We start from the raw sequence: 51,305 nt of genomic DNA, 5'->3' as shown, positions 1-51,305 counted from the left end.
TCAGAACATGTTAAGGTTATAAGTTTTCTATAATTAGAGTCATAGCTGACTTGATTGACAGGCAGGAACTGTCACAGTTATCACCTGCCACACCTGCTCAGCCTCTCAGCCCACTACATTTCCACTCCCCTTCGTTTACCTGAACCACACTCTCCTCATTAAGCCAACACAAATCACCTGTTTCTCATAACCTGCTGCCAGTATTTAAGTCCCGGTTTCAGCTCACTCAGTGCCAGATTGTTCTCACTGCAAATGCAAGACTCTCCAGCACTTTTCCTCGGACTGATCTCCCAGTTTCAACCCTGCCTGTCCCCGACCTTCCTTCCTCGTTTCTGCCCTGGTAACTACCTCAGCCTTCTGTCCCCGACCAAGAGATTTGCCTGCTCCTCGTCTGTTTCCAGCCTGATCCTCCACACAGCGAAACCAGCATCTCAACAGACATTGTGTGACCGGGTTAGTAAAGACTGTTACCTGCTGTTTCCTCCGGGCTCCAGTGTGCTGCTTTTGGGTTCACCCTCACACCCGTAACAGGAACACTAGCTGTTGGCGAGGAGGCTCAAAGCCCGCCTCTTTACCTCACACTGGCTTGACCGACACTTAGTTGAGTTCAGAAATTCAATATGGCAGCCACTGACGTTAGGCTTCAAAACTCCACTTTAGAAACAAATGGGTGACGTCACAGCGACTACGTCCATGTATTATACAGTATATGGTCTAACCTCAGTGTATACAGCTTCTTTACTGACCTCGATTGGCAAATGAAAAATCACTAAATGCAATTTGAATCACAGACGTGTAATTTGTTAAAGCTATTGAATATAAGGACACAGGTCTCCATGTTTACTCTTAAATCCTGAACATACTGTATGACCTTGCACACGGCTCATTCAGCTTCTTCTAGTACCTACTATTCTGAATCTTTAATTACTGGATTTTATGTTTTTGGATATTTGTGCTCTGAGCTGTATTTGATTTCATTGATAAACTAAAGGAATCTGAAACCTCTGTGGGACTGCCTATTTTTATCTTGTAACATATTTCTCTAGAAAGCAGTGAGTAAAGGTTTCCCACTTTTTCTGTCTCTCTTTCACTGTCTGACAGCATCTTGTCACATCTCTGCTGGATCATCCTGTCCCATTGTTCTCAGCCGGCCGGGCTCCATGAAAACGACCGCGAGTGAGCCGGCTGACAACGATGGCAGCACACGGAGTAACAACGGAGACAGAGAGATGAGAGAGACAGACAGAGATGATGATGGAGAGCTGTTATTAGCGGTGGAAGGACACTAGACGAGTTAGCCCGCACGACCCCTCTGGGTAGAGGCTCACCGGCCGGCTGTGATTAGAGGTAGGTGCTTGACAGACCTCCAGACAAAGACAGGGAGAGAGGATGATGGGAGGACAAGAGGTAAGCCGTTCTTCATCCCCTGACTGACCCGTACACATTTTAAATTCAATTTTAAAAGCATAAAACATGTAAAAATGGCTGCAATAAAATAAAAACAAGACATGTTTATGTTTCCTATGAAAGGCTTGTGTCTTCCAGTTCAGACTGCTGTTTTGCAGTAACAGTAGATTCATACATGACCTAGTTAGAGCAGCACACTCGGATGCACTGCAGAGAGGTGAAAACTTTTAAAGAAATTTAAAAGCAGCATCTCTGATTTAAAAGCAATCTTCCTTAAAACAGTGGGTTGAGCTCTTTATCCCTCACACAGCCTGATGTGATAAGAGGGCAGCCTGTGTAGTCCTTTGTTCAGCACTGTGTTCGTCTCTGACAGCCACTGTGAGATCAGTGCGAGATGAGAGGTTAGCATATTTTTAGACGAGTTATTTCATGTGAGGGACCTTACTCTTAAATAATGAGGGTGCCTTTTCTCCCGGGCTTATGAGTCGCAGATCAAACAGTGCAGCGCTGCAGACAAGCAGACTTACAAAGGTCTGGACGAAGAACACGGAAGATATTATTAAAAGGAACGAGATGACACGAAATTTATAGGACAATCTGGTGATATCATAAAACAAATAGGAAACATAAATCTCCATGTAAGCACACAGGGAAAATCAGGAATAAGGAGGTCGGTCATTTTACTACAATATGGTTAGTGCTTTACTACTTATGCTTTAACAATATCAAGCAGCTACCATTGAGAACACCAGGGTCATGTCCTTTGTACTGGTTTAATGGCCTGAGGAGGATTACATACTGTATAACTACATCAGGAGACCACCAGAGACAGCAGATGTATATCTCTGGCAATGTATGGAAAGCTTTTAAGCACCAACAGGTAATGAAATATATATTTTTAAACGTGGTTTCTGATTAATTTGAATTTCACTGAAAAGAAACAGCTACTTCAAAACTGTCAGAAACTAGTCTGTATGTAGTGAACAAGTATTTTTTTTTTAACTCTGTGCACATTTGGTTTCTCTCAGAGGCTGGGCGTGGCTTCCAGGTGCTGGAGCTCCCAACAGGCACACCTGGTTCTCATTAATTATTCACCTGCTGCAGTTCTTAAACACTAATTGTTTCGAAAACGCTTATACTAGCAGTACGTACTGATTTGGCTTAAATTCAGTATGCAGTATGTGAACAAGACAGACCTCCAGACAAAGACAGGGAGAATATCAGCAGTATGCCAAAACTACCCAAATGTTGCACTGATTTGGGAAAATGTTTTGGAGTATACCAGACATTTACAGAGAAGTAATGCAAAATAAACACCAGTGAATCTTGTAAATTCTTCTAATTACAGAAGCTTAACTTTTTAAATCATAAGTGGATTCTAAAGAAGCAATTTCACTATCAGCTTGTCCGTTGTTTACTTCCGCTTTCTGAAACCGAAAATCCAGCGACACCTGACCCAGCATACTTCAAAACAGACCCAACGGAACAGTCATACTACATACTACCTTAAAACTCAGTATGCAGTAAGTACATCATACTCTGTATGAAGGTAGTATGAAGCAGGCGGTTTCGAAAACAGCCCCTGACTCTTCTCTTCCTTGCTGCCAGATGATTTCCGCCTCCAGCCTCTCCACCTGAGCCATAAGCTCCCTTCTCAGTTCTACCGGTGCCACTGCCCCAAGCCTCAACCTTCCACCTTCAACCAGCCTCAACCTGCCAGCATCAACGTTCAGTTATGTGGAAAAGAAAATACTCTTTTTCCCCCTACTACTTGGTCTGTTGGTCTGCATTTGGGTCTAGTTGTAGAGTGTTCAAACAGCTTAACACTGTATGAAAACCTTTTTAAATATCCTCAAATGGAAAGAGTTAAAATAGGAAAGTTGCCCTCATAAACATACTTTAAGCAAAACTGTGCTATTTAAGGCAGCTAAAATAATATCTTTATAAAGTATTTTTATGTTTGGCGATATAAAACTGATCTTTGAGTTTCTGCATCAACACAAGAGAGACAAACAGTCCTGCAACCCTTCTAAAGTCACATAACTTATCATGTACTTCTCCTTAGAAACGAACAGCAACATGTTTTATTCCTGAGACACTAAATGATCGAATAAGTCTCATCATTCGTCCCTCTCTTTCTCTCTTTACCTTTTTTCTGGTGTGGTTTCGTTCTCTATGCCTGCAGGAGCTTCCTGTAGATCTGGCAGGTTGGCAAAGTCGTCCTGTTCAGCCAGCCCGATCGCTAGAGACAGAACCACCATCTTCCCCTCCCTGGACACACAAGACACAACAGACATCACCAGACCACCAGAGCAGTGACACACGTACAGCTTTACATCACAACCTTAATAGGATTTACTGCTCTTTGGAAACCATGTCCTACAAACTGGACTCACAGGGCCTGATTTAGAGGCAGTAACTCTCAGTAATTCATATCATGCAAATGTCTGTGAGGAATCAGACTTCATTAAATAAATAAAAAAGTCCTGTGTCCACTGAAAGGAGTTCTAAGGACTGTTTTACCATTTCCTGACTCTGCGAGGCTGATAGTGTGCCATTAAAAGCCACCTAGCCTTTGAAATACTACAAAGTCTCATTCTCACATTTTGGATAATGCTTTGTGTCTCTTGTGCCTCTACTTCAGGTGGTGTTTGCTGCAGCTTTATCATGTGCAGTTTCTGAGGAAGAATGCTGCAGTGATTCTTTCTCTGATTATTGAACACGAATGTGAGACTGAATGGATGATACAAGCAGTGCTGAAAGTAACCAGAACTCCTAGGCCTATTTTCAGAAACTAGTAACAGAGATGTTAAGGAGACATTACTTGTTACTTGACATCTAATAGCTTACAACTGCGTATGATTTATCATCCGACTCAGCGACAAGGTTACCCATAGGAAAATAAATTTAGAGAGGAGATCTCAAAAGTGTTTCATTCATGTCTCCTAGACAACAATGAAATCTGATTGAAAGCAAAATGAGACTATAACTTATGTCTCCTGTTTCTCATTCTTGCCTCCAGAAAAAAAGTTACAAAAAGTCTCAGCTTAGTCTCCCTTTCAGTTCAAAAGGAGATCTGGTCAAAATCTGAAATGATTCTCAGGGATTTCTCAAGTGTTGTGACTCCTTTTGAGCTCAGGTGGAGAAATCAGGGAACTCTCTCAGTTGTCTCAATCTAACCTCATCCATTTGTTTTTGTCAGACTCAGTTTTTGTGTCTCAAGTTGAGCTCAGATGGAGCAAAGAAAGAGCCTGAGCTCATCTTTTCATGAACATTTATAGTGCCCTGCAAAATTAAGATTTCAATGTAATTGTCCACAAACTTACAATTCTCATTAAAACACAACATCAGCTATTTAGATGTGAAATGATCTCTTCTTTGACTTCACAATATGGTCCTTCCTTTACAAGTCTGTTAGGAACAAAACAACTTCTCAAATATTTAGTGCATTTGAGAGAAATTGCAAAAGATAGAGATTTCATCCGAGGTATGACAGACCATTTATTTAAAATATGGGCCAAAAAAGGGCTGACCAGATTTAGCCAGATTATTACAATTACAGGGGTGGATTATTTTGGGCACTGGTGGCCTAGCGGTCTAAGCGCCCCGTTTGATTCCTGGCGGGTCAACCATTTCCTGCATCTCTTCCCCCGCTCACTACTCCCCACATTTCCTGTCTCTCTTCAGCTGTCCTGTCAAATAAAGGGAAAAAGACCAAAAATATATTTTTAAAAAAGAGAAGAAAATAAGCCATTAATGAGATCTCTCATTTAAGTCTCAAATAAGACTCATGTCATGGTCTCAACTATTTCTCCTAGTGAATTTTAGGAGAAACTAATGAGAAACGAATGAGAACAATTTGAAACTTGAGTGAGGCTGAAGTGAGAATCTCAATTTTGTCTCCAGAGACTTAGGAGAGAAAGCCTTGAGCAGTAAAATTTCCTCTGGGTAAGCCTATGTCAGCACCACAGACTGTAAATGGACGTAGTATTGGTGACGTCACCCATCTGTTTCTGAATCCCTGTTTTGAAGCCATATTGGAAATGCTGAACTCAACCTAATGTCTGTCATGCTAGGGTGAGGTAAAGAGGCGGGCCTTTAGCCTTTTTCGCTAACAGCTACATGGTACCCAGCTGTCAATCAAATCAGCCATGTCCTTATTTGGGCAAAACTGTAAGCTTTATATCTTCAAAATAACAACTTATAAAAAATGTCACTCCCCTGTACAGTGTGTGCTGAGAGAGAAATGAGCTATTCAGGCATAACGCATTTTTGAAACAGGCTGTAAACATGTTTATTTCTGCTGTAAAGATTGTCTTCTTTGAATGGGTGTGTACGTGGTTTACGGTGTTTCTGCAGCAAGACTCAAGTGGACACTCGAGGACCTGCAGTTTTTAGCACTTCTGCATTGGCTTCAACTCTTGCGGCCAGAGGTTGCCGCTTGGTGCCGCCTGAGAAATGAGCTTTTCACACATACAGCTGATCTTTATTGGGATCAATCAAAGTCCCTTTAAATTATGACAGGTGTATACTGACTACTTTTTGTCATGAGTTTGAATGTGATTTGTTAATTCTGAACACAGCCACATACCCAGTTATAAGAGGGTGTGTACACTTATGCAACCACATTATTTTATTTTTTAATTTTTTATTCTTCCCCCTAAAAGATTTCAATCATTTTTTAAATTGAATTGTGCACGTTACCGGTCACATTAAAGGTTCTGACATGAGTTATCTTGGTCTCATTTTTTTAACATCACAAAACCTGGCATTTTAACAGGGGTATGTAGACTTTCGCTATCTACTGTAAACTGTTTTTGAACCAGGCTGTAAACATGTTTATTTCTGCTGCAAAGATCGTCTTTTTTGAATGGGTGTGTATGTGGTTTCCGGTGTTTCTGCAGCCAGCCTCAAGTGGACACCTGAGTAACTGCAGTTTATAGCACTTCAGCATTGGCTTCATATTCTAAGACCAGAGGTTGCTGCTTGGTCAGCACAGTAGCATCTTAGGGGAAAGAATATCTCACGCTGTAAACACACATTCACAGCGTGAGTGGGCTTTCTGTCTCAGAAATACCAGCATTATTTTTTCCTCTTAGTGGTGAGATATAGTCTGTGTGCAGGATGGAAAACTTTATACACCAACAAAACGAGTTATTCTAATGCCACAAAGCACCGAACCAAACACCACGCTTCGACTAAACTAGTTGCCCGACTCTCCAAACATCAGTGACCCTCATGCAGCTCCTGTTAGCTCTGCAGACCGAGGAGGAGCCCCTCCATTCAAACAGCCAAGGCTTGATTTTAAATCCCCACCTGCTACAGAATTTGTAGGCCAGGGAGGACTAAAACAGACTGATTGCAAGACATGCTTCCCATATCAACTGTGAGTCTGCTGCTTTCAGAGGACCAATTAGTAAAGAACAGGTGAAAGGAAGGTTTATTATTGAGAGTACAGAAGCAAAAATAACTCTGAAGTATCTACCTGTAATTACTTTCATTACTCAGTAACTCAGCTACTTTTGAATGAGTAGTTGTAACTATAACTTAGTCTCTGTAACTTACCCAACACTGATACTGGTATTTATGCACTTCTTACATTAACTATTTAATAACAGGGGTCTGATTAAAATACAGGGACACATTGTTCCTCATGGCCAAGGTTTAACATAACCTTTGAGAACCATCCAGAAGATCTATCAGAGTACATGAGATAATGTGCATGAGTGAACTGTCCTCTAAGCTTAGGGAGAGATTGAAATCCTGCTTCTGTTTTTAATCTACTGTTAATGTCGTCATCATAGACGTGTGTTTGAAATGGAGTTTAATGAGCAGAAGGCCTGAGAACAACTGATGCCTCTGTGCCTTTATCATCTTCTTTAATCAGTTTCCTGGAAAGACAAATGTGTAAAAATAGAGAATCAAAATCCTGACAGAAAGCTTTGGATTGTTTCAAGAGAGTGAAATCGCAGCATTTCAAATGACACGCACACACAAAAAAAATAAAGAAAAGGGAAAAGAAATCCATGAAAATTGATGTGGCCTTAAAAAAAAGCTGCAACAAAGGAACAAATCATGTAAATTTTTAGCTGTTATTCTACCTCTAAACATGCCTGAAGTCATTTAAATTACTTCTTATTGAAGTGTGCTGCCAATGAATTGAAGAGGCCATGCATACAGTGGCCCGAACAAATGAACATTTGCCTGCAACTAACCTTGTAGCTCACAGTAACAAAAGATAGACCCATATGTAGGCACATACTGAACCGCTATTCAGGCTTCCTGTATTTTCCTACCCATCTCTTTTCTTCTCCATACATCCTCGAAAAGAGCCGCTGGTCCAAGGACAACCTTTGTGCTCTTTACTGTATTTGTTCTTTAAAGAGCATCTTCAACAGGAGTTTTCTCCAGCTCTGCAAGCTTTGACATAAAACTGAGGTCAATTATAAGACTGTATTTAAAGTGTTTTATGTATTTATCTATGTTTACATCAAACTCTGATGATGGCTACACCAGGTTGAAAAATACGGATCAGAATATGACAGCTGAGTGTTATTAGGGGGCGGCTGTGGCTCAGTGGGTAGAGTCGGTCATTGATCACAGGGGTTCTCAAACTTTTTGGGGCCAGGGACCCCTTACAGGTCCCTTATAGCTGCTGTAGACGTCCTCCTGCTGCGGAAGTTCTGGACTCCAGCGGCAACAGCTTCTACTACTCGTCTTATCACTATCACCTCTCTCTCTTACTCCCCTCGATCTGTCTTTCAGTGGTAATTTTGGCGGCTATCCTAGATTTAGTCTTAGTCTTTAGACGAATATGCCTGTTAGTTTTAGTCACATTTTAGTCTTTTCAGCCCTTTTTAGTCTTAGTCTAGTTTTAATCGGCGGAAACTGAAAACATTTTAGTCTTTGATTTTTGCCAAAACATCTTCACTCTTTAAATAATTCATGTAGTTGATCAGATATTGTTTCAGGGATGTACCAAGTGTTAAAATCGTCAACATTTCACTCCTTTAACATTTTTGCTTGTGTAATATCTTAAGTTAAATAATTCAGCCTGGCCCTGCTAAAAAGTCAAAAGAAAACATTCTTGATGTGACCACTGTGACTGTATCTTGATTCTCTTGACTCAGAAAAATACCATGAAAGGACTGTATTGCACATTTACGATGTTCCTTGAATGCACCTGCAGTGACAGGCGCGTTCGAGAAACAGTCTGTTCACGGCACTCTGACATGCATCTGCGTCTTTCAACGAGGAGTTGAACCAAACTTACTAAATGTGTCTGATGTTTCACCAAACTGGATTAAATCAAGCTGTAGACGCGGAGCTTTTTACTGTAATCGCGGCAACATCATAAAATATTAAACAGACGTCCCCCGGTTGTGTCTTTGTCACTAACGCACACCGGGGGTAAAAATCATCAATGAAGATGAGACAGATGCATGGAGGTGAGGAGAGCTGGTTCATAAAGCACACCTGCTGCAGGTTGAGACTAAGCTGTGTCCCTGAAATAATAACTCAGCCTGTCACAGGAATGCATCACTTTTATCTTTAAAGACGCACAGCGGGGGAAACATGGATTCTTAATGTCCGACGATCCGCCACTAATGTTTTCGTCTCGTTATCGTCTCGTCAACAAAATCAAAACATATTTTCATCAGAGTTTTTATTATCAGTGAAGCACTTTAGAACGTCTTAGTCTCGTTTTCGTCATGAAAAAATGAGTCGTTGACGAACATTTATCGTCATAATTTCGTTGACAAAATTAACACTGCTGTCTTTCCAGACCCAACTCGGTCGAGGCACGATGGCTGTCTAACATGACTCTGGTTCTGCCTGAGGTTTCTGCCTGTTAAAAGGAAGTTTTTCCTTGCCACTGTAACTAGCTAAATACCGCGAAGTGCAATGCTCCTGATGGATTAAGGTGGGGTCAGACTGAGTCTTACCCTGTCTTGAAGTTGGGTCTCTGTTCATAATTTGACATAGAGTGGTCTAGACCTCCTATGTTTGTAAAAGCGTCTTGAGATAACGTCTGTTGTGATTTGGCGCTATACAAATAAAGATTGATTGATTGATTGTCTGACAGGTGAGAACATTTTCCAAGGACCCCCTCATAATTGTAACATAGAGGACATGCTTACTACCATTTGCACTCTTAGATGCCCTTGGAACTATTTGTATTGTATAACTTATCAATCTAAATACTTCAGACCTGTTCCATAGTGATAAACAGAAAACACTTCACCAGCTGGGTTTCCTGGCGGATGTATTCCTCGTCTTTCGCTGGAAAAAATTGTCTTAAGTTTTGTCCTTGTCTTCTGGGTGATCAGATGTCGCTTTAGCTTGGCTGGCTTCATAGCTTCTTTCGCTAGCATCTGACACATGATGCTTTTTGGTCTCCCGTCACAGTTCTCAATAAATCCAAACTCTATATACCTGTAGTCATATTTTCTTAATTTAGCTAGCTTGGGCTTAGCATCACTTAATGATGTGAACTGATTTAGAAATGGCCCCATGCTCGTGAGCTAGAAGGCAAAGCTAAGTAGTAGCAGGAACAGTTGTGACCGGAGTGAAGTGTGTAAGAGTGATACGTGACAGATTGATGTAACGTGTCACAATCATATCAGTTTCTATTGGCCCAAAGTTAACTAGGGTGGGAGTAATGGGCACAATATGCTGGTTTCAGTGGCGCAAATGGTCCTCATCTATATATATATGCTGTTTTTAATGACACAGCACAATTTTATAATTTATTAGATATTTATTATAATAATTTCACAGACCCCCACGCTATGGTTCACAGACCCCCAGGGGTCCTAGGATCCCCACTTTGAGAACCACAGATATCAATAGGAAGGTTGGCGGTTCATTCCCAGCTCCGGCAGTCACATGCCAAAGTGTCCTTGAGCAAGACACAAATTGCTCCCGCTGTTGTTCAGCAGTGTGTAAAAGTGTGTGATGGTTCCTTACATTAGCAGCCTCTACCATCAGTGAGTGAATAAGTATGAATGGGTGAAAGCAATGAGTAGTGTGTAAAAGCGCTTTGAGTAGTCAGACATACTAGAAAAGCGCTATATAAGTACAAGTCCATTTACCATTTATTGATGGCTCAAACTTTAAGAAAGCGAGGAACTTCCTGTGTAGTGTTCTAAAGTTCTCAAAGGTGTAGAGCGAGAAGTGAAGTGAAAACAAACGTCTCTGTGCACATTGTGAAGTCCAAACAAATGCCAGTAAAAAGAGCAGAAAACCCATCTTGTGCTTTTTGTTTCAGTTTCCTCTTTTCCTCCTCTGATCGCTTTCTTCTCATCTCTCCATATCTCACACTTGTGATTGTATTTCCCAGCCTTCCTGTGCTTTCTGCAGAGCTGCTCCCCTGCAACAAGAGGCTGTTTGTTGTAACAATATCGACAACAAGGGGAACACATTAGCACTTAAGAGACAGCACACCACTAGGGATGTGTTAACAGTAACAACATGACGCCCATCGATGAGGTGAATGGATTTGTATGGATGACCAAAAAAAAAACATGCGCACTTGAACCGGAGGGCTCTGAAATCATTACCACCTACACCGGCTCTATTGATCTGAAAGACGAGCAGGGTGGCTCTGCGACCACACTGTGTGACAGGCATGAACACGTGGAAGGTGATACTGCTGCCTTTTATGGTTCATACTCCACAGATCTCAAATGCATGATACTTCCACTCCCCACAACATGTTTCAGCCTCCAGGGTCAACATCTGATGTGTTTGGTCCAATGAGATTCATGAGGACGGGGACAATGGGGCGATACCTCCGCCTTATGTATGTGCCTTATTTGAATGATGATTCACAGAGGCAGGGAGGTCACTGGCCTGGAGACACTGTTAATGGGAAGACACGCAAAAAGTCCAGGAGTGCGGTGTCGTGTGTGTGTGTGTGGGTGTGTTGAGCGTACATGGTAAGAAGGGGAAGCAAGGGGGCATCACGTGAGGCTGCTTTGTGGAGCATATCATCTGCAATCTATCGTTCAAGTCAAGCAGAGGGGCAGAGCTCTAGGTGCTTGTATCCAAGACAATCAGGAGCTTCTTACAGATATCATCTGTCCTCATCAACAGGGGAGGAATTGGAGGATCTCACATACAGGAACCTGATTCGGGACCATGTTTATTTCAGCACCTTTGCACAGTAACATACATCCACATCTATCAGATCATTGCAGGTTTATGTTTGAGTGCTTCTCTTACCTTTGTCTTTTGTTTCTATAAATATGGCTCAAGCGTTTTGTCCTTAACAGCCTACTGAATGATTATTTTAAAGCTCCTGTGGTGAGTTTTTTGCTGATTATGAAACAGACCGAAATTAATACAGACGTCTCTTTATGACCTAAAAAAGCCAACAAGACCATTAGTAAGGAGAGTGACTAATTCTGTGGAGTTATTTTTAATGTCTGAAAACACTGGCGGGGGTCGGTGTCAGACCAAGTGTTAAGCTGCACCATGCTGATTCAGCCTTTTTCAAATGTTCTGCAGCAAAGGGTCTTTTGATGAGTGAGTTGACCGTTAAAAGAAAGCAGGATGAAACACCAATTAGACATGTACAGGACAAAATCAGTAAAAAAAAACAATTCGACCACAGGGGGCGCCAAAATCAACACAAACCATATGTTCCCAGCAGTGTTAGTAATTACAAATCATTGCTGAATTTATGCAAACAGCCACACTTAAGATACATCCATACAATACATCATTTTCAAGCGACATCACACACTTATAGAACTGCCCCCCTGGAGGGCAAAAAAGGCTTCCTACTGCTCCAGGCTACAGGGAAAGGACCAGACTCTGCTGCTAACTACGTGTTTAAAACTTTTTTTAGATGCCTGACAGCTGTTGTTCAATTATATGAGCAAGCTGACAAGGAGACAAGCCTGAGTTTTGCTTCTAAAGAATCCCATCTGAGAAAGAAAATCCTGAGAGAAGGAAATGTGGATTCATTATATTAGACGCTACGCTATCCCTGGTGAGTGAATAAAACAACGTTCAAAGTCCACACGTCTTTGAGCCAACATCTCATTAATGGTGAGTTGATGTAAAACACTGAGTATCTTTATTCATGTATGTTAAAGCTGCTGTTGGTAGTCGTGATATAAACATCAGTTCTGAGAGAGATTTTGAATGTCAACACTACCCCTCTCCTCTCTGCTCCCGTAACCCCGCCCACAAAATATCAGCTTGTCGATAAACAACACAAACACTAACAAACAGACAAACAATACACAACAGTCAACATGTCAGTTACAACATCAGTGCAAGATGGGGCTTGTCATAAAGAATAAAATCAGGGCGACGTAGTGGGGCCGCCACTCGACCAATCAGGACAGAGTGTTGGGGAGTAGCTATGATTGGTCCGTGATAACAGGAACGAGGGGAATCATAACATTGCTTGATACAAAGGCATTGAAATTTCCACCATAATCTCAAATTACTTTGCTTACAGATGAGTACTGATTGGTATTATGACCTTTTCTCCAAACCCAGCAGAAAAAAAGTACAGTTTTTTACACCATTCACACCAACAGCAGCTTTAAGTCATTGTCATACTCGTTCTGACATGGTCGGTGGGTGGACCGATGTAAACAACTCCAGTGATAACTTGTTGACTCTGCTAGCAAACCAGTTAACGCTAGCTGAGTAGCAACGTGACAAGCAGACACTTTTATCCTGACAGTCTGGTGATAAAGTGGTCTTACGTAAGGGTAGGAGAAGGTTAATATTTAGTGTTGAGGCTTGACAGGGAACATTAGGAAGGGAGAGACAGTTTTACATGTCTACATGAATGATATCAGTCACCTTTGCTCTGATGATGAAGATTTTCTCACTGCACCTCAAACTGCAGTGTTACTGACCCGACTGGATCCAAAATACATTCAGCTGTCTGTACTTCTATAGGCTTTCATTCTGGCGGCGGCGTAAAGGAAAAATATTATTGTGTAGATAGATGTAAACATCACCAACGTGAAGTTCTGGCAATGACTTGTCAGGGGATATAAATATGCCTTATTCTGAGAGATGGACGATTAACAAGCCTGTGCTGCAGCTCAGTAGAGCGTTCAATGGAAGCCGTCATTTCACTACGCTGTTTATGCCCTCCAGGTCTCAGCGCTGGTCACTTGACTCAAACTATAAATATATCTATGCTGCTTTAGATTTGCAGGGTGGACTTCTACTTGTATTTACGTAAAACAAAGGTTATGAATGTGTTTCCAAAACAGTCAAACTACAACCCAGCCTTAAAACATGAAAATGATATTGGATCAAAGTTTAAATGTTTGATTTGATGCAGCACTGTTGTGTTAACTGACGTCATGTTGGTGTTCCTAATAAACTGACAAAGCTTGAAGCTGTAAACCAAAGGATAAAGTTTGTAGGGTAACATTTGACACAGGGATTTAGTTCACCCTGAATCACTGATAGTAGCAGCATCATTCATATTCAGTAGTGTTATCTGTCAGCAACATTTCCTCGAGTAGAAAACTTGATGACACTTACAAGAACGACTTGACATCCAGGCCTCTGTGGCGGATCTGCTCCACCATGTGATCCCAGCTGCCAGGATTTGACCTCGACCGTCCTGCCCCTGTTCCTCTGTACCGGGAGGCTCCAGCTGGACTTCCACGGACCCCGCGTGGGCCCCCACGGCCCCCGCCGCCCGGGCCCGTGTGCAGTTGGCCCAGGCTCTGTGAGGTGACCGGGGGGTCGTTAGGACCTGGAGGGGGCTGGTGGGTGAGGGGCTGCTGGAGGCTCTGCTGCCGGACCAGGGGCCGAGGGCGCGCCACAGCCGAGGATGGGATGTGCTCCAGGGTAGAGGCGGAGGAGAGGGACGCGTCTCCGAAACTGAGCAGACACACAGCAAGGGGGAGAGAGATGGATACAACAGGGAAGACATTGGAGTTAGAGATAACACGAGGGACACAGGGACAGGGGAGGATTTAGAAAAGATGCGAGTACACACGACCATGTTGATGCGGAAAGGAAGGCGTGGAGGATAAATGTGTCGAGTATACACAGAGATACAGCAGAGATTGAAATGTGGGAACACAGTGTTTGCAGTGAATATCAAAGGAGGGAGTGGATCAAGGGAGAACAAACAACGAAGAAGTCCAGTGAAAGAAGGGAGAAAAAGGAGAGAAACGGCTTTAGATAACTATTGAACAACTGTATGAAAACACTTGCAGAATTTGAGCTGATACTGTAGGACAGTTTGAGAGTTTTTGGCTGCATGCAATGTGGAAACACTTCAATACTCTCTTCCAAGCTGGTGTCTAAATAAACTTTTACCTCTGTGGAATTGAAACCAGGCAAAAACTGCAGCATAATTGTCACTTAACTCGAGTTTACCTCCATCTGCACTGCTAAATTGTTTCTCTACGTTGCCTCTCTCCCCTATTAGACTTGACCTACTTCTACCTTCTCGCCTTGTTGACTTCTGCTTCCACTGCTCCCTCTCTAAGGTCCTGTCTGCTCCTGCTGTTTCCCTTCCCACTCTCTCCCTCGCCATGTGCCTCTAAGCTCAAATGCTCCCTATCTCCTCTCTCCATTCATCTTTCCTCACCCTCAGCTCTCTCATCAATCTTTCTGAACACCGCCTCCAATCACCGTTCTTTAAGTCGGCTCTCTAATTACCGGCCTGCTACTCTTACAATCATGTAATAGTGCTTCACCTCCTTATCCTCTGCTCAATCACTGGCCTGCCTGATAACTGTAAGCTCGTGCTAAACAGCTCTGTCTGAAGCTAGCGCTGCGAGGGAGGATTTACTGCCTGGACTTGAGTTGTGTAAGCGCTGCTCCTCGGTATTAACTGGGCTCTAACTCTGCTGGAGAGCCAGGAGACGGGCACGCCGAGGAGCAGAGCACCGCTGGATCAAGTAAATACAAGACAGTGCTCATCTTCATGCACCCATGCACACACATTCACATACTGCACACGATTAGGTCTTTCCTGAGGACAGGCTTTGAAGAGAATGTTTATTTACTCGTGGTTAATAATTCAAATGAAAAAAACGTGAGATAATGTTTGGAAGTTGTTAGTCGGATTTCTGTTGAGCAGAAGTGTTAAAAGGGTTTGGAAATGGGAGGAGGTAATTTGGTCGTTTGGGGCTCCAGAAGCAAAAGTCTTGTTTGTGTTCGGCATAAACAACATTAGGCAACTGTTAGCTGATCACTTCTAAGGGTCAGCTGAGACTCTAAATCGAATCATCAGTACAATAGAACTGCTATTGCCTTTCGATATGAGGAGAACGTTTGTCTCTGATTTGCCTCGAGAGATGAGATTTGATGAAGGGGAGTAAGAAGTTGTATTCGTGTTGCTAACAGCCACTGAAATCCACATCAAACTGAAACATACGGCAAAGTATTCTTCATCTATTTTGGATGTCTTGAGCAGTTTGTTGGTTCAAAAGGTGCAGACTCAAGCCTGGATAGTTTTTCTACGTATATTAACGGCAGCCAAGGTTCATCTGTATCGTAGAATGTACTTAAAGCCGTCACCCAAACACATTCGGTAAGGAACTAATATAAAGAAATGGGTTTCTACTTTGATCTATGATATCAACTTGTTATAAAAAATGCTCCAGCGTACTCTATTGTGAAGCATCAACAATATAAAGTTGTTTACATTAGGTAAAGTACCTCCACTTCCAGCTTGGATGATGAGTATGATGGACGTCCAAATCTTTTTTCAGCTTTATTTAATCATTGATGGCTCTGTGCACTTAAATTTGGAGCCGACCCAATTCCTCTTCATGCTCAAATAAATTGAAGCGCTGCACAGTTTCAGTCTCTAATTGGCAATCATTTTAAATTAACAATAACTCTTAGTTGCATGAGCATGGCTCCTTCTCCCCGGTATGTATAGTCGTAGTCTACTCGTTGTACCTAAAAAATAGTATGGGAGGTTGAGCCTTCAGTTATCAGGCACCTCTCATTTGGAATCATCTACAAGTCAGAGTCCGGGAGGCAGATACCCTCTCTACTTTTAAGAGTAGGCTTCAATCTATCCTTTTTGATACAGCTTACAGTTCGGCTGGTTCAGGCTTGGACCAGGTCTTAGTTATGCTGCTATAGGCTTAGACTGCCGGGGGAACTGGCACACTGGGATCCTATCTCTTTCGTCTCTCTGCCTGTCACTTACTTTAACTTTTCCTGTCCCATTAAAGTTACCAACCTACCCCTCTCCCTCTCCCCCTCTCTCTCTCTCTCTCTCTCTCTCTCTCTCTCTCTCTCGGTCTCAGTAGATGTGTGTCTAACATGAGTCTGGTCCTGCTGGAGGTTTCTGCCCGTTAAAGGAAGTTTGTCCTTGCCACTGTAACTTGCTAAATGCTGCAAAGTGCTCTGCTCATGGTGGATTAAGATGAGATCAGACTGAGTCCTGTCTGCAAGATGGGACTGGATCTTATCCTGTCTTGATGTTGGGTTTTTGTTAATAATAGATAACGTTTGTTGTGATTTGGCGCTATATAAATAAAGATTGATTGATTGATTGATTGATTGATTGATTGATTGATTGATTGATTGATTGACTGATTGATTGTGGTGTTAGTGCTGTACTGTCCACCAGTCCTCCATAAGGACAAGTTGACAGAGGTGAAAACAGGATGAAGAGAAAAATAAAGGAAATGGATGAGAGAATATGAAGACATTAGAAATAAATGATTGTTCTAATATGAACTCATAAATCAAACAGTGCAGAAATGACTCAGAGGTTAAAAGGCTATCACTTATATATATTATTATATTATATTATATATATATATATTATCACTGATATTAAAAGGTAGAAATGTGTCTGAATCCACAGATATTACACAGGAAAGAACAAATGTGGTAATGGGAACAGATATTTCTTCTCACAAAAGTTGCCTCATGGTTTTCTAATATACAATCAATGTGATGCTTTGAAGACACAGATTGCTTTGCCAATAAGTACGTGGTTTGAAAACACTACTTTCCCACATTTAGTAGAAATCACAACAACTACCAAATTATATCCAAACACAGGCAGAGAGACTGATTGTGTACTTTTTCAGCAGATAAAGATTCAGATACATGCAGCTGTAATAGAAAGGTCTATGTTGCACATCATGTCTGGCTCCAAACAATATCATATTAGATCAATACGTACGACTGGATTCACGGTGGCATCAGGCCAGACATCTGGGAGACAGTCTAAAGATGCTAACATTAGCCGGTCTGTTCAGAGTCACAAATCTGGCAGAATTAGATTCTTTGAAGGTTTTTGGAGCTCTAAAATGCAGAGTGTGCTCCTTACAATATACCTGATTGTTGTTTCTACACGTGCTGTCAGATACTCTACATATTTATTGCCCCCTGTGTGTGCGTCTTCACAGCACCAGCAGCAGTCGTTCAAACGCTTTGAGAGTGAGCCCTCTTTATCTGCTGTATCCTATTACGACTCAGAGGGTTATTTTCACATTTCTTCTTGCTTGAAAGTCAATTAAGATGACTATAAACCTTGAATGATTTTGTAATTAAGGAAAATTGAGAAGGGTGAAAAAAACGAACACAGAGTCAGAGCGTAGAAAAAAAACACACCAAAAGTGAAAAGTGATGGAGAGAGAGAGAGAGAGAGAGAGAGAGAGAGAGAGAGAGAGAGAGAGAGAGAGAGAGAGAGAGGTGGAGAGACAGAGCGATGGAGAGGTAAAAAAATGCCCAAAAATAGAAACCAATTCCAGAGGAGAAATGGAAATACAGGTAGATCTGACAGGGAGCAAAACAGAGGAGTGACAGGAGAACTTCTACCGCCAGTATAATTGACATGTTGTTAAAAAACTAGAAACGGTGTCGTTAAACGGTTTACTTTAAATTTTGGAGATCAGTAAAATGTGCTGAAAGCTTCATTCATTGTGAGGATGAAAATGTCTGATGTACACAGTCTGATGAAAAGGCACATAAGACTCTTGTTCTCTTCTTTCTTATCAGCCTACAATATCAAGACAAGAACAACCATCTTATAAATACATAGCTGGCTTTACAATGAATGAAAGGGAGATGATCTTCTGTTGTAAACTCTAGATTTACTGTGTGATCAAAGCAGTGCAATACCCTTGCATACATTTAATAAAATTGTATACTTATTATGTTTAACTTAATATTAATTTACGTCTAAATCACATATTTATATAGAGGACAGAATTTAATCTTAATACAGAAAATGTGTTGTGTGTGCTAAGCTGGGCTGTATATCAGACACTGATAAAAACAACCTCTTGGTTTCTGGGCTTTTTGCTCATAGAGTGTGATATTACTATGGTCTCGTGGGATTTTGTGCTGATATCAGCAGCTGAAATATAAGATAAGATCTGGGGTAAATATAAACTACTCGAGAAGTGTTTATGTGACATTTAGGGTTTGATCAAAAATATAATCCTTCACACGAATGGTTTGTTTAAGCAATCCTTTCACCTCTTCAAGGATTAAAGATTTATATCACTTATTGTAGTTTCTTTTCTCAGTGCAAACTTTGACTCAGAACATATTTAGCTTGAAATAACTTTCTTGGAGGATAACAAGTCAAAAAGGCAGCAGACGTTTTCAAATTTCAGAGGTATCATGTTGGTTGAAAGATGTCGTGTAATTAAGCTCTAAGTTAGCACTTCATGGTGTTTCACAAATCTGACACTACTTCATCTCAGTGATTCTTTTAGGTCTTCCACTTCTGGTTTCTTCTGTGACTATTTGTTTTAATTGGACACATTTAAATGGTAACACTTTACAATAATGGTCCACTTTTTTAAGCAAATTAATGATTACTTCGTATTGAAATAATGTATGGACTCATGATGAATTTCTGTTTGAATTCATGTAGGATGCAACATTAGTTCCTGTTACTCATCATGAACTAATAATCAATTGACTGTGACTTCAGGTAATGACTACGTCTTTAATATTGTGATGAAGATTAAACACTAGTGCAGGTATTACTTTGGCATGTATTAAGCATTCATTCGCTAAAATAATGTTTGCCATTATTTTAAAGTGGTACCGTGTAAACTTTGAGAAGTAACAACCCTGATTCCATAAGAGTTAGGATGTTAGGTAAAATGTTGATAAAAACAGATACAATGGTTTGCAAATAATTTAGACCCACATTTGATTGAACAGAGAGCAAAGAAAACATATTAAATGTTGAAACTTAAAAATGTATTATCAAAAATGTATTTTGATGCCAGCAACATGTTTTAAAACAGTTTGGCATTGTGCTGTATAAATAAAGGTTGATTGATTGATAGATTGATTGATAAAGTGGAGGATGCAACATCCATGATGTCAAATAAGAATGTCCAATTTTGATTTAAGATGAGCTCATATTTTCCGAAAACAACATTTTTCATTTTACAAAATTTTACTATATGTTGTTCTTTGCACTACAGTCATGGCCAAAAGTTTTGAGAATGACACAACTATTAATTTTCACAAAGTCTGCCGTTTCAGTTTTTATAATGGCAATTTGCATATACTCCAGAATGTTATGAGGAGTGATCAGCTCAACTGCAATTAATTGCAAAGTCCCTCTTTGCCTTGAAAATGAACTTTATCACCAAAAACACATTTCCACTGCATTTCAGCCCTGCCACAAAAGGACCAGCTAACATAATTTCAATGACCCACAGGTGTCACACACATTAACACAGGTGTGGGTGTTGATGAGGACAAGGCTGGCGATCAATCTGTCATGATTGAGTGACTGGACACTTTAAAAGGAAGATGGTGCATGACACCATTGTTCCTCATCTGTTAGCCATGGTTACCTGCAAGGAACCACCAACCATCCAAGGGCAGTTTGGTGATGAAGAATGCCTTTTCCAGCATGATGGAGCACCTTGCCATAAAGCAAAAGTCATAACAAAATGGCTCGGGGAATAAAACATTAAGATTTTGGGCCCTTGGCCAGGAAACTCCCCAGATCTTAATCCCATTGAGAACTTGTGGTCAATCCTCAAGAGGCGGGTGGACAATCAAAAACCCACAAATTCTGACAAACTCCAAGCATTGATTATGCAAGAATGGACTGCCATCAGTCAGGATTTGGTCCAGAAGTTGATAGACAGCATGCCAGGGAGAATTGCAGAGGTCTTGAAAAAGAAGGGTCAACACTGCAAATATTGACTTATTGCATGAATTCTGTGTAATTCTCAATAAAAGCTTTTGATACTTATGAAATACTTCTAACCGTATTTCATTATACCATAGAAACATCTGACAAAAACACCTAAAAACCCTGAAGCAGCAGACTTTGTGAAAATGTAATATTTGTGCCATTCTCAAAACTTTTGGCCATGACTGTATATGCAATTAGAAATAGGATTTAAATAAATTGCAAACCATCAAATTCGGTTTTTATCAACATTTTACAGCGTCCAAACTCTTATGGAAATATTTTGTATTTTTCATCTGTTTGTTTAAAATTCTCAGTCGTATTTGAGCAAGAACAAACTCAGAGAACTAACCTTTTATTTCTAATCAAAGAAAAAGTTGTTCTTAATATTTTCTTTTGATGATGCAAGCTGTAGAAATGCACCAACTGAGAGTCAAGTGTCATTGTTTGTGTGAAAAAACAATTAATGGGAGTTTACTTCAGGAACCAGGGACGCACAAGTGAGTTTCTTCCACTTTGCAACTCAATCACAGGTTGATATTCAGTGGACTTGAGTTCAAATTGAGCCTCATTAAGAAAGGATTTCATTTGTATCACTGGGCCAATAAAAGTGCTCCCCTGCTGTTTGCACAGAAACTCACTGAATTTAAAAAGCGGTTACCTGAGGAGAGCAAGCACGCCACTTTTGAAGATTTTGTAGTGAGCACTGGTTCGGTTTGAAATCCTCAAAAACTGTCACAGCCAGAAGAAAGTCTGAGCATGCAGAGAACCAGCAGGACTGTGGATTCACTTTGTCCGAGGCTGTCCTGACAGCAGCTGGTGGAGGGATGGCAGCTGACAAATAAAAGTATTTGAGACTTCAACCAGCATTTAAATCATGCACACAGGTACAGTCAGCAGAGCAGCTGGCCTCAGGTCTGCTTCACATCTTCATCTGCAGGGTGTCAAAAGTAGCTTCTGTTCATGTCTGTCTTTGAATGTACGTGCAACAGTGGCATTCATCATGGTTTTACAAACTCACACTCTTCCTTGATATCCACACCATGCTTTGTTGCACCCTTTGTAGCCCCTCATGCGTGCCCCCAGGCACCATGCGCCACTCACTTGCTGAGCCGCAGGCCTCCGGCATGCAAGTGGCTCTGGATCGTCTGCCAGCGCCCGGCCTTGCTGCCCCCCGTCACCATGCTCCGAACGCTGTCACTGCGACTGGGCCCCTCCCCAGTCCCAGAGCACGCACCACCCCCGCTGCTACTGGCCCCCGGTGAGGGTCCAGCACCGCCCTGCCCACCCTTATCCGGAGCCCCACTGGGAGGAACAGTGAGGAAGACAGAGGAACACGGACAGACAGAAAGAAAGGACCAGGAGAAAGAGAGACGTACAGACGAGAGACAGACGCACAGAGCCGGAGAGCAGAAGAGTCATGAATAAAGTTAGTCAAACGGGTGAGTAAGACACTCTGTGAGCTCTCAGTGCAGCCACAAGTGTCCAGTTCCCAACAGAAACCTGGAGCAGCTGCAGCCGGTCAGCCAGACAGGCAATAAAAAAGCAGTGAAGAGGTCTGGGCTGAGGTGAACTGTGTAACCCTGTGAGCCAATTGAAGAAAACATTGAAAACATCATTGCTTTTTTATTCTGTGGACAAAGACATCTTTCAAAGTACCAAGATTCTGTTCCAACTGCACAGAACCGAGGGCCAGCAGGTTACTGTCCTGGCTTTAAGCATGATATCAAGGCTATCTGGGATGTCTGATTTACATTTAAAGCTGGGGTTGGTAGTCAGATTTAAAAACACTTTTTGTTATTCTGGTTAAAATGATCTTTATGTCCTGATGGCAATCAATACATAATGTGTTCTTTAAAAAGAGTCGCTATCTACAGCCGGAGTAAACCTGGGAAAACACCAACCAATCCCTGCCATCAGGATCCAAATTATGAAACCAATCAAATCCCGTCCTGCCGTTCTGCCCGCCTCCTGCGGGTTCATTTCATGTTTGTTTGTTTTTTTAACTGTCACTATGATAATGTTTTGGTGTTTTCTTACCGCTGAGTGACACATTCAAATTCATGCTAGTTTTCCGTGACTACCAACCCTAGCTTTAAAGACCTAAAAATGTAGAATCTTGAAATATGAGTGACTTTTTCTCAGCATCCACCTTACCACTAGAAGCCTTTTTATACATCTGAAATGAGAATCAGGCCACAGAGTATCAGAGGTCAGAGATGCAGCATGTTATCCACATTATACTCCACACCAGGGACAACAATGACCAACCTGCTGGCTGCATGAACTGGGGCATAATAGCTCAGTAATGATGCAGATGCATCACCCTCAGATTCTTACAGTGCAGATACAGCTGATGATAATAAAACACTAATGTCTCTCTAATCTCACAGCAGCTCACCTGCAGCTCATAATGAAAACAAAAGCACTTTTATCTAATGAGTTTGTGTAACATTTTCTCCACAGTAAAATTCCCATAACCCATTTCTCATTTTGCCACCAAACCCACCCCAGGATGCCCTGAGTAAGAGACGAGCACATCAGACAGACGGTGGACTTCAGAACAGAGACGTCCTACTGAGTGAGGACAAACCAAACACAGCTGCACATCAGAACGATGTCTCTAACAACATTTAGACATTAAGTGTAGGCTGAAGGTAAAATTAATTCCTATTAGAAGAGAGATATATACTGGAGTCATACTGTGTCCCTTCTACTGACAGATCTATCAGCACTCTAAAACTAGAAACTTCAAAATGTCTGTGAAGCTTCTCAGTCAAAGCTTGATCCAAAAAGGCAACTGGACTTGGTTTGATTCTTAAAGACGTTTCACCTCTCCTCCGAAAGGTTTCATCAGTTCTGACCAGACTGGGGAAGAGCTCGAAAATATAAGCCTGTAACAGTCGTGGGTGTGCTAAGGTAGTCACAATAGATCCTAAGTAGGGTCTTTAGCCTACTTCCTGACAGTCGTTCAGGTCATGGGTTGTCTGTGGGTCGATGGGGTCACTTGATATCTGGTGTGAGTGTGGCCTACAGCTGTGTCCTGGCACAGAAAAGCTAGCTCCTCAGGCCAGGACTCAGCTGTACATCCACACCTCAAGGACAAGGGACCTTTGAGGACAGCAAGGTTCAGATCGTTGGTATTAAAGAGAGGGGTCAAGGAAGCCATCTATGTTAAACTTGAACATCATTCTCTTGATGGAGATGGTGGCCTAAGACACCATTTTTCTCCAACATACAACGCTGTCTTGAATTCTCTTTCAAAACAAGTAAGGCCACACTCACACCAGAAACCATGTCACAGGATATCGACCCTGTTTACAACCCTTTGTGACTACCTGAACACACCCCGCGACTGTAATACCTCTTTTTGACCAACGTGAACCGAGTTGTATTTCTGGGCTTGTGCTCGAGCAGTTTTGGAGCTGGTGGAACTCGTGAACCAACACGGCACCCGTTTATTTTTTCCAACTGCTCGAGGCCTTGGAAGAGGCACATCATGACGTCAGATTTACGTGACCGCCTTTCCCAGCAGCACTAGAGCAACCTTTCCCTCACAACAACGATTGGCAGACAACAGCAGCTTGTCTCCTCGGCTGACCACTGCTTTGCCTTGGAATCCATTAGTCTTTTTTATTTTTATTTTCAACTAATATTTTTGGCCTTTATTTGATAGGACAGCTGAAGAGAGACAGGGAATGTGGGGAGTAGAGAGTGGGGGAGGACATGCAGGAAATGGTCGACCGGCCAGGAATCGAAACCAGGGACCCCTGCGACGAGGACTGTAGCCTCTATACGTGGGGTGCTTAGACCGCTAGGCCACCAGCGCCCCGCATTAGTCTTTTAAAAAATTTTGTTGCAGGACAATGGTGGAAACATGTTTGGTTTGTGTTTTTGATCATGGCAACCCCGCCCTCGCCCCTCGCACCTTGTCACTGACGTAAGCGGTTTGCGGTTCTAGACCAGCAAAGAGTTGGAGCTGCTCCCCTGAACCGGTTCAACCCAGCAGGGAGCCAGTTCACTCGCAGTTGACACACAAAAAAAACGTTCTCAATTGAGCGCCGGCTCCGGACCGGCCCTGAAACTGCCTCTGTCGAAAAGGGGCATTAGAGACTTATATTTTCTAGCTCTTTCCCAGTCTGGTCAGATCTGAAGAAGTCTTTTCGGAGGAGAGGTGAAATGTCTTTAAGAATCAAACCAAGTCCGGTTGCCTTTTTGGATCAAGCTTTGAATGCAAACTTCAAACTTCCCCTGTCTGTATATATATATATATATTGTTTCTCACTGTTACTTTGATTAAGATAATGGGGAAAATGTTGTTGCACTTAAAATCAGACTACAACTGTAATTTTGGTCTTTTGTTTGTGGTCTATTTGCATCCATCTAAGGCATTTCTATACCTGTGTTAAAAATACTTCACCATTAAAAATGCAACATTAGTTTAATGTTAAGAAGCATGAACTCAATGACTCATTAATCTGCTGTCCCATATCTTAAGAATTTCCACTGTCATCAACACACAGAGGCCACCCAGGTATACATGTAATAAGATGCAGTGCCATCACAACAATCCCAGCTGACATTAAAACAGCTCAGCCATCACTGCAGAGATACAGTACAGCCATTGATTACTCTGGTTATGAAAGAGTCAAGTGAGAGTTAATTGGAGAGGATAAGAATGAACAGGTTCACTGAATGCCTCAGTGAAGCACGAGATGCATCTAAATGATGAAATGGAGGTTGATATGAAACAGACGCTGTACCTTCCAAACACTTAATTGCTGAGCGATACACGACGGAGACCGTGAGTCTATTTTTGGAAAAGGGCTCAATGGAGCAGACTCAGGAGGGCTATCAGGCAGCCTTAAAGCACTTACAGTACGCTGAGTGATAGTGGGAGTAGTGACAATAAATGAGCAGAAAACAGAGCGAGCGGAGAGCTAGGTGAGAGGTGTCAAAACACATAACGACTACACACCCACAAAGGACAAAACAGAAAAGAGACCACCCCATTAAAGACACCGTGAGACACTTTTGGACTTACACTTATTAGCTTTCTGGCAGAGAATTATAGAAGATTAATATTTCTCTCGGCGTACTGCTCCGTTAAATATGAAGCTGGAGCCAGGTGACAATTATGGTAAATGGACTCCACCTATATTTAGCGCCTTTATATCTTCTGACCTCTCAAAGAGCTTTAACATAAAGTGCCGCCGTTAACCATTTACACACACATTCACACACAGGACGCTGCCAACCTGCCCATTTCTAATATATTCACTCACACAGTTAGCCTTATTTAGAATTCAGTATCTTCTTCAAGGACGTTCGAACATACTGTTGGAGCCGGGGATCAAACCACCAGAGAAGACTCACTTCCTCTCCTGATCCACTGCTGCTCAAGTTTAGCTTAGCTTAGCATAAAAAACAGAAACACATGCAACCATATTAAATCTGGTCGTAAACACTGAATGGTATGTATCTTAATTTATATGAAGACAAACATTTATAATAGAATAATAAAAAAAACATTGTTTTACAGAGGCGTATTGCATTCATATGAGAAAAAAAATATGCTCTGTTTTTCTGAATTAACTGAATAATTATCTCAGAATTACAGAAAAAAATATTTTAAAAATAAATAAAAAAATCTTCTTTATTTTTCTGAATTAATGAAATAATTATTTCAGCATTACGGTAATTTTTTATTGAATAATAATTTAAAATATCTGCTGTTTTTCTGAATTAACGACATACCGCTTCGGTAAAAATGATGCTCTGTTTTTCTGAATTAACTGGATAATTATCTTGGAATTGCAGAAAAAAATATTCAATAATGTTTTAAAAAATCTTCTTTATTTTCCTGAGTAAATGAAATAATTATTTCTTTATTACTGTAATTTATTTCTGAATTTAAAAAGAATCTGCTCAGTTTTTCTGAATTAACGACATACCGTTACAGTAAAATCCCAACAGCACCCGAAGACAACACAAGGAAGTAAACATGCCCTGGTTGTTCAGATTAACCCAGTTTAATATACTTTAGATTTGAGACATTAGGAGATACTTGTGTCTTTAAGTAACATAGATGGTATTGTCAACTTTGTGCAGCACCTGAGGAATTTGTGGTTGTTTAGATGTAAGGCTTGTTCTGATCTACAGCATGTTGCAGCATGTCTCCAGGATCAACTCAGCAGGTATGGATGGCATGCTTCATGGATATACGGTTGATGCATCTGAAATGCGTTAAAGCTGGCTACATGGTGACAATCAGAAAATTGCTGAAAATACGGATCCTCACATAGTGAAACTGAGGTGCTGTTTATCTCGTTAATTCAGAAAAACAAAGCAGACTTTTTTTTTCTCATGTGAATGCAATATGCTTCTGTACTGTTTTAACCTCATTAAACAGAAAATCAACACGTTTACTCATTGGTATCTTTCCTGATTAAAGAACCCAGATATCAGGTGGATTTTGTTACCTGTGAAGAAGACAGGCTAAGTTCCCGTCTTTCACTCTTTGCCTCACAGTATATTTGATGAAACAGTGAGAGACAGAAAAAGGTGTTAATCTTCTTATCGTACTCTGCCAGGAAGCAAATAAAGCAGTCTTCTAAAAATGTCAAACTAATGTTTAAAACGACAAATTCATCACTAGAAAAAAAAAGAACAAAATAACATTTACATCTAAATCAATAACAGTCAACCCTCCGTGGATCCCTGAAGGCTGAGCTGAACGTATACATGTTTGAACAGTATTCGCTGCAGCATTCTGGGATCCGGCTTTGAACACTCGGAGAGCAGAGGCTGGGGTTGTACGAAAAGGGGGAAAAAGGTTTTCAGGTAAAACAGTGAGATCTGCTCTCTGAGGGTTGTCCGTCTCCATGGTAACACTCCATGGGCTGCAGGTGAGAGGTAAAGAGGGTCTGATTGGGCTAGCAGGGCTGTAGGGAAAGGGGCTATCAAACCTTTCACTTGCACACCCTGTGCATCATGTGGGAGCAATATAAAACGTCACAGATTTGGTGTTCTGTGCTTTGAGTTCTGGCTTTAGCTCACAGACTGGACTTAAAGAGAAGAGTCTCCAACACTTCTCATAGACATTCATGACTCAAAGTCTTTTTATAGATATCAGATATCATATTTCCATTAATTCCTCTCGGCTGTTAGCAGACAGAGACACTGTCTTTCTATCAGAGAGCAATCATGTGGAACATGGTTATATTTCTGTCAATGTGAGGGCAGTCTGAGGAATCACAGTAATATTGAGGGATGGCGCACATCTCTATCAGGTGCTGCATGGCCAGCAGTGCATACTAAACACCGACTCACTGAGGACATGCCTGAAAGCAAAAAACATGAGGATTACCAGGGATGAGCAGAGACTTCTGTTTGAAGATATGTGTCCAGACAGCGTTACAAAACGAGGCGTTCTGCCCTCCTTAGACTGTTAAATATGACCTTCTCACTGCTCAAAGTGATATATTGATCAACCTTTGCCTTTCAGTCTGCCTTTTTTTTTTCTTATGTTAGGTAGCCAAACAGTAGACGTTGTTAAAATAACCAATTTGGCTTGCAAATGAAACTCCCCTCTGCAAACAGTTGTAGCTGTTGCACAGCTTTGAGGGAGTTTTCCGAGGTGCACATTAGCCCCTGTTCAGTACAGCCCTGCCAAGTCAGAGAGGTCCCTTACCAGCCATGACTGAGACTCACTTGGGCGTGAGGCGAGGGTCTCCGTATGGTGCGTAGGGAGACATGTTTAAGAGGAACTCCTTGGGCGGGTAGGAGCTCCACCTCTGCTGCTGCACATTGCTGCTGTCGTTGTTATTCCAAAAGTCTCTGTCTAGATCACTGCAGCCAAACAAAGAGAGACGGGGAGAGGTGAGACAGGTAAGGGCAGTAAAGACAGCTCTAATGAAGAGTAATATGACAGACATGTTGAAGAACAAGGAGGGAATATGATGTAATAATACCTTCTCTTACATGTAAAGGTCAAAGAGAGATCTATAGTCTGAAAGTACACGGTTCTTTAAACATCACTGCTGAGCTCTTTCTTTATGAAAACAAATGGCACATGTTACATTACCTTCATCAAGGTTTCAAAGACACAACATAACTGTTTGGTAAGTTACACATCCAAGAACCTGGTAGTGTGAAATGTTTAGTGCACGATGAAACTCCCAAGAACAGAGAAATAAGAAATGACCTCAAGTTTTTACCGCAGTGTGAAGGAACAGGAAACAAATAAAACAGGAGGCAGAGAAATCAGAGAAAAACAAAAGCACAGGATTATTGGAGAGAAACACACACACATGACCTCTGAGGATAAAGTTTGTGAAAGCAAGTTCAACAGAAAAACACAAGCATTATGAATGAAGAACTGTAAACTGTCATTCAATGCCAAACCTTCAGCACATCTAACCTTAACTCGTACTTTGGAAAAAATAAAATCAAGGACCTCAGGGATTTAGAACGATAACAGAAAGTCTAAAATGATCACTACAGCTGCTACGGGAGACAGGGACAGGGGCGTGTATAGAGGGACGGCCAGGGTGGCTGTGCCCCCTTAGGTGCAATCTCAAAATCCTTAAACTTTGATTGGCCATTTGCCCTGTCAAAAATAAATGTATTATTTTAATGTTTAATACTGATTTTCATTTTTGATTATTTTATTTATTTTTAACTACTTTTTTTTTTTTTTATTATACATTGTCTACTTTTTTTTTTATATTTCTAGTCCTTTTATTTTATCTTCAAATTTTATCTATATTTTTTACTTATTTATTTGAACTATTTTTATCATATTTTGATGCTCTAACTCATTTTTATTGACACACATTTTATTATTGTTGGTGAGCATTAGTCTCTTCTTCAAAATCCTTGTTTTTAAAAAAATTTTTTGCCATTATTTATTATTTTACTTGTGCTTCTTTCTTGCTTTTCAATCGCTGTAAAGCACTTTGAATTGCATTTGATTTTAATGAAAGGTGCTATTAAATAGAACTTGATTTACTGATTGTCAGAGGCGGGATATTCTGTATGTTAATATCAACTATCAGGACTGTGTTGCATCAGGCTGCTAGTAATTCTATCTTTGTTTCAATGTAGCTCAATTTTTTTAGTTCATTTGATTGTAGAAAATTACTATTGATATATCTAATTAATGAGACTAGTGTGTAGGAAAGAAGTTTATGAAAATGTATTTCAGGTGATAAGACGGTGTGCAGGAGTTAGCTTGTCATTTTTGAGTCATGTTAGACAACCGTCTTTATATTGAGTCCTTAAAGCTCCTGTGAAGACTTTTTAGCTGGTCATGAAACAGACTGAAATCAACATTACTGCCTTAAAATGAATGAAAAAAGCAAACAAGACCATCAACGAGATATTCACGCTAATTTTAATGTCTGAAACCGCAGGTGGGGGAGTGAGTCAGACTAAGTGATTAGCTGCACAGTGTTGATACAGCTCTTTGCCACATGTTCACGTTAAAGATTCTTGGTAAGTGATATATTCGACTGTTTTAAGGGAAAAGGACAAAGGCAGTGAAGACCACTTTGTCCACAGGGGGCGCCAGAATCAACACAAATCAAAAAGTTTCTCACAGGAGCTTTAAAAAATGACTATTAAAAGATTTATGTTGGCCCCTTGTTGTGCTAGTTTTTAAACTTAGCTGTCAGAGTGGGAATGATCAGAGAATATAAGGTTAAATAAATGTTATATATTCATACTTTATGCTACCCTTGAATAAGACAGTGCCCAAGTTGGGTCACCTTACAGTTTATGCAAAAAAGTTTCCATAAAACTGTCATAAATGTGATTATTGTTCTAAGAAAGGTTTGAGTTTACTGATTTAGTTGTACTGGAATTTGATGGTAAATCCCTAAAATACCTGTTTGAAAGCAAACATGTCCACCATGCATCCATGGTAACATAAATCAATCCTTATTTATGTTCTCCAAACTGAATGTTCTGTTTTTGTTGTGCAGATAACTTAAGACAAACCTGGACCTTTCATTTTCTGTTCACTCATTCATAAACACATGCAAGTATTCCATAAAATTATATGGAGGTAAAGATTATTTAGTCCAGCCTTTAAAAGAGCGATAAACCAATACGACCCTGTCTTTATGGCATCATGTCACGTCGGACATTTTAGATCATGCACAAGATTAGCTCTCCAATCAGGAACCGGCTGTTAAAATGTGATACCACCCCACATCGTACATCATTTTCTTATACCTCCATTTAAGCCTCTCTGACACCTACTTGATGGCTTTATTTTCCCCTCGACCTCTCACTGATTCTGGAGAGCTGGCAGCCTCCACCCCGGGCTTATTCCTCTTCCCCTGCAGAGAGACAAGAGAGGGAGAGGACAGACAGCGATGGAGGAAGACAGATCTTAGAGCCGTGTCTTCATCATTGTTGACAAACACATTTTTGCAAGTCAAGTGCTCATTATGAAGGTGTTAGAGCAGCATCGGGTTACAAACATGCAGCAAAATAAGATAAATGAGGGGAGAAGCAACATTTGGTTTGAAGCCAGGACCAAAGCCTGCGTCTGAGGATCAAAACATGATGAAGGAACACTCAGATACAATGAGATGCACAAACACTCCCTCGCTCTTATATCCGTGGCACATGCACCAACATGTCTTCATACACAAAGGATGCTCACATGTTTGTTACACAATGCATGGAGTGAAATGTCACAGAAAGCTTTCTTTAAATCAAAACTAAACATCAGAAACATTTCTATTGGTGTTGACAATACACCTTTCTGTGTTTGGGGGATGAGGCGACAGCACAGCCACCGAGCCAAGGCACAGAGAAGCTGTGGCTACATCGTGAGCTATCGACTGATGTGTTCTGCTTTAAAAATTCGACTATTTACAAAGCTATGACAGCTTTAGCGTGCCTCTTAAAAGGCAATAAGAACAGTGTTGTGGTCGTGGTTTGGAGGCTTGTGTTATCTTTGTATTATTCCCAGAGCCAGACGACATTATGAAGAACCTTAAGATGGTTTGTGTCATCCAATTCAGCAGAAAGAAACACTCTTGGCTCTTACTGGATTCAAACCAGGAACCTTCTCATTGTAACACATGGTGCCGTAATAGCCAGACGTAGAGACACTGCTAGAGTGCTGGTTAGGTGGTTGGTGGAGCAGGTTCCCCATGTACAGAAGCTATAGCCCTTGTCGCACTGGTCAAAGGATCAACTCCTTTCCTCTCTCTCTCTCAAGCCCAGCTGCTGGTCGCTGTGCTTGAGATTTTGTAGTGGACTCCACACCCAGAGTTGTCTTTGGTATTTCAGAAAATGTAAGGGTTTTCAAAGTTCACCTCTGGCTCGATATCCGAACTGAAGGGATTTACTTTTTCAACAAGTTTGTAACTCAAATATTTGAGATGATGACTTTAAGAAGTTTTTAAATCTCGTTGGAGTTTTCTTCAATCAATCTTTATTTATGAATCCCCAAATCACAACAAATGTTATCTGAAGACGCTTTTACAAACAGAGCAAGTCTAAACCGTACTCTATGTTCTATTATTAACAAAGACTTGACGGCATAGCCTACGCCGGAGGTCTGCGTAGCTCCCGTACCTACACAGAGGCCTATGCACGTAGCTGATGTGCACCTCCTTAAATTTAACTATGCGTAGAATCGACGCGGACCGCAAGCCCTGTGATTGGTCCGCTCGGCGGCATCCCACATAGCAAAATTGGTCTGGCCCGGTTCTGGCCCACAATACACTTAGACTCGGCCAACATACCGCAAAGAATGACGGCCCTTAAGTGGCCCAGACATAGTTTGCCAGAGACGGCCCACACATGGGCCAGCTTAATCACAAGCTCAACCTTAATCGGCCCAGATGCGGCATGGATCTGGGCCACATACACAAAGCCACGATTGGGCCAGATGTGGCATGCCATCATATATACAATGCCATCATTGCAAGACCTGGTCCACATCTGGTTGACATACCACTTGCCATGCCAGCAGTCAGCCAACAGTGCTGGCTTGACGCCAGACCTATCAGACAAATTTTGCTATGTGGGATTGTATTTCCCGCATTTACAGCACTTCCGGGTTCCCCGCTCATCGGCCACACATCGGCTGTGTATTTCATCTCCTTCTCTCTATTCTTCATGTAATCATGTCTGTATGGTAAACAGCAACATGTATCAGCTGTAGATTAACATAACACGCTCTGATCCGCTGTGGAAAAGCAAACAGAGATCTTAGCGGGGCCAGAAGGAGGCAACCGGCTATCAAAGAGACCGCACTGCGCTCAAGCGTTTCGGCAGAGAATTGCTGCGTGACACGGACACATCGACGTACAAGTATGTAGCACTCATGTCCGCGTCAGCCCCTGCTGCGTAGAGTCGATGCAGAAGTATAAATCAGCCTTTAGACAGACATCTGCTGAGACCGTGTTGGGGTTGGAAACAGGGATAGAGGAGATGAAGAAAGAGAGATGAAAGTAGTGAGACTGTAAGTTCATTTATATTTAACAATTTTATCAACTGCTGGATTGCGATTCATCTATTTTCATGTAAAACTCTAGCTTAGTTGTACTCACAGCACCAGTGTTATTCAGAGCTATTTTAAGGATAAACAAGCTGGTTCAGAGAAAAAAATCTAACATAAGCAGCTGTGAGATAAAAATCCTGGTGTATATTATTCATCCTACTCTCTTTACTCTGCATTTCTTCACTTCATAATAGTCCATGCTTTCAACAGAGTGATATACTGCAGTTACCGCTATTGACCTCCATGTTTTTATTGAACTCTGTATTTACCGAACTCAGGAGGGTTATAACACGGAGCTCTGCTGAGTCATGCAGACCCTCTACTCTTACATAAGGTTTTCATTATCTCACAGCAAGGACATAAAGAGCACATGTGAGATTAAATCCACACATAAGGTCTTACTACAACACCGAGACCATCTTTGCATGACAAGTTCGCTGCATAATTAAGGAAACTACATTTTGGACTTGTTCCTGTTTGGAGATCTCAGCTACACAGCCATCTGTTGCTGTGTATAATTATCTACTTCATGAGCTTGACTGAGTTTAAACCGCATATGTCATATTTTCGATAAACATGCAGGACTTTGCAGACGACGCCCTCACATTGGTAATCGTTGGTACATCTTGCCAAAAGGGATAAAATGAAGCTGAAGCATACAGGTGGGGAACAAATCACAGCATGATGGAACTATTTTGGTCACATTGTGATGAGATTTATATAAGATTAATTTCTCGTGTTTAATAAGGAAGCTATTTACGTCTTTATGTAACTCATTATTGGTTTCTTGCTTTTCACAGCAGCCACTCTGTATGTTCAGCTCTTATCAGGAGCTGTTTGGTGATAAAGGTGTTTCCAGTTTCCCTCCTACACAATCAAACCCTGCTCCTTCTAATGTACAAAAACTATCAAACTTGCTGGTATAATAATTAATTACTTCCCTCTTTGAAGTGTCAATCTAACTCCTTCTCTCTGCCTCAAAATGGAGATTCTTTTGAGCAACGCCTTCTGCAAATAACCCCCTTGCAAACAGCTCCAGAGAGGAGAACAGTAGCAGGCATGATGATGCCAAAATTAAAGTGATTAAATCTGCCATTGCATGTTAATTAAGACAAGGAGGAGGGAATCTGTCTTTTAATGGTGGTTTTATGAATGTTTTTGTTCTGCTGTCTGCAATCAGCAGTGTGTACAAGTCGAAACAGCCCATTTTATAGAGGGCTCACAAAATGTAATGCATCGTATAACTTCCCTCACGCTTCTCTTGCAGCGCTGCAGGTTCAGCCCCCTCATCAGGAGTCCTCGCTGTGCAGTCACATCTTTTACAGTCACGTCACATGCAATAACTGTTTCCAGATCTCGCCCACAGGCTAGTTTTTGTTTTCACTCCACCTGACATGTCATGTCTTAAGACTGTTGGCAGATGCTGAAAAGATGAAGTCACATATAGAGGGAGAGCATTCAAGTTTAAAAGCCTCAGCTGAGCGTGTTTAAGTGACGGCTCTGACATCCATGCTGCAGTCATGTAGAAACTGACATGAAGTCTCAAAATGAGAACGGTCTGACTTCCTGATTTGCTGAGCTCACTGTTTTGTGATCCTTGAATTATTTATGAAAGAGAAGAGTCACATATCAGAGCCTGTCACTATGCATATATTCAGTGAGGAAGTTTAAAAGTAATCATGACATTATGACACCATGTAGAAAAACTGTTGTCTTTGGCTGAGCTGATATGAACGCCCCTTCTTGTGGTGTTAGCACTTTTAGAAGAGGGTGTTTTCTGTGAGCTGTGAGTTATCATGTGTTTGCTGACATACAGAAACAGAGTCATTTTTCAGAGCATCATAGGATTCAATGTTGTTAATTTAATGCATGGAGTTTTCCCTCTTCATTCAATTTCATGTCTGAGACAATCTTTCTCTTCAATTTATTTTATTAATTGAATTTTATTTTGCCAGGGACAGTGTGCAGCCAGTTAACCGCACCAGACTTAGCTTTAAGCTAATTTACATCATAGGTCCCTGGGCAGGAGACGGGGACAATGCCTCTGTTATAAATCGGTGCCATCTTTGATCTCTGTCATTTTGTCTTTGCCCGGGGCGGTTGTGGCTCAGTGGTAGAGTGGGTCGCCTCTCAGTCTAAAGGTTGGCAGTTTGATCCCAGCTCCTGCAGTCACATGCTTAAGTGTCTTCAGGCAAAACACTGAACCCAATATTACTCTCAGTGAGACAGACAGCGGTGTGTTTATGAAGGCATATGGGATTAGTCAATGCTGTTGATCTCCTCTCATCCTCCTAACATCCTTCATCTGTGAATGAATGTGGTGTGAATGAGTGAATATGATGAATAGTGTATAAGTAAAGCACTAAATAATTACAGTTCAATTACCTTAATTAAAACCACTATCTACATTACATTACTCACCAGCTAACTTGCTATATACACCTGGGTTTAAGGTCAAATTAATTTACTGTTTTAATATTTTACCCTCTCAAAAGTCCTTCTAGGGACAGGTGATGCATTCTCTACGAAAACTATGATACTTGCTGTTCTCAGTTTGTCTATGTATGCTGTGTCTGTCCCTAATACATAAACCATTAATACATAAACCATTAATACATAAATTAAAAAAAAGGATTAAATACAATTAAATAAAGTAAAATAAAATAAAAAATAAAATAAAAAATAAATAGAATAAAATAAAAAATAATTCCTGAAAATAAAAGGTCATACGTCACCATCAACACTGAAAGGATAAAAAGATAAAAATACACACATTTCTTTTCTGTATTTCATGAAACTATCACTCTTGGATCATGGAGGTCTGTATTTCAGGTCTTTAGGTGCGGCCAATTTAAGTCTTACTAAAGGAAATTCAGGCCAGGGCTTTTTCCTTCACTTGCTAGTCTTTGTTTTAAGTCCTACAAGCATTCTGAGATGTGGGGTTGGAGTGACAGAAATGTGACGCCTCAGACTAACCCTTATCAATAGATATCTGCATGAGAGAGTGTTGATAAGTTTGCTGAAAAAGCTGCTCCAGACAACAACAGAAGTTTTCATAGATTTTTATTTTGGACCTCCTCTCTTAGTTTTTTCTCCCATGACGCCTGCTCAAAGATAACTGGTCAATGTTTCTTGCAAAATGAGAGATAACAAGAAGTCTTATCCCTCGCACCTCACAGTCTGTATTCATGTGCAGAATTCTAATTATAGAGCTGAACCAACAACCAGTGCTGTCATTTTATAATGAGGAGAACTCCACTTTCAGTTCCTTTAATGTCCTTCTCACTATCGTCTCACTATCTTTCTTGATAAGAGAAAAACAAATGTTTATTGCTGAGGCTGATGTTTGTTTTTACATGACTGAATCTCCTTTTGGACCCTGATTGAAGATTTGTTGGTTGAGAGATTTGCTGCTTACTGTTGAACTTGATGATGAATGCCATATCTTGTTTTCAATAAAGGGTTTTAAGCAGCTTGAAGCCTGGAGGCTTTCAGACAGAGCAGAGCTGAACATTTATGTAAAAACAGCTTTCAGTATCCTGCAGTGTTGCACTGTATTCATCTCTGATGCATCCACAATACGCTCTGTTATTCATCATGTCACATATCATGTGTCCAGCTCGGCACAAACGTTTCAAACAGAACACAAAGCTTCAGGCCAGGTCTCAGCTGTAACTATATTCAGCTACTCCACTGTAAACACACACTGTACCCAGTTTACACACAGGACAGAATAATATTAGATTCAGGGTCTCAGAGAAGGATGGATTTCTAGCAGAGGAGAATATGCTATCAAGTGCTGCTCATCTATCATTAAAGAGAATCATAAAATCTTGAGGAGGCAGCAGAGGAGAGGGTGGAGAAGGTAGGGATGGTGGGAGGATGAGAAAAGCAGAAGAAAGGATGGAGAGGACGGGGAGGTGCGGGTTGACAGAGTCGAAGGGGGCAAGTGAGAAACAGGAAGGGACATTAAAGAGAATCCAGAGCAGTGGAGGCGTTATAGATCGACTTAAAGATGTCACATGAGATGATCTGCAGATTCAAGAACATTAGTTGTGATCATGCTCTCCTCTGAAGCGTGCCTCTTTCGTTCTGCTGCCATTCTTTTTGTCACCAGCGAGCTTCCAGTTTCACCTTCTCTTCCTGCCAGTCTGTGTTCCTCTGTGGCTGATTCTGCCTCTGCCTCCCTCTTCCCACCTACTCCCACTCTCCTCCCCCTTACACTCCCATGAAACAGCCAATGGCATAAAACCAGCTCCAGACAGCTTCATCTCTCCTGGACCACTTGCTCATATCTATTCTATTTTATGGCCAGAAATGTACCATTCATATGTACATAATTTAAGTGATTTATCTCTTTAATATCCTAATCCATAAAAGCCCCGCTTTATAAACCCTCATTCTCTCAAATGATGTCCATAAACTGCTCATTTGTGATCCCAGTTACTTAAATGTTACTGCCGTCTGGATCAGGAGGAGGAAACTGAAGCACTCCGGTCAAGGAAAAGGTTAAATGTTAACAATTAAAGCAATGAAGTCAAGCATAACTACAAAGTAAAGAAAACATTGAGTTGAAAAACAGCTCCGTATCACTTCCAAGGCCAATCATTTAGCTGCTTTACTTTGAAATACGACTCTTTTTCTCCCTTTAGTTTGTTTGTTAGGTTTGTACACCCCTCATCTAAAAATCTGGAGAACCAAATACTTTCTTGCAAGACTCAATAAATGCTTGAATCACTTTTTCCTCCTGATTGAAATGACTCTTAAAGCTTGTTCCCTTCAATATTAAGTCTTATTATGTGTAATGTCAAAACCCAACTGTGAGCACAGCAGCTGTGCAGCTCAGGAGCAGATGTTCAGGTTTCAGGATACTTAAAAGGTAGAAAGTACTTTTCATCATCTTTACACTGCAAAAACACCAGTCTGGATATGTGGGTATTTGTCTTAATAGAAGTCAAACATCTCATTACACTTCACACTAAAAAAACAGATTCCTTACATAAGATATATTTATCTAAATTGATAAAAATGTGTTTTTAAAAGAGGATAAAAAATGTGCCAATCTGATCTCCTTGGAGGTCTGGTCACCTTTGGTCCTCAGCCTCGGCTGAAGACCTCAGGTTACGACTGGGCACGTATGGGGTGAGGAGATCAGAAATGTAGTGGGGTGCAAGTCTAGAGCGTGCTTTAAAAGTCACAAATCTTAAAATCAATTCTAAAAATTATTGTATTTAAGGTTTGATCTTGCGTTGCTTTTGCTGCTAAGCATTAGTCACTGTTGTTGTTTTGGGAATCAAGTATTAAACAAAGCCTGGTAATAAGTAATATAACTGGGTACTAAGACATGCATAAGGACTACTTATTTAAAAAACCTATCAAGATAGAATTTATATTTTCTGGTCTTGCCCCCTTATTAAGCCTTATTGAAAAGAAGTAGCAACAATTATCTCACAAACTCTCAGTCTCATCATTAGTACAACATTCATCTTGCTTTACCTCGAACATATCCCTGATGGATTGAGTAAATTCGATGCCTACCTCCTCAAGATTTTGCTGGCCATTACAAAACTTTGGCTTCAGAAGAAGTGCCCAACTGCTGGTATCTGCATTAATATTGTAAAACAACTACATCTTTGAGAGCAAATGACCTTTTCCATACAGCTCCATAAAGAACTGTGGGGAAAACGATGGGAGAAATGGTGTATTTATTTAGCCAGGGAAAATAATTCATCATAAATACTGTATGTATGTTGTTTTTTTAACTATTTTTTTCAGTGTGTAAAGTGTTTGTTATTTTATTATGATTCTTTTATTGTATTCTATTTTTTTCTCTCACAGCGTTTTATGTTCTGTGTGTTTTAACTTATTTTACCTCACAGTGCTGCACCTTGCTAAACTTGATTGTTTTTTTGAATGTGATATATAAATAAAGTGGATTGGATTAGATGTATGTTCCAAAAAAAAAAAGAGGAAAAAAAAGTAAAAAGACTTCCTCATTAAAATATATAGTAGTAATATTAGTACAGTCCTGAGGTTTGTTTTTATTAGAATCAATTAAGTCCTTATTTTTGGTTGTAATACCTTAACATAGGATTTTAATCTAGACTTCTCAGGTCAGCATGCTATGAGATATTTTGAGTTATACAGAAGCACTCTGCAGGATTTGAGTGTTTTGCAGTGTATGTTGTATCTCTGTTACATTCAGGTGAGCGGGGACAGTAATCTGCAAAAGCAGACGTTGGACTGCACGACAGCCTGTTGCCGTTTGGCTTGGAGTGTGATGTGTGGCTCGCTCCAAGCCACTTTCTTTGTTTCCTGTTTAGAGAGGCAGGGCTGCGGACAAACACCTGATTATTTTTTCAGTGCACACAAAGAGTGAACAGCTAGCAGACTGAGAGGAGATATTCACTGAATTGGACAAAAAAAAAAAAGGAGTACTGGATTAGATTCACATTCCCCACCTGCATAACTTCACAAGCATGCTTACACACAGACTGGGAGCCAGGTGTGTGGGAATCTGGATACAAACATGAGCCAGTACTAGCACAGTGTCCCAGATGAGCTTCAAAATCAACATGCAGGCTACCTTTTTTGTTTCTAGGTACTTGAATCTAACATCATTGAAAACTAATTACAGATTTTTGCTTGGAGTACTTTTGGGCTGTTAGACAAAGTACAACATTATTTAGTGGCATACTTTTTTTTTTGATTTCTCACACTTTGACTGATTAACAGAGAGATCAATCCATTTTTTTTTTACAGATCAGGAAAATAAGCTATTTCAGCAACGACAAAAACAACAACTCCTCCCTCTGATCACTGAACAATAACCTATACTCTGCAATATACTTACCACATTAACATCCTTGTATATATATCTCCTTCATTCCCAGCGCTTTTGTACATAGCTAATTCTAACTATTCTCGCGTATACTTTATTATTCTATTCTATTTTATTTTATTTTATCTTTATTTTATTTTATATTATTAGGGCCCTAAAAATGTGCTCAGTAGCGCCCCCTAGAGTTTTCAAAAACACCTCCCCATAGAGGTTATTTTGAGCTACATGCTTGAAAAAGAATATGCATATTCATGGCATCAGGACGCACAAAAAAGCATCTCACACCCATATCCGAAATTTAACAGGAAGAGCGCCACCTAGCTTTGAAAATTCAAAATGGCGCCCAAATAAGGGTGCATACTTTTGACATCTCGTCCTAGGGTTTTTCTCTATTTCAGTCCAAAAAAGGCTCATTCTGGAGTAGACACATTGACGAATCAAATTTTTTACAGGCATACCGTTCAGACTAAAATTGTGGGCGTGGCTGGCTTTCAGGGGGTGCATCAAATGCACATACAACTTTGAATGTAAAGAATGATGCCCAAATAAGAGTGCATACTTTTGAGAACTCATCCTTGGGTTTTTCTCCAATTTACTCCCAACAAGGCACATTCTATAGCAGGCACATTGATGATCTAAAATGATTAGAGGCATGCTGTTCAAATGAAAATTGTGGGGGTGGCAGACTATCAAGTTTGGAGGTTTTCTTGGCAATCTGCCAAAAACTTGAAACATTAGCAACACCTAAGGGACACAAGCAGTATATACTCTCAGATCTTGCTTTAACATCATGTGGTGGCTTATATCAGGCGGTGGTTTACATGTGGCGGTGGCTCACATAGGTTGTGGCTGCAGGTGTGCGAGGGCCCGTTCATCGCCGCTTGCGGATTTAATTTCTGTTTATATCTTATTTAATTCCTTCTATAAATATTTTGAATTTCTTATATACTTTTTATAAGAGCTCTGTAATGACCGAATTTCCCTCCCCGGGATAAATAAAGTATTTTTGATTCTGACACTGTGCTTTTCATTCTGTCACCTCTTACACATTTCATCTGCTTTTTTTTCCTCTACCTGTGTGTTTCGTATATTTATCTAACCTTTCTGAGTTCAACACACAAACATCAGATTACAATATGGAAGATTAAAAACAAGAGACAAGGACTCTGAAGGGGAAGCTACAGCGGGGACGAGAGAAGAGAGGGACAATCCAGGAAAGAGAAAGCAGACACGTTCTGACAAGGACGAGGAGATAAAGTGACAAAGGGACAAATACGAACCAGACTATTTGGTTTAAAAGAAGAGGAGGAGTGAAACGAAAACAGACACAGACATAGATAAAACGAGGGCAAAACAAATAGGAAGTGGGTTTGTTTGTCAAGTTCAGTGGGTTTTTGTTGCTGTGAGCTAATAATAGCGCTGTGGATTTGAAAGTGCACTCAACATACTTAACTCAACTGGTAAGCGGCTATGAATGCAAATATAGCAAACAGTGTCATTTAGCATTTTGCGATTTTTCCTCTGAATAAGCAGCTTGTGTATTGTTGATAAACTGCTAAGCTGCAGTCCCTCCTCAAACAGAGGGACGGGCAGATATGAGAGAGGGGGACAAAGGGTTGACAGATGTAGGAAATGCCAATGTATAGAGAGAATAACCGTTCCTCAATCAGCAGCCAGTAGCTCTGAGAGATGCTCATTATCATATGAATCATTAGCATGGCGCTAAAGGCCGGAGGCACGCAGCCATGATGCACAAAGCTCAGAGCGCACAAAGCCATGTTTACAGAGAGCACTAAGGTCTCTGATCATGTTTGCTGTCATGGCCAAACATACAGCATCTCTCTGCTGCTGTGCCCACAGAAGAAGAAAAAAACACTCTTACACGACACACACCGTCACACACAGGGCAGGCAATCACTGTATACATTCAATCCAAGGTCACAAAGTCATCAAAAGAAAACCTGACTGCCCACACAGCTGTAATTCATCTCAGCCATGAACAATGGTGTTTGGCCAGAGACGTGTTGGAAAAGAACATGAGAGTGGAGAGAGATGTGTTTTCATGAGAGCTTTCTGCCCTCAGTCACAGGCTGAGTATTAAACCTCCACACTGAAATGTGTCTTTAACACTGAGAGTCAAACACCTCAAAGTACAGACAGCTGGCAGGAATATTGAGTGTTTTTTATTAAACCAATGCTTTTTCCTGAAAACTTCTAACCCTCAAAAGTTCTGCTTCAACATAGTCCAAACTACACGATAATGGGCTGATTTCCCCCTTTCGACAAAAGTCAGACGAGGCCCAATTACCGGATGGTCTCCTGTAGTGTGAGGTGTGTTGACTGATATGTTCATGTTCAATAGCCACGGTTACATTATGTTTTTTAATTCAGAATTAATTATTCAGAATTAAATCATTCGGAATTAAAGTATTCTCCTTCGTGTTTACATGGAAATAGTAATTCCGAATTGAGATTTACATGGAAAACACGTTTAATCGTCTTTATTCAATTCCGCTTAAGGTCTGGGGGTTAGGAAGGGTTCTGATTGGACAGGGGCGGGCATGACTTATTTACGTCTAGCGGAAGAAAACAGACTCCAGTTCCTGCTTCTTTTATTTTCGGTTACAACATTGGAAGACCACACAATAAGTACAATTTTCGCTTTGATTTTGATTATAGTTTTGAATAAGCAGCTTGACACAAACATACTGCTTCACTTTCGTCAGCTGAGGAGGAGAAGAGAGATAGAGGACCGGAGAAGGGAGGCGGAAGAACACGCTTTGGCAAATCAAAGCCAACGGTTAGTGCAACGGCTGCTAAAAAGGTTTAAAAAGTTTAAACTCTTTAAAAAGGTCCACATTTTTAATGCTTCTGTCCATCAACTTTTTTCATGTGTACTGTCCTCCTAATGGTGTAGCCTAACCAAAATTAGACAGCCAGCCTAACTCCCTGAATATACAACACGAGAGTCAGGATGTAGCGTTCTAGCTCCAGTTTTAATTCGGACTCTTGATGAGCATGTTGGCAAACAAAAGGAGTAAAACTGTAAACGATAAAAAAAGGACACTGGGTTACAAGTTAAGACCAGTAAAGTACACAAATGTTTTTCTTAAACATATACAATATCCAAAATCACACAATAAATGCTGCTAAGACATGATGCATTTACCATTTAAAAATAAAATCACCTATCAGCCATAAACTAGCATTGATTCTAGAACGAACATAAAAACATCCCATCTTCAACAAATATTAATCGATTCTGTAAGACACACATTCAAACATCTAAAAAATACGTACAGGCAATGCTTGCGATGGCCTACTTCAAAAGGATTGCAACTGATTGTCCAGCAATACTGAGATCAACTGATCCTGCTCCCTAACTCTCAACTGCCATATTATGTCGATCGGTGGGCGGAACTAACCCAGCAGCATGAACTGCTTGCAGGGCAGAACATCATGATATCCATTTCTTCTAAGGCTCCTATTAAATAAATACTCTCGGCTCGAGTCCAGTGCTTGCTTCAGGCGGGCATCTTGAAATATGTGCCCGCCAGCGTCGGATATGTGCGTCATCGCGACAGGAAAAGGGAACGAGCATGCGCAGAATGACCGGAATTAATTTAAAGCGGAATGAACGTATACATGATCACGGAATTATTCAATTCGGATTTAAAATCAGAACAAACCAGACACTTACTTCGGATTTAATTTTAATTCGGATTGGTCATTTTTAAATCTGAATTAAAGAGGAATTAAAAGTCTCATGTAAATGTAGCCAGTGTTTGCAGTCAGAAATCCTGTTTTGTTTTGGTCTTGTGGAACAGAGCAACAGCCAATCACGAAACAAGCTGACTGAAGAAGGACACACAACAGACGCAGCAAAGACAGAAATAGAAAACGTGAAGCACAAACTTAGATGAGCATCAGATATAGTGAACCAGCTTGCTGCTTTGTGGTGACAACACAAGTGTTTACACAATGTGTTTGGTGAAAAATGCCACGATCAAACTGACGAGGAGAGGAGTTGTTACTTTATGAAGGTACTAGAAATCTAAGCAGCTCGCAACAGTTAGCTCCCTTATTCCGCCATGTTTGTTTACTTTTAAATTTTATATGACCGCAAAATATTAGACATGATTCTCAGTTCTGGGATTCAGGACTCTGGTTGCTGGTGAAGAGGATCTTTTTATGAGTGATGTGCTGTCTTGGCAACCTTATTGCACACAACACACTAGAGAAACAAAATTGTTAAATCTAACATTTTAGTCTTCATGTGTGGGCTGTTTTAGATTTTTTTTTAAAAATCCATTAAAATTATTAAGATTTTTGAAATCCTTGAGTGTGTCCGGGGTAATGTTGTGAGAAGGAATTGGGGAGTTGGGATTCTTTTGTGAAATAAAAAGATAATTTTGTGGCAAAGACATTTTCTAAGTGTTACAAAAGGGTGTTCAAAGTAAACAGAACAATGATCATTTTTCTTATCAATTAATTACATTGTTTGACAAATCCTGCTCTTAAGAAACAAAGGATCTAAAATTCCCATGTTACTTTCCAAGAGTCAAAGGATACCTCTTTAAGTGTCTTGTTTTGTCTGATCAATAGTCTACAACTCAAGTAAACCCTTTAAAAGCTTACAAAAGAGTGTTTGGTTTTCACTTCTGTCAACCTGCTAACCCACCATTTCACTGTATCGTGTTTTTATAAAAACCCTGTAAGTGTTGTGGTGGGCAGAGGACCTCAGTCAAGGTGAACTTACTTTCTCTAAAAAGGAGAAGGCTTCGCACATCAACTTTAAAAGACAGATGCGTAGGAGAGAAGTGAGAAGAAGCTCACAAGATTTGAGATACAAGAATCCCGTACACTGTCCAACTTGATGAAGATCTAGCACAAAAATGTTGAAAATAACAAAAATAAATGTCTTTTATATGCAAGTTGGACAGTGTGCGGGATTCTTGTAAATCAAAATTACTTTCTCTGAAAGACTTGAGTAGGACTTCATGGCATCTACAGTACTGAAGAGGCTGCAGAATGTGACCTATATGAAACCTGATATCTGGAAGAATTAAAACCACTTAAATCAAGGCTATAGACCTCTGCATAAATGTGAACTGGATGAGCCTCTGGGAGACATCCAGAGATATGCATTGTAATGTTGGATCAGTCAGCCTTGAAGTTAATGTGTCTTACAAAAGATGTTTTTTCAAAGTCACATTTGAGGGCACTAATAAAGGAATCTACTGTCAGCCTTTTAACTCATCCCAAATTATAGATTGTAACAGAAACCCCACCTCTGACAAGGCAAACAGCCAATCATTGTTTAGGATTTTGGGGTAGCCCCTGGGGTAGCCAATTGGATTTTAAGGGGTGCCAGTGCCACCCTTGGCCACCCCTCTGGACACGCCACTGCATACGGGGTGACTGAACAAACATGGTGTTCTCTATGTATGATACCGTCTACTAAAGGACAAATAAAGGGCTCATTATAAGATAACAATGTGGGGGATTCAGCTATTATTTTTTGCCTTTGATGGATAGGACGGCTGAAGAGAGACAGGAAACGTGGGGAGCAGAGAGAGGGGGAGGACATGCAGCAAATGGTTGAGGTCGGGAGAGGAACCTGGAGGACTTTAGCCTCTGCACATGGGGCACACACTAAACCGCAAGGCTACCGCCACCCCTATTCTCTTCTATAACACTAAAAACTTCCCTAATGGATAAATAGATATGTCCTGATAGATTTCACCGTCTGTTGTGATGGATCCTTGAAGATGAACTGAATGTTAAACATCCAAACTTACCAGTTTACGTTGGCACCATGTGCAGACGCCACATAGAGCTACCAGCCAAACTGCACACACGACGACTGCAACAGACACCAGGAACACGCTGAGGGACACCGAGCCTGAGGAGAGAGAGACACAGAGGGGACAGTGTTAGTGTATTTAATGTAACACTTGAGGTTCTTGTGGTTTAAAGTGTTAAAGGTCACTGTCCTACTATTCACACGTTTTGTTGTGTCAGAAAATAAATACTAAGTAAGACGAATCTCTTTGTTCGAAAGAAGCATATAGGTATAATGAGGAGCAAAGCAGTGTAATGTGCTTTTATTATTTCCTTCCTACACCCATTCATCCCTGTCATCTGACATCTGTCGTCAGTAAGACAGAGAGAGAGAAAGAGATGTAGCACGTGGTAGAGGGCTCTGAAACTGCTCCTTGTTCATGCTCCCAGCATGTATCAATAGAAGATGTGCACATGTCAGGAAGAAATAACATCATGGGGCTGGAAGCTGTGCAATTACCAGCTTCCGTCTTCTCTCTTCAATCTTATAAATCCTACGGCATCTTTGTTCCAATCGTGACAGATGAAAACTTCTTCCATTCCCCCTATCTCTATTCTCTTCAATTACTGCCTCTGAATGATGCCGCTCATCCAGTCGTCCGCCACCTCGTCTGCAAAGTGCTTGAAAATGCACGGCACGCAGGCAAAACAATGTCTGCAAACAATGAGCTCATAAACGCCACATCCTTTTTCTCAGCGATACAGTCGAGCTTTCTGTGAGTGCCTGGAAAAATGCATCTGATTACTGGTGTTTCTATTTATCCCTGTGTTTCATTTTTCAGACTTGCCTGAGCACATTAAGTGTTTATGCATTTCTGGAGCCAATAACAGAGGAAGTGGATTAGCTAAGCTAACTTAATCTTCCTCACCCAGCCTCTTCTGAACAACTTCATATAGTTCTTTGTACAGTTCAACTTGCTAAAACTGCTTTTCTGATACAGCCAGGTAAAAGCAATCTGAGGTGAAATCAGCATGTTTTCTGCAGCAGTCACACCAGAATCAAGGTCTATTGCCTGTTTGATAAGGTGTCTGATTTAAATATTGGCAAAATGTGGCGGCGATGAAGATCACAGGGTTGAATTTTATCTTTGCTTTGAGCCTTTCAGTCAGCAGCAGAGGGTGTGTTTTGTGTCAACATTGCTCTCAAAAGTGCTTCAGTGTTTTACATTTAAGTGGTCCCATCTTGCTGGTGTTTCCTTGCCAATTTGGAGCAATGCAAACAAAGAAACAGAACCCTAGCTCTTTTAAAACCGAACAAGAAGAGGAAATAATCTCCAGCTGGAGGAGGAACAACCAGCTGAAAGGAAGAAAAACTCTTTTCAGACCTTGAGATCTGCCAAACAGACCTCTGAGTGCGGACAAGCGGGTCTGACAGTTTTTCACTTGGTGGGGTGTTATCAGCAGGGGGACTTCAAGAATCTGAGCACAAACCTGCTAGAAGAGAGAGATTTTTCCACAAGTGAAGACAGAAAATGAGCTCCACATTACAGATAATCTCTACAGCAGCTGCTTTAAAGGGAGATAATGATTTATTATGAGCATGCAAGGCAATCTTCCAGCTCTGTTACTGTAAAATATGATGCAATGGTTGTTTGATGTTGCAGGAATCCAGGAGGAGTCAACATTTCTAGCCTTAGATTCAATAAAATAACACAAAGTTATTAATCTTAATGATGCATTAAGGTGCTCAATGAGATTCATCAAATTAAAGCAAGTACACCACGCTTCAATGTTTGGATGCACTCTTTTACAAACTCTCACTCCTCTTTCGCTTCTGTCAGAGATGTGCAGTTATAGACACATGTGTTATCTTAAACAGAAAATAATTATAAAACCACCAGTGAAGCTTGGGAAAACTACTTCATCCTACAGATTACAACGTTAACAACACCGACACATGCAGAGAGCCTTCAGGTCTGACAGACTTCATCCTGATGGTACCTGCTCTGAGTTTGATCTAATCTGTCACCTTGTTTTTAAAAATTAAAATCAGATGCCTGAACAAAGTGGAGAACAGACTTTAATTTTAATGCAGCTTTTGGGCAAAAAGAAGAAGAAACTTTAATATTTAGAAGAATTAAAACCACTTAAATCAAGGCTATAGACCTCGGCATAAATGTGAACTGGATGAGCCTCTGGGAGACATCCAGAGATATTCATTGTAATGTTGGATCAGTCAGCCTTGAAGTTAATGTCAAAAATAACAAGAAACCACTCTCTAAACCCCTCTCCTGATGATACTTTCTGAATGCCATGTGCCTCGAGCAGTGCATTTTAATCTTTTCTGACTGCGTTTTCAGATTTCCCTTCAGGTTTTCTATTTTTCAGTGTGTTGAAGGTAAGATCTTCTCTTCCTGTTAGCACAAACTGCCTTGCAAAAACTACTTCCTACACTGCACCATCACTCCCTTCAATGTGAGACTCAACAAGCTCACGACCTCAAGCAGCCTCATGTACGTAATCATTATTAAAGAGAACAGAGTACAGTGAGCAAAACTAGACAGAAGAATATATATAAGACTACATATTGAATGTTATGTCAAAGATGACGTCAAGCTCCATACTTTATTGTAGCTACAGGAAGAAGTGGTCTGCCTCAACAAAATGATTCCTCCTGTTTCCAGATATCACCTTTCTCAAGCTGACAGGAATGTTTCACATGCATGATCACACATAAACCTCTCTTGAGGTATTTAAATCCAGTGTTATAAGTTATTTTAAGAACAGTAACTGTGCAATTCCAAAGCAGTACAGTTCAGCACCATGGACAGCGCCCCACACAAGAGGAGCATGTTTGCTGCTGGTTTCTTGATCCAGGTTTCACAGTAAATATATAGAAAATCAATATTAAGCAAGCTGCAAGAATGTGTGGTTCTTGAATTTGTATCATCCAGAAATATTTTTACTGAATTCTACCTCACAGGTGATTTCAGAGTTTGAATGTTTTAAGAGTTTCCTCAACATCTGTCTGCGAGAAAAGAATCCAATCATAGACTGTATAAAATATGGACGTAGTATCCGTGACGTAATGCATCTGTTCCTGAGCACTGTTTTGAAGCCAATCGACGGCGGCAGCCATATTTGAAATGCGGAACCCAACCAGGCAGAGTGTGACGTAAAGAAGCGGAGTTTGAGCCTCTTAGCCAACAGCTATGTGTTCCCGACCGGGAGTCAAGTCAGTTGTCCTTATTTGGGTAAAAACTCGTAATCTTAATATCTTCTGAACTGCCACGTTCGAAAAAAATTCACCCACTGTACAGTGTGTGCCGATAGAGAAATTAGCTACGTAGGGCCAAGCCGTTTTTTGAACCAGGCTGTAAACATGTTTATTAATGCTGCAAAGATCGTCTTTTACCCAGTCATGTCTATGTGGTTTCTGTTGTTTCTGCAGCCAGCCTCAAGCAGATTTTCGATGAATTGCAGTTTATAACACTTGCTGCTTGAATAGCTAATTTTTCTGTATGTGGGGCACATTTTTCATAACTCAGCAGTTTAGAAGATATTAAGATTATAAGTTTTGCATAATTAGAGGCAAGGCTGACACTGTAGCTGTTAGTGAAAAGGCTAAAGGCCCGCCTTTTTACCTCACACTAGCTTGACAGAAGTTAGGTTGAGTTCATCATTTCCAATATGGCACCCGCAGATGATTGGCTTCAAAACAGGGCTTTAGAAACAGACGGGTGACGTCACGGATACCACGTCCCATTATTATACCGTCTATGGCAGAGGCCCTCAATAGGGGGCCCATGGGCTGCATCCGGCCTGCCGGCCGCCTATTTGTTGCCCCAAACTAGTGATGTGTCGGTTGCGAACGATCCAATCCTTTTTCTGTTAAAGCCTCACATAATTGGTCAAGACATGGTGGCGTCTTGACCAATCACGTGTCTACATTGAGCAGAACGGGGAGGGGAGGGGTTACAGACACACACAGCACAGTGAGCACACCAACAGGAGGGAGACGAGAGGGATAACATGCGCGACAGAGAGAACGCACTGGAAAGGTGAGAAAACGATTGACTGCAGGAAACAGTAAACTTTAGACACAGTTCAATAGCATAGACTGTTTAAAGGCAGAGTGTAGACTGTGCAAGGTGAAAATGTCATCAATCAGGGTCCACAAAAAACCTGCAAAGGCACATTAGAAGTGTTTGTGAAGGATCTCAGTCATCCAGGTCATGAACATTATAACTGCTTATTCATCAGTGCAATAAGTGAAGAATAAAGACAGTCAATGGAACCTGCTGTTAATGAATGTGTTTACAAGTTTATAATTAATATACATACAAACACTGCTTTAAAACACTGCTCCATGTTGAGTATAAATACAGCCTTATGAATAATAAACATTTGATATAATGTATGTTTTTTTACATTAGTTACTCATTTTACATATAATTTTACATTATTTTAGGTCATACATTAATTTAAACAAGAAAAAATCTGAGGAGCCACGCAGGAGCCGAAAGAGCCGACTCTTTGTAGTGAGCCGATCCAAAAGAACCAACTCTCTAAAAAGAGCCGGAATTCTCATCACTACCCTGTTGTCCCTTCACTCTGTGTTTTGGTCGAGTCACTGCGTGTTTACCGGGACTTGTCTGCATGTCAACGAGACGCAGACAGGCTGTTACTGGGTCACTTAGAGTTCACTGCTGCGAGTGCAGTTTTCAACTTTCACTTTCGTTTATGGAGCAGTTCACATGTTGGCACTTTGCCAGCTGTAGGACCCTAGAATAAACGAAAACGGTGTTCCAAGTTTGCTGCTCAAAGAAAAGTGGACGTTGAAAATCAGCGATTGAAAGAAGAATGGAGTGAAACTTTTGAATTCACTCACCCACTAACCACCTCAAGACCCATGTGCTTAATGTGCCTGGAGACTATAGCTGTGCTGAAGATTTCCAATTTTGAAACGGCATTATAAGACGAAGCATATTTTGAAGAGACATTTCCTCAAAATTCAGAGGTAAGAACTACAAAATAAATGCACTGAAATCGTCATATCAAGCTGCAAGCAGGACAACATTTAGTGTTGTGTATAAGTATAAGTATACATACCCTGGCAGAATGTATGATTTCTTGGGTAGTTTCTGTTGTCATTATGATATAAAATGAGTAAACACAGTTGTTTGATAATAATTTGCTTTACCCAACCTCTAACCATGAGTGACAAAAAAGTTTTTCTCTGATCTTTCATATTCTTTGAAAAATGGCCAAAAAAATTCTGCCAGGGTATGTGAACTTTTGAGCACAACTGTAGTTCATATTTGTGTTGTTTTTTTGAACAAAAAGGACATTTTGTTTTGAATTTTACAGTATTATTGCATATGGTCTGACCGACCTCATTAAATGGACCTTTGGCTCATTGAAAAAAATATTTGTGGCCCTTTAAGATTTGTATTTGAGCACCCCTGGTGTATGGTCTCATCTTACACAGAAACTTGATTTGTATTAGTTTGATCATTTGTGAATGGGCTCTATAATCTGTGAATGCACATTTAGATTTTGAATACACCTGTTGATGCATTGCATATTGA

At 40.7% G+C, this 51,305-nt stretch overlaps 1 protein-coding gene across 1 annotated transcript; it reads right to left on the bottom strand.

Annotated features, from left to right (window-relative positions):
• Window positions 1-1,702: 1,702 nt before the first annotated feature.
• On the bottom strand, window positions 1,703-46,156 carry LOC117810456. Its single transcript, XM_034680303.1, has 9 exons — window positions 46,123-46,156; window positions 45,732-45,835; window positions 30,827-30,906; window positions 28,274-28,411; window positions 13,936-14,280; window positions 3,556-3,678; window positions 2,946-3,120; window positions 1,935-1,940; window positions 1,703-1,783 (listed from the first exon to the last, which is right to left on the bottom strand). Exons 1-9 carry the CDS (start codon window positions 46,154-46,156, stop codon window positions 1,703-1,705), a joined length of 1,086 nt encoding a protein of 361 aa, XP_034536194.1.
• Window positions 46,157-51,305: the final 5,149 nt, after the last annotated feature.

The sequence above is a fragment of the Notolabrus celidotus genome, chromosome 3 (assembly GCF_009762535.1).
Source record: "Notolabrus celidotus isolate fNotCel1 chromosome 3, fNotCel1.pri, whole genome shotgun sequence".
Classification (NCBI taxonomy): Eukaryota; Metazoa; Chordata; class Actinopteri; order Labriformes; family Labridae; genus Notolabrus; species Notolabrus celidotus.
This window is presented reverse-complemented; position numbering and strand designations above follow the sequence as displayed.

Excerpts from the sequence above, each read along its gene's own strand:
- LOC117810456 (XM_034680303.1), bottom strand. The coding sequence starts at position 46,156 with ATGAACAAGGAGCAGTTTCAGAGCCCTCTACCAC. Across the intron at positions 14,281-28,273 it reads GACCCTCGCCTCACGCCCAA|TTTCGGAGACGCGTCCCTCT; the intron begins GTGAGTCTCAGT and ends GTGTCTGCTCAG. Across the intron at positions 3,121-3,555 it reads GAAACCACACCAGAAAAAAG|GTTGAGGCTGGTTGAAGGTG; the intron begins GTAAAGAGAGAA and ends TGATGCTGGCAG.